Genomic DNA, 64375 nt, shown 5'->3' on the forward strand with positions numbered 1-64375 from the left:
CAGACTTGAACTGAAGATGCAAAAAAAGAATTTTGCAGCCAACAATTTGTGTGCAAACACACATGGCACATTTACAAAAACTATGTATCAAGCCACAAAGAAAACCTCAAACACTCCAAAAGGCAAAAATCATGCAGATCATTATCATAACACAATTTAAAATTCACAAAACAAAAAAACGGACAGTGCCTCCCTCCTCCTCCCGCCAAAGAATGGGGATAGCCACAAAAATGCAAACTCTTAAAAAATGCCTAGGTGAAAGAAAAAGTAAAATAGAAATTATAAATCTAAACAGAACACTAACCACAAAAGATAATCAAATCTCTCCTCCCTGAAACTGCTTCAGGTCCATATGATAGGTGGGTTCTGTCAAACCTTGAAGGTTAGCATTTCCATGTTATACAAACAAGTCCAAATCACAGATAAGGGTGAAAGATTTCTCATTGATATTATGAAGTTAGCATAACAGTGACAACAAAACCAGAAAAAGAATATACAAGGAAAAAAACACAGGCCAATCTCATGTATGAACCTACATACAGAATGTATACATACTAGAATATTTAAATAATGAAAAAAATATGACTGATTCCAGGAATGCAATGTTAGATCACATTTTAAAAATCTATTATACATTGAATTATATTAACAAATCAGAGAAGAAAACGTGTATAAGCATTTCAATAGATGACAGGAAAGTACGAGATAAAAGTTAATACCTATTTCTTAAAAAAAAAAAAAACTCAACAATCTAGAGTGGAAAAAAACATCAAAAACCAAAACAAAGATTGTACTTAATGGTGAAAATTAGAACCCTTCCCACTCAAATCAGGTCCAACTCAAGGATGCCTTCTATCACTGCTACTATTAAAAATCATACTGGAAGACCTAGCCAATTCAATAAGTAAAAGAAAAAAGCTCTGTAGGTAATATAATTGTGTAGCATGAAGAAACCATGAGAACTAACTGACAGAAAGTCGCAACAAGGTAGCTTGTTACAAAATACAAAAATCCATAGCTCTACTATAAACTAATAATTACCAATTGTGGGGGGGAAAAGAAATATCCCATTTACACTAGCAATTAAAACTATTACCACTATTGGGCTTCCCTGGTGGTGCAGTGGTTAAGAATCCACCTGCCAATGCAGGGAACACGGGTTTGAGCCCTGGTCAGGGAAGATTCCACATGCCATGGAGCAGCTAAGCCTGTGCGCCACAACTACTGAGCCTGCGCTCTAGAGCCCGTGAGCCACAAGTACTGAACCCGCATGCCACAACTACTGAAGCCCATGCACCTAAAGCCTGTGCTCTGCAAAGAAGCCACTGCAACGAGAAGCCTATGCACCACAATGAAGAGTAGCCCGCCTCTCACCGCAACTAGACAAAGCCCGCATGCAGCAACAAAGACCCAACACAGCCAAAAAAAAAAAAAAAAAAAACTATTACCACTATAAATAAACAAGAAATATATAATACCTACATAAAGAAATCTAAAAAATTTACTGAATTTATGGTATAAAAGCAGTCCTCAATATATCTCCCCAAAATAATTTACAAATTCAAAGAAATCTCAATTAAAATCTCCAAAAGATTTTCACAGAGAAGGCCATGCTGATTTTAAAATTTATAAGAAAATGTCCAAGAATAGATAATTTTGAAAAAGAGCATTGGAAGGGGATTTGCCATACTAATTGTCAAATATATACTTTAAAGATTTCGGTAAATTTTTTTAAATGGGGCATTGGAGCAGAAATAGAAAGAAAGAAAAACCCTAAACACACCTACATATGTGACAGGAATTTAGTATATGGTTCTTTTAAATGTTGTACATAAAATCATTGGCAAAAAGATGAATTATGCAATAAATAATTCTGAGAACAACTATCAATTTGGAAAAAAATAATTAGGTTTCCTGCCACCCACAAAAATAAATTCCATGTGAACTGAAGATTTAAAGTTTAAAAAAAGTTTAAAAGTTAAAAAAACTTAAAGTTTAAAAATGAAGATGTAAAGTTTAAAAAAAAGAATGTGTTTATAACCCTGAGTTCAAAAAGATTCTTTTGAACAAGATTTTTAGATAAATACTAAATCGGAATGCTAAGTAAAATAAGTCAGACAGAGAAAGTCAAATACCATACGAGCTCACTTACATGTGGAATTTTAAAAACAAAACAAGAGGAAAACAGAAAAAAAAACAGGCTCACAGATGGAACAGACTGGTGGTTTCCAGAGCAGAGGGGGTGGGTGAAATGGGTGAAGGGGGTGAAAAGGTACAAACTCCCAGTTATAAAATAAGAAGTCATAGGGATGTAATGTACAGTCAATAATACCATACTGTGTATCTGAATGTTGCTAAAAGAGTAGATCTTAAAAGTCCTTATCACGAGAAAAAAAAATTTGAAACTATGTATGGTGACAGATGTTAACTAGACTTATTGTGGTGATCATTTCACAATATGTACAAGTATCAATTCATTATGTTGTACACATAAAACTATTGATATTATAATGGTATGTGTCAATTATACCTCATAATAATAATAATCTGGAAAGTAAAATATTAATATATCTGACAACAAAAATTTTAAATTTCTATACCACAAAGGCACCACAGTTGAGTTTAAAAGGAGACAGACTACAGAAACTATAATGTTTATAACAAAAGCGCAATACCCACAATATACCAAGGACTTCTACAGATAAATACACAAACAACCTAAATGGAAAATGAAAACGCATCAATGATTCATAGAGGCAGAAAAACAAATGAGCAATAAACACATGAAAAGGCACTGAATTTCACTAGTAATCAGTAAAATGCAAACTAAATAACAATGGAAAACCATTTGAGGCCCATTTGATTAGTGAAATTTGAAGTTTTATAACATCAAATGTCAGAGAAGATGGGGCAAAACTCACGACTCTCATGAAATTATGGAGTTTTGGTGAGATCACTTTGCAAAATGTGTTCACATTTGAGATGTGCTTATCTTTTGGTCCAGCAGTTCCATTACTCAGTATCTACACCAGAGGAGCACTGGCCTGTGTCCACAAGACAACAGGGATGAGGAGAATCCTCAGAGCACTATTTGTGATGCAGGAAACACTGGGCATTACCCACTCCATTGCCTCCCCTGCTGGGGAAATAGCTCAGTAGTGAAAGAAGGAAGGAAGGAAGGGAAGGAGGGAGGGAGGGAGGGACAGAGGGAGGGACAGAGGGAGGAGATTTTTTTTTTAATATGAGGCTGAGTTAAGAGCAAAAAACTATGTAAATACATCTTTAAAAGAGCTGTAAAAAACACACCATATATAATGGAATATTATTCAGCCATGAGAAAGAAAGAAATCCCGCCATTTTTGACAACGCGGATGGACCTTGAGGGCATTAAGCCAGACAGAGAAAAACAAATACTGCATGGTATCACCAGTATGTGGAATCTAAAAAAAGGTTGCCAGGGGCTGGAGAATGGAGTAAATAGGGAGAGGTTAGCAAAAGGGTACAAACTCTCAGCTATAAGATGAATAAGGTCTGAGAATCTAATGTGGAAAACGGTGGCTATAATTGTTAACTGTATTGAATAATTGAAGTTTACTAAGAACTCAAATGTTCTCACAAAAAAAAAAAAAAGATTTTTAAAAAGAGAATAACTATCTCACCCTGATTCAAAGTTATTTTATGTTGGGTTGATGTTACCACCTAAAATTATGTACCACACTACCACTGGAACATGTCCTTAACTAAAGAAATTTTAGGTAAAATACATGGTGATAGATAGATAGATAATAGATAGATAGATACATAGATAGATAACAGATACATAGATAGATAATAGACAGTACATAGATAGGTAGCTAGCTAGATAAATGACAGATAGATAGATAGATGACAGATAATAGATACATAGATAAATGAGACAGGAAACCAGTAACAGCCATCACCTCCAAGGAGACTGTCAAGAGTAATTGTAGCTTTATCTGATGGAATACATTATATTGAGAATATATTCTTCTATAGCTTGTGTAATTAAGAAAAAAACTTTTTAAAAGAAAAACTAACAAATAAAAAATGTCTTAAGGACAAGGATAGACTCTATGACACACTGTCAGAAACCTTCCTATAAATTGGTCCATAAACATTTTTCATATGTTGAGACCTGCTTTGAGCCTGGTATGTCACCATGCCTCTAGTCCTCATACTTTCTCAGGAAGATTCTAGAATCTCTGACTGGTAGAAGCCCCTTTAGGAGGAAAGAGAGCCTTTTATTACGTGCCAGGCACCGTTCTAGGAACTTTTCACAAGTTATTGACTCTAAGGCACAACGGGACTGAGAGACGGGCATTATTTTTTACATTTCACACGTGAGAAAGAGAAAACCCAGAAAGGTGAAGTAACTTGGTGAAAATCACAGTTTTTAAGTGGCCCGTCAGCATTATTCAAATTTGGCTGAGAGGACGTGCCTCCAGAGGCCTCTCAAGGAAGGACTTGCTGCCTGGCCACCAGGGGTGCCTCGAGCTGCAGCCCATGGGGGACAGCCGGAGCTGCAGCAGAGGGTCACCAAGCAGGAAACGGAGGAGCCTGGTTTGCATCCACAGGAAGCAGAGTCCAAGGTGGAGGTAGAGGGCAGGATGTATACTAGGCGCACCTATGGGATCGACAGCAGTGGAAGGGATGGGCAGAGGGGAATGTCAAGTCCGAGATACAGGCCCGCCAAGCCCAGTGAGCTCTGGAGCTAGGATGGCCCACCAGAGCCGCCCCAGGGGGAGCCAGCCTCATGTCTCACCTCCATCCTCCATCCATCACTGGATGTGGGCCACCAGGGAAGGGCATGACCTTGAGCTGAGGCAAGCCGTAAAGGGGATGGAGGCTGAAGGCTGCCTGCTGACAGCAGCTGGGGCAACAAGTCCTCCCTGAAGGGGATCTGGGTGGTACATCACCAGGTCCATACAGACTGAAAGAAAGGTTTTGACTGAAAGGCTACACAGGTGACACTAAGATCCCAGGGTCCTACCCTTGCATGACCTGGGCGGGGAGGATGTTCTACCCTCTGGAGAAATGCCCCAGGGAGGCTCAGACTCAGCAAGACCAGGAACAGTGGGAGAGCTGGGTGACGTGCTGGGTTTGCAGTGGAGGATGCAGTGAAATTCTGTGTCCTGAATGATGAGAGCTCCTCCCCAGCTCCGCGTCCCAGACCAGCACCCAGAACTCTCACAGCCAAGGAGGAGAGCGTCCAAAGCCAGGGTAGAAAGAGCCTTCTCAGGAGAAACTGGACACCTCCAGAGAAAAGCCATACACGTAGGACAATCTCAGCATCTCCTAGTGGGAAAGCTAGCTCACCCCCATCACCCTACAAAGGAGGCCACAAGGAACACGCTTCCCCCAGCACACAGGTCTCCCTACCAGTTTGCAGTGCTTTGCTCTTCTTTCTAACAGATCCCTGGCTCCACAGTGCCTAACATTTAAAGGAAGCCCCGAACATACAATGCAGAGAGCAAAGCAAAGATACAGAAAAAGAAACTGGAAGAAACTGAGCTACGCAGGACATTAGAAAAGCAACTTGTAAAAAAGGAAACGTAAAACGATACACACAGAGTCAGAAGAGACACTGTCACATCCATAAACCAAAGGCAGGCCGCGATTTTTCAAGAGCAACAAAGAACAAGAAAGAGAAAGGGCCCTTGGAGACTGAAACTACAATAGTCAAAATTGAAAATTTGATAGGAGGGTTAGAAAAGTCCACCAGGGAGATTGCCTAGATGATACATAAAAGGAAAGGAAATAAAATGAACAAAAAGGGAAGAAAGGAGTAAAAGAATTACAGGCTTAATCTGTGAGGCTCACCACCCAAATATACAGAGTTCCAGAGATGAAGACAAGGGAAAAAATGGGAGAAAGAAATTAAAAAAGAAGAAAAAGAAAACTTTCAGAACTGGAACATGTGAATCTTTTGATAGAAGACTGCTATTTATAACCCAGCCCAATAAATGAAAAAAGATACACCCCACAATACATCACTGTGGAATTTCAGAACACCAGGAATAATGAAGAGATTATAAAAGCTTCTGGAGAGAAATGGAAGAAAACACTCAAGGCAGAGGAAGGCACAGAATCTGGGAAACAGAGGACCCAAGAGAGAAGAGAAGGGGGACTCCTTCCAGAACAAAAAGAAGTCCCAGGAGGACAGAGTCCAGGCTCGAGCAGAAAGGTGGAGGGCTCCAGGAGGGAGGGCTGGGATTAGTGGGTTATCTGCTGCAGGGTGTGGGACAGATTAGCAACAGGTACGGAGAAAACCGAGCAAAATAAACTGATGCAATTAACAACTCTGGAAAAAGTAAAACGAAAGGAAGTGTAATCTTAGCGCAGTACTTGGTGTAGCGGTAAACAATATGTACATGTAAACAGTACTTGCACAGGCATGTAAACACTGATATTACTATAACCGGAAATGCTGCCTAGAGTGTGTCTGGAGAACAGGAAAGCAGAGTAGCTGGACCACAGGATGGGATGGGAGTAATTAGCTCTCCAGGCTAAATGCTCATCTCCCCTAAGAGGGACTCAGTAAATCAATAAGTGAATGACCACAACTGACTAATCAAGAGACAAATGAATCAAGAGAGTACTTAGGAACATGAATATCTAGGAATCCCAGAAGCAACCACAGAAAGCGGCTCCCTCCGGAAGCAGGAGCAGGGGGTTGGATAAGACAGGGAATCATTATTTAAGACTCTGTGTCCTATTTGACTTTCTTAACTTTGGTGATGAAATAAATTTAATTTTTAATAATGAATGGAATAAAGAAAGAGTTCTTTATTTAAAAAAAAAAAAAGGTACCATTGCCTTTTTTCAACGCAACAGAGCCTGGAGGGTAGCATCAAGGCAACCCAATTATGAACTGCTCTTCTTCTGGGCCAGCTGGAACATCATCACCTTCCCTTTAAAACAAGCCCAGGCTCCGATCGATGGCTACGCTGGCACACACCTGCATTCACGTCATTCCTTCAGGTTCAATCTCAAGTTAATTAATGACACTGTCTATTGCACTTCAATTTCACACGTCTCATCTTTCACAATCATTTAGTTTGCCCTCTCTGGACAAAAATTTACTCTTTGCCTCTCAATATACTTGTACACATGTACTTGCATCCTGCAGAGGAGAGGAAAGGAAGCAATGCATCAGCCTACAAGAAGCCTCAAGGTGAGGACCTCGTCCATCTAAATCACACTTTGATTCACAGAAAGCCGACAGGCTGGAGTGGGCAAGTCAGACGCCTATTTTTCTGTGCTCCACTTTCAGAGGACATCTTGGGGCCCATCTCTCACACACAAGACACACCCCAAGGTTAGTGCGTATACAGGCACCTCCAGCGCCCCAGCTCGTGCTCTCGGCCTCCCTTTCATTTCAGACCTTTGTGCGCTTCTCCCCGCCTCACACAGACAGTGTCTGGCCTCAAGTAAGCTCTGGGACTCCAATATTCCAAACCCCAGAGGCTTCATCAAGCACTCCCGTGGGGCCATTACGAATCCCCAGGCAAGCCTCAACTACTGGGGACAGGAGCTGACGGAGAAACACTCTTCCAGCCACTCCTCAGGCAGACCCTTCGGAGAGGCATTTGAAACGCTAGTCAGAATGCTCCAGGTAGGACCACGTCCCAGCTGCTCTCACCACTGACCTCATTAATGCAGCTTTTCCCTTCTTCACTTGCTCACCCTGGCCCTTCACCTCTGCCTCTTGGCAGTATCTCCCAAATAAACTACCTGCATCAAGTCTTTGTCTCAGGCCAAGGTTTAGAAATGACACGAGCTAAGAGCTAGGAAGATCAAACGTTTGCCTGGGACTGAGGGATTTCCCAGATCATGGAACTTTTAGTGCTAAAACTGGGGAAATCCCTGGCAAACCAGGAAAAATTCACAGTAGTAAGACAACAAAAAGGAAGAGATATCAGAGAAGAAGTTGAAAAAAAGAAAGAGGTGAAAAGGGGACAGTATCCCTCCATTGTCTACACTATAAGCTTCACTACATCAAGAAATATCTACCATCCCTTACCCCCACTATTTTTAAACATTCTGTGGACGGAAGTGGTAGCCAATTTAACAAGACAAGGAATAACACAAAATGTACAAACAATGGCGATAAAGAGGCAATGACAGAAAATCTAGAAGAAAATACTCCAGAAAGCAACCTAGAAAACCTAAAGACAGCAGCTAAAAGACCATGAAAAAAGAATTCAGTAAGTTAGCCAGTTAAACAAAAAACATAAAAAAAAAAACAAACATGTTCTTGGAGAAAAGGGAACCCTCCTACACTGTTGGTGGGAATGTAAATTGCTGCAGCCACTATGGAAAACAGTAAGAAGGTTCTTCAAAAAACTAAAAATAGAATTGCCATATGATCCAGCAATCCCACTCCTGGACATATATCTGGACAAAACTTAATTCTAAAAGATACATGCACCCCCGTGTTCATAGCAGCACTATTTACAATAGCCAAGACATGGAAACAACCTGTCCAATGACAACCTGTCATCTGTCCAATGACAGATGAATGGATAAAGAAGGTGTGGTACATATATACAATGGAATATTACTCAGCCATAAAAAAGAATGAAATAATGCCATTTGCAGCAACATGGTTGGACTTGGAGATTATCAGACTAAGTGAAGTAAGTCAGAAAAAGACAAATACCATATAATATCACTTATATGTGGAAGCTAAAATATGACACAAATGAACTTATCTACGAAACAGAAACAGACTCACAGACATAGAGAACAGACTTGTGGTTGCCACAGGGGAGGGCTGGGTGGGGGAGAGATGCATTGGGAGTTTGGTATTAGCAGATGCAAACTATTACATATAGAATGGATAAACAACAAGGTCCTACTCTATAGCACTATGTTCAATATCCTGTTATAAGCCATAATGGAAAAGAATATGAAAAAGAATATACATATATGTGTATAACTGAATCATTTTGCTGTACACCAGAAACTAACACAAATTGTAAATCAATTATACTTCAATAAAAAATAAATTTAAAAAACAACACATTCTTTTATACCAGCAATAAGCACTTAGAAACTGTAATTTTTTAAAATTCCATTCACTGTAGCAACAGAAATTACTAAATGTCTAAGAGTTTACTTGAAAAGAAATATACAAGACTTATATGAATAAAACTATACAAATGTAGTCCAGAATTTAAAAAGTAGCCTGAATAAAGAGAAATCCATTCCATGTCCCTGGATGTGAACGCTCATTCTTGTAAAGATGTCATTTCCTTTCCAAATTCATCCAAAAATTCTCAGTGCAAATTCACCCAAAGTCCCAATATGATTTTTTTAATGAAATTTGACAAACTGATAACTATCTTCTGGATGAGGGAAAAAAGTATTTAAAGTCAACAGAGAAAAGGATTATTCAAGAAATATTTCAGGGACAACTGGGCACTCATTCACGAAACATTTAAGTTGGACACAAAGGCTTATTGAAGATCTAGTGATAAGCATCAAAAAAAGACATTTCCTGTTCTCATAGAGCTAACAGGTGAGAAAACAGAAATTAACTCAAAGAATCACACAGATAGAAGTCAGAGAGAAAGACAAAAATCATATGATATCACTTATACGTGGACTATTAAAAAATGGTAAGAATGAACTTATTTACAAAACAGAAATAGAGTCACAGATGTAGAAAACAAACTTACGGTTACCAGGGGGGAAGGGATAAATTGGGAGATTGGGATTGACACATACACATTACTATATATAAAATAGATAATTAATAAGGACCTACTGTATAACACAAGGAACTCAATATTCTGTAATGACCCATATGGGAAAAGAATCTAAAAACAGAGTGGATAGATGTATATGTATAACTGAATTCATTTTGCTGTACACCTGAAACTAACACAACATTGTAAATCAACTATACTGCAATAAAAACTTTTTTAAGAAAGAATCACACAGGGCTTCCCTGGTGGCGCAGTGGTTGAGAGTCCGCCTGCTGATGCAAGGGACGCGGGTTCCTGCCCCGGTCCGGGAGAATCCCACATGCCGCAGAGCGGCTGCGCCCGTGAGCCATGGCCGCTGGGCCTGCGCGTCCGGAGCCTGTGCTCCGCGGCGGGGGAGGCCACAACAGTGAGAGGCCCGCGTACCGCAAAAAAAAAAAAAAAAAAGAAGAATCACACAGATAAATAAAAATTACTACTATGGCAAAAGCTACTAAAAAGTGCTACTCTCTGTTACGAGAACTCAAAGAGTGGGCATTGGTTTAGGAGGCTTTGGATAGATCAACTGTAGCTGCAAGGCAGAAAAATGGATTGGTTAAAAAGCAGTCTTGGGGACTTCCCTGGTGGCGCAGTGGTTACGAATCCGCCTGCCAATGCAGGGGACACGGGTTTGATCCCTGGTCCGGGAAGATCCCACATGCCGCAGAGCAACTAAGCCCGTGCTCCACAGCTACTGAGCCTGCGCTCTAGAGCCCGCGAGCCACAACTACTGAAGCCCGCACGCCTACAGCCCGTGCTCCACAACAAGAGAAGCCACCGCAATGAGAAGCCCGCACACCACAACGAAGAGTAACCCATGCTCACCACAACTAGAGAAAGCCCGCGGGCAGCAACAGAGACCCAATGCAGCCAAAAATAAATTAATTAATTAATTTTTTTTAAGAAAGCAGTCTTGGGTCAGGGGATAAACAGAATGTGGGCAGTGGCAGTGTAGTCCTCACAAAACCTGTGAATAGCTTGGTCTAGAGTGGTCACAACGAAAATAAAGAGGAGGCTTATAAAAGGTGTATTTGGACGGTAAGATGGACATGAGTTGATAGCGGACTGGATGCTGAGGGTGACAGAAAGGAAGGTGTCAAGAATGGATAGATGTAAATCAACTATGGCCCAATACAAAATAAAAATTGAAGAAAAAAAAAAAACGCATGGATGGATGGTTCTCCCCTTTGCAGACATGAGGAGCACAGGCGAGCACAGGCCCAGGTTTGCGCTGGGGAAACCACGAGTTCATGCTCGACAGGTAGGGTCTGGCGCATCCTGAGAGGCCCACTGTGGGTATCAAGTGGGCAGTACGGAAGCTGAGGGGAAATACTCACACGTCACTTTTCCAACAGACATGAGATGGAGCAATACTAGCTGCTCGCACAAGCGCGCCCCTCGGCTGTGCTGACTTACACCCCCGAAGTGGGTGTATTCCTCGCGGAGCCTCGAAGGCGGCGGCCGCGAGCAACTCGGGGCCCCGTTTATCCGGGGCCCTCCAGTCCTGGCAGAAGCGGAAGGAGAGGGTGCGGAACACACCCCCGGACGCCATCCCCGGAAGTGACGCACCACGCTCTGCAGGTCACCGACTTCCACAGGGGAGGCGAGCCCGGGACTGCGGCTGCGCAGCCGCCTTCGCCTAGTGTTGCTGCGGATAAAGTCCAGGGGGAAGAGGAGGCGTTTGCAGTAAGTTGTTACTGAGTTTGAGCGACTAGAGAGCGGGCGACTTAGAGGATGAGCGCGGAGCGCTCTTGGCAAACCTTGACGTCAGAAAACACAATTCTGCACAGTTTACCCATTTCGTCAGTGAGTATTTATTGAGCACCTACTGTGTCCTCAGTGCCGTGCCAGACGCGGAAGACCCTGGGGTATTGCGGTCCTCGCCCTAAGAACGTCGCAGTCCAGGGTAGGGATGCGGGTGGGGTAAAAGGAGCATAAATGGGCGTAAATGAGCAGATGACAGTGTAGCCCAGAGCTCAAACTGGTGGAACCCCGAAAGGTTTCCCAGGGGAGACGCTGGCTGAGGCTGAGCCTTCGAAGTGGGGCAAGTAGGAATCCACCAAGTGAAGATGCGCAGACTGTTACATCCACCCATGGGTGTAAGTAAGTAGTAAGTGGTACGCGACGTACCTTCCCACTGTAAGCAACGAGAACACTGGACAAAGTATGTGAAGCCGTTGACAGCTGGCAGGTCAGGTCTGTAATCTCTGAAAGAAAGTAAATAAACAAGGTGAGGCCTCCCTACAATTGCCCTGGTTTTCTGCCTGGAGGCAATTTCTGGACTTTGGCGCAGGGAAATGAGCCCAGACAGAACCTGGGAGACTCGCCAGAGGAGGAGACAAAGATGCACTTGGGGAGGCTGAGGCAGCTGGAATTTATGGGGCAGAGCTGGCATCAGAGGGGAGGGAGCTATGCAGAGAAAGTTTTCCAGAAATCTGCATAGGAGTCTTCTCAAGTCTTTGACTGAATATTTATCTGTAAACACTTAGGTACAGCTCCACAAAGCCAGAGACAGGATAACTGCCAGGTAGCTAAAAGTTGAACAATTCCCAGAGCCAGTTCAGGGCTGGGAGATATTTTGAGTTCCCCCAGCCGGAGCTGAGTGGACTCATTGAATACAAGGGCATTCAGTGCAACTCCGAAATTGTCATGCCTTCGTAGGAGAGTAGACCAGACCTAACAAAGCTTAAAATCAAGCCTAGGAGGGATCAAGGTGATCTGCAGAGTAAGTTTACTGCCTACAAAAACAAATGTCAACACTCTGCTTAGACAGCAAAATCCAAGCACACAACAAAATATCATTTATAAGGTCAACATCTAAAAAAATCACTAGACATGCAGGAAGATGTGACGCACATCTAGGAGAAAAATCAGTCCAAAACACTGACTCAGAAATAACAGAGATAATGGAATTACCAAGTGAAGGTGTGTAGGAAGGAGGTGGAATACCAAGCCAGGAGAGTAGCTGGAATACACAGGACTTCTGGACAGTTGGCCTGGAGAGTGTCCAGTTTCTCTCGGTTGCTCTGGTGAGAACTGTTCAGGACAGACACCCACTATCATCAGAGGGGCTGGGTGACATGAGGCACATCTAGTGGGCACCTCCATTAAAAAAATGTCGAAGGCTCGTGTAGGTCTTGTCAACTGACAGAATGGCTGCCTTCCTTCCCGCTAAGGTACCAAGTTCCCTGGGACTCAGCCAGAATCTGAGTGTCTCTCTTCTCGTTACAGCTTCTCACTTATGTCTAAGATGAACTTGGATTAAATACTTGCATTTCTAAGGAAAGAAAAGGGAATTAAGCTTTAAGGAGCACCTACTATGTGCCAGGCACTCTGACATACATTGTTTCACTGAATTCTTCTACTAGCCTGAGAGACAGCTACTTATCTCCTTAGAAATGGAAACACTTACATCCAGAAATTAAGGAGTTGGCTTGGGGTCATACACATAAGGTCAGTTTGAACTGAAATCTGCGAAAATTCGATAAACTGTGTCGAGTGTTTTGAAGTCCTGTTGTGGTGGGTAGCCTTTGCAGTCAGGCACACCTGGGTCCAAATCCTGTTCGGTCACTTGCCAGCCTTGCCTTTGGAAAGTTCCCCAGCTCTTGAAAACTCAGGTTCTACACATGTTCAGTGGGGAGAGTAGATCGTAGGGAAGATTAAGTGAGAAGATGAAGAATGTAAAGAGCCCAGAATAGAGCCAGGCACACAGTAGGTGTTCAGTAAATATCCTCCGCCTCTGGTAGATCTTACATCATTGGTAGGAGGGTGAATAGCAAAGCCACAGCTAAATCATAGAGAAGGTTTTTCAGCAAACGTACATGTCAGTGGTTCTCAGAGGGAGGTCCCTGGACCGGAAGCGTATCAGTATCACCTGGAATTTGTTAGAAATGCACATTTTCTGACCCCACCCCACAACTCCTGAATGGGAATGAGCCGAGCAATCTACCTTCGGGAACCCTCGGGTGAGTTCAATGCACGCTACATTTTCAGAACCACGTGTACAATAGTTTTACCTTTGCGTTAGTTTAATTAAAATGCTGCATAGACTGTGTTTAGATCCTAATAACCAATCTAACAATTGTTCATCCTCTTGTCTTTTATGGATTGTTTTCAGATTACTTTAACGTACTCTGCTGATTGCATCTCTCTATAGGAAAGAGTAAACCAAGGGAAATGGTGTTACATGAAAAACCTTATAAAAAGAGATTCGCAAAACTATTGATTTGATACAAAAAGATAAACGTAGAGAAGTTCTCCTTGAGAAAAGTCATTTTAATGGCCCGGGGGAGGAAGTGACTAAATTGGGAGCATCTACCCTAACTCCCATAAGAGGTTAGCACACATGACACTTCAAAACCCCAGCCATTTTCACAGTGAATACGCTTTTTCCTTTAATTTAGCTATTCCTGCCCCAATCCTTTTAACTAAAACTTAGTTCCTAGTTCAGCTGTTTTGTTTTCCTAACTTGAAAATTTGGAAACCAGTGAAGCAGTTTTGATCCAGAAATCAGGCACTTGTTATTAGGTGCAAACGTTTATGTGCTGAAGACCTCAAAATATTGAAAGCTGCAAAACAAAACCTGGATATGGGCTGGGCAGCTGAAACCAATTACGCAGGAAATTTGGCATCTGAAGTAAATGGTGCATCTGAATACTTAGAATGATTCTCAATTATATTTCAGTCGTTTTCATTTTTTCAACTGTAGAATCTTCCTCCACACCCCTCTCCCAAGGCTGTACTCATACATCCTTGCTTGCAGATGATTTCAATTGTTTTCTATTTTCTTATTCTTCTCTTTTATCTCTGCTGTTTTTCTTTCCTTCCTCGTTTCATGATTTTTTTTCCTTACAAGGCACTCACACAGCATCTGATGCCTCTATAAATGAGGGGATTTTTCTTCCTATGTTTTCTTCCTATGAAGTGACAGCTTGTCTTTCTCCTCAAGTGGCTTTGTCGCAATGACTGATAAACTGTTTATTTTTCCTAACAGCTTTCCTATTTTGTCTGAAAAACAAACATTAACCGGGAAGTGCTTGTTTTGCTAGTGGTACTTTCTATGCCATCCCTGGTGCTAGAGCGCCCCCTGCTGGGTAAATGAGAATTAGCTGGTCTTCCGCCTCTGGTTCAGCGGAGGATGAAATACTTGAATTTGAGTGGCCATGTTCTCATCCCGGGTACAAATTCTTCAGAAATGACTGGTGTACTATTCTTGATATGGTCCCTCCTCTAACTGTCCTGCAGAAGTCCCATGCTCTCCAATAAAATCACACTGCTGTATGATAAAACTATATTTTTTTACCACCGCCTACTAGATACTCAGCAAAATGACCCCCATAGAATGGCCAACAAGGGGAATGATAGGGAACGTGTGACCTCGTATAACAGGGAGGCCAGATGATTGTGAAGTTCTTTCTTATAATAAATTGAACTCAGCTTAATATAGTTTTCATAGCTTTTATCTGTAATTTCCCCTTCCTCTTCTGAGATACTACAAGGTTTACTTACTTTTCCACAGGTGAGCTCTTTAAATATTTGAAATGTGCTACCATATCCCCCTAGACATTCAAAATACTGCTCACTCCCCAGTAAATATACACCTGTGTCTGCAAGCCAGGAAGAGGGGCCCTCAGCAGAACCCAGCCACGCAGGCACCCTGATCGCAGACCTCCCAGCCTCCGGACTGCAAGAAATAAATTTCTGTTGTTTAAGCCAGTCTGTGGTATTTTGTTATACAGTGATCCTACTCTGCATAGCACCATTATATCTTGTAATCGTCCATAGCATATTCTGTACTCTACAGGTTTTATTTCCTGGTAGTTACATTTTTTTTATTATTAGATGTTCCTAAATGTATTGGAGAACCAGAGTTCAAGTACTGGATACAATGTATGGATCGTCTCCCAAGAAAAAAAAGGCACATAAGTTGATTCATGCAATGTTAGGTACGATGTTTCGTGCATTTCCTGGAGCTCATTTATGGATCATCTAAATTTGGTAGATCTCAGGTTAAGAATCTGTTTTAGATCATAAAGTGTAAATACTAAAGCTCATCTCATTTAACCCTCTTATTTAACAGATGACAAATGGAGGCACGGAACTTATCAAGGTAGTTACTTTTTCAAGTGAGCTAACTAGATGTCCCTGTTCTATAGCTGAGATACTGAAGATGGTATCTTCAAGGCAAATGCTCTATTTATTTATCTCACCAAGGCACATGCCACAGCAAGTTTTTGCCATAATGGTTTTCGAAAAAGCTCTTCACCAACTGCTGACTTGCCATCTCAACTGAACTCAAAATCCTCATTTTCAGGGCTTCTCTGTTAACTCTGACACATTGATATACCTGCTTTCCCAGGAACTTACATTTTCAGCAGTAGCCTTGGACATTTTCTTGCTGGTGCCCATATGCAAGTTGGGGAAAACATGCACTGACCAAAATTACAAACCCAATGTGGTAGACTGAAAAAGTGGCCGCACATTCTTTCCTTCCTTATACCTACACCCTAGCAAGGTGACACAGTAGCTCCTTAAATCAGGAAGTAGGTTCTTTTTCTCCACCCTGGACTGGTCTTGAGACTTTCTTTGACAGAGTGATATTGTACTAGTTCAGAACCTGAGGCCTCGTGTGCTTTCACTCTCGCTCTTGGAACCTTGGCTGCCAGGTGAGTGAGCCCAAACTAGCATCACAGGGATCACAGTTACCCGAGCCCCCAAGCTGAACCCATCAATAAGCCAGGTAACCCGTCCGAACCACCAGCTGACCAGAGATACATGAGTGAACCCAGCCAAGATTAACCAAGCCCGGCCAAGACCAGATCTTCCCAGCGGAACTCAGCCCAAACTGAAGACTGATCCAGAATCATGGGCTAAATTACTAGGTACGATACTATGTGAAGCTACAATGTCACCTACAGTGTATTGTAGACATAAATAATTAACTTACATCTAATCAAGTCTTGAGATCTAATTTCCAATTTACAGGAAATATACAGCATAAAGGAACAAGCTAACTTCTGTTTGGGGATGAGGCAGGTATACATAAATAAACACACACATATGCATACTCTATACACATCATTTTACACTCTTGCTGTAGTGTTTTACATTAGAGAACTCCCTGAGAACTTTTGGGGGACATTTTCCCAGAACTTTCTTGTGCCTAAAACCTAAATTAGTCTTAAAAAGAATAAAAAATCATACCAGTGTTCCAGCAGCACTGTTTACAGGGTTCTGTAGACCGAAGATGTGCAGTTGCATTTCAGGAACCCTGAAGAAAGTTGAAGTCTAGCCACTTTAGAAGCTGTGACAAAAGTTCATCTATATACAGTCTCTGAATTGACCACTTCTCAGTGAAATCTTTTTTAGGACCATTTTAACACCCAGCTTCTGAAGCCCAGCTGTACAGTGTCTGTGACTCACAGAGTGAAGGAAAACCATCAGACTGGCCATTTTTCATCTCAAAATTTTTATTCTCATTGACACAAGGAAGGATTTATTATCAGCTTCTGCAAGATGCAGGTAATAAGTCAGCCTTAGGAGTTTGAACTAGAAATGGATAAGTATGACCAGAATGTGGGTCCATCTGATATCAGGAGTGGTTGGGAGTTCTGAAATTTTTTTTAACTAATATTATTCATTTTTTTAAACCCATAACATATTTTCTTAAGGATTTTCTCCTTCATTTCTAAGCCCACATGCCTCATCGAGGAAAATGGAACCCATGTACTGCTGAATGTATTTACACCCCGTTCATTATAGGCGTTACATTATAGGACACTGACATTCTCTTCTGTAGGAGTCATTTCAGGGCTCAAATGATTCTGAGGCTAAAATTTTAGAGAACTCTCTCTCCCAGCCCCTCAAAGAGCCCCAGAATTTGTAAACCATACTCTTGACTCCTCACTGGGACATCAGATTCTTTTTTTTTTTTAATTGAAGTATAGTTGATTTACAGTGTGTTAATTACTGCTGCACAGCAAAGTGATTCCATTACACACACACACACACCCCATATATATATATATATATATATATTCTTTTTTTTAATATTCTTTCCCATTATGGTTTATTACAGGATATTGAATATAGTTCCCTGTGCTATACAGTAAGTCCTATACAAAGTCCTATACAGTAGGACTTTGCTGTTTGTCCATTGTATATATATATATATATATATATATATATATATAGTTGGCATCTACTAATCCCAAACTCCCAGGCCATCACTCCCCCATCCCCCCTCCCCCTTGGCAACCACCAGGAACATCCGATTCTTAAAAAGGTTTGTCCAAGTTTAATATTCATCTGATGGAAAGATCTCCACATTAGGGAAACCAATCCTTCCCTCTCTCTCTTTTGTCCTTGATTCTAGCTGCTTTGGATAAAGCGAATGAAATTGTTTCTCTGTGAAGCAGTGGTTGGTACAATCTTGCAACCCTCTCAGCAACTGAATGAAACAGGATGCCATTGGGGACTTCCATAGTAAGGAAAGAAAAGGCACCATATGAGTGCAAGGTGCTACCAGACTCTTCACAAAGCCCATTTCAAAATATTAGCTCCCCGGAAGGCAGATGAGGAACTGCTAACGGTGCTGCTGGAAACACCTGCCAGTGTGCACTCAGGGGAGGGTCTCCACCGCCCTTGGCTTCCACGGCCTCTCTGAGAAATGACGGCTGCCCTTGCCCCCAAAGGTGCTATGTGCGCATTACTCCAGTTACCATTATTGCATAACACTGTACTTCAAATGTCAACATGTAAAACACTATCATTTTATTTTGCTCCCAGATTCCGTGGGTCAGGAATTCAGGCAGAGCTTGACTGGGACAGACGGTCCCACTGGGGGTCATGCAAGAGGCTGCAGTCAGACACTGGCTGAAACCGCAGGTATCTGCAGGTTCAACTGGGCTACACATCCGGGATGGTTCACTCACACAGCCGGCAGCTGACGCTAGCCATCGGAGGGGAGCTCAGCGGGGGCTATTGACCAAAGAGCTTCCCCATGGCCCCTCCACTGTGGCAGTCCCAGGGTAGCTGGACTCCTTATGCAGTCATCCCAGCAGCCAAGGTGGAAGTTGCATGGCTTTTGATGACCTAACCTTGGAAGTGACAGATTATAACCGAGCAGGATCCTAGGAGGCCTTCCCAGAATAGACCCTCCCCACCCATGTCCTCCGCCTGCCTTTTGTCTGTAGAAAAACTTTAGTCAAAGAATAAATTTAATCCGAGAAGTGAGCAAATGTAGACAGAAAGGAAAAACAGTCAAGCAAGACAAAATAATAATAGTTTAGCTATTAAACAAAGTCAAGGACCTTTAGTTCTTCCCCCAGGACTATAGAGAATATTCTGAGCCGTGTCCTTTGAGCTGTTTTGCAGGTACTGAAAACCCCAGGTGGAGGAAGTTAACTGTCTGCTGCCCACAGGCATGTAGACCTCAGACCGGTTGGAACCAGAAGGCTGACTCCCCATTACCTCACCACCAACCAATCAGAAGAATGTCCACGAGCTGACCACGCCCTGCTCCTTGAACACCGTAAGACTCCTCACGACCCCCTCCAGGGCGGGGCACACAGTCTTGAGGGCATGAGCCCGCTGTGTTCTCCTTTGCCTGGCAAAGCAATCAAGCTCTTTCTACTTCACCCAAAACTCTGTCTCCGTGTTTCTATTCGGCACCAGTGAACAGAGGCCAAGTTCTGGCAACAGGATCACTTTTCTCCTATTCTATTGGTGAAAGCAGTCACAAGCCTGCCTAGATTCTAGGGAAAGAATCCACAGGTCCCCACGTCTCAATGGGAGGTGTGTCAAAAATTTGCAAATGAGACTTTAAAACCACCCCAATTACTACGGATACTCCCACGGAAATATGTAACCAAAAGTTACCCCTGAGGCCAACACTGCTGCTGCCGTGGTCCACGTCTGGGTCCACCTCCAAGTGCAGAGGGCAGTTCCGGGGTTGCTGACCGTGACCCACTGCAGGCCGCTCTGTCTCACAGCCTGAGGGCTTTCTCTGGGGTGTGGGAAGGAGCTCAGCCCTAAGGTAACTCCCAACCAAGAAGAGACAGAGTCGGCGGGTAAATACCCAACTTCCTGTCCTTCTGGGGAGACAGTTCCGAGGCACTTTCAGGTGGTCCCCAACACAACGGTGTGGCGGCCAGCTCACGAGCACACCCTGCACAGGCTTCCCTCCTGTCCCTCTCCGGCTCTTCCTGGTCACTTCTGCCTCCTCGCATCCCTTCCCAGTACCCAACTTCCTGTCCTCGGCTTTTAGGAGGATGCAAACTAAAACACTCGCTACATATGTCCTGGCGAGAAAACCCTGAGCATCCTTGCAACAGATGTTCTGAAAGTCCTTCCCCAGCCCAAATTCCTGCTATTGTCATCATCCATTTCATGAACTGGGTCAACTGAGAAGGTCTGAGACTGCCCTGCATTCTCAAAGAAGTCACAGGGTAAAGCCAAAATCACCCCCATGCCGGGGTGGGGTTGGGGGGGACAACCAAGTTTCCCTTAGCGGATCCCACCTTCCCAATGAAAGAAAGCACTCGTTGCACCAAAAAGCCGGGCCTCCCTGAAAGCAGCCATAAAAGTCAGCACTGAACAATGGTCTAAAGCCTGAAAAGAAATTAAGCAAGATTGAAAATAAATAGATCCCGGTAAAATCTAAACTTTCATAGCCAGCAAACTTCAGGCAATTACGATTTCTGCCGTGAAGGGTGGGGTTTTATGGATGGATTTTATTTGACTCTTTCGCTTCTCATCCTTGCCTCCTGGAAAGCTATGCTCTGGAATTAGCGTATCAGATGAATCAGCCTTCCCTGGTCTCGCAGGATCTCTTATAACTAGCTTTGTAACATAATGCAGAAGTGGCTGTGCGCAGAGCTCAGAAGAGTGAGAAAATCCATCTAGAGCCGTTGCCAGGAGTTCCAGCGTTTTCTCAAGCTGAGCTGGCTAATTCAATTTCTTGGCATAATCAAGAATGGGTCCCCAGATCCACCAGGCCTTTCTGGCTCCCCTTAGGTTGGAAATGTCTCGAGAACCTTCCGTTTCTCTGGAGCCTTCTCTTATGTCCTACCTGAATGAAAGAAGTGTGGTCACAGAAGTGACAGAAGTTTCTCATGTGTCCAGCCTTGGATTGGAGCGGGAGTTGAATACGTCCATGCCAGCCACCCCCAAAACTTCTTAACTCCCACTGACTGTTACCAACAGAAGTAACCAAACTGCCTGGGAGACAGCAACCTGGTTGTTTTCTTGAAAGAACTCCAGAGACCAAATTATACAATTTCTAACACTGGGCTATTCAGGGGCCTGGTAAACACAGAAACCACAAGAGGGAAGGGAAGGAAAGAGAGACCGGAGCAGGATGTCTGCCCTAATTCCGCATTCGCTTTGCTCTGCTCTGTTTTATAACAATGTCAGCTCTATGGAATAAAATCAAATGTGGTGTCTGTGTCTTTAAAGCCCAGGCAGTTTGGGCAATAGATAGGTTGCCATGGCAACCTGTAATTCTACTGTCAACTAAATTGAAAAGCAACAATAGAAAATCCCTAGCAAACAAAGTGTGCTACCTCTCAATGACAATTATCTGTTTATTACAGTCTGGCTTTGAGTGCTGAAAAATACAAACACCTAGAGTCCTTGGCCATGTGTGAATGAAGCAGGCTACTGTTTTTTTCTTTTTTCTTTCAAAAGCTCTCAGACAGAAAAGAAGAAAACAAACAAACAAGTTTCTGAGAGAGTTTAGATGTCAAGCCTCTGCTGTGGCCCCAGATGAATGTTCCCAGTACACACACACTGCACGAAAGAAGCAAGCCGGATTAGGCAATTCAGAAATCTATGGCAACGGGAAGGGGTAAGACCTCAGCCAGTAAGTGTGCTATATCAGACTTGCTTGAAAAAAGGCCTAAGACCCTACTAAGCCTCCACATGTGTGCTTTGCACACCAAAAAGAGATTTTAAGATTATAACCCCAGGGGACTTCCCTGGTGGTGCAGTGGTTAAGAATCCGCCTGCCAATGCAGGGGACACGGGTTCCAGCCCTGGCCCAGGAAGAGCCCACATGCCGCGGAGCAACTAAGCCCGTGTGCCACAGCTACTGAGCCTGTGCTCTAGAGCCCGCAAGCCACAGCTACTGAGCCCACGTGCCGCAACTACTGAAGCCCGTGCGCCACAACTACTGAGCCTGTGCTCTAGAACCCACGAGCCACAACTACTGAGCCCGCATGCCACAGCTACTGAAGCCTGCGTGCCTAGAGCCTGTGCTCCGCAACAAGAGAAGCCACTGCAATGAGAAGCCCGTGCACTGCAACGAAGAGTAGCCCCTGCTCGCCGCAACTAGAGAAAGCCCGCACACAGCAACGAAGACCCAATGCAGCCAAAAATAAATAAATTTATTTATTTAAAAAAAAAGATTATAACCCCAATAAAACATCAAAAAGCTCCTCCACAAATAGTCAATCAATTTAAACAACCTTTATTGAAAGCCTACTGGGGCATTTTGTAAGACACTCGAGCTACAAGAACAGGGAACGACTTCCCTGGCGGTCCCGTGGTTAAGACTCCATGCTTCCACTGCAGGGGACACGGGTTCAAACCCTGATCAGGGAACTAAGATCCCACATGCTGCATGGTGCGGCCAAAAAATAAAAACCAGGGAAGACCCGATCTCTGACCTCTATAAGCTCACGATCGGGGAATGAGGGGGTGGGGGAAACATACATAAATTATATGACCAGGTTTCCCAAGTGTTACAGGCTGAATCATGTCCCCCCAAAACTCCATATGTTAAGTCCTAAGCCACAGTACCTCAGAATGTAACCATATTTGAAGATATGGTCCTTAAAGGAGTAATCATATTAAAACAAGGTAATTAGGGTAGACCCTAACCCAATCTGACTGGCATGTTTATATGAAGAAGAAATTTTGGACACAGACAAGTACGGGAGGAAGATGTTGTGAAGACACAGGGAGAAGGCGGCCGTCTAGAAGCCCAGGGGCAAGGCCTGGACAGAGCCTTACCTCGCGGTCCTCAGAAGGAACCAACCCTGCTGACACTTTGATCTCGGACTTGCAGCTTCCAGAACCGTGAGAAATGAATTTCTGTTGTCACCACCCAGTCTGTGGTACTTTGTTACAGCAGCCCTAGCAAACTAATACTCCGAGCTATATTCTAGAGTAGCAGTCCACAACCGTTTTGGCACCAGGGACCGGTTTCGTGGAAGACAATTTTTCCACAGACGGGACGGGGAGGGGGAATGGTCCAGGCGGTGATGCGAGCGATGGGGAGCGATGGGGCAGCGGCAGGTGAAGCTTCGCCCACTCACCCGCCACTCACCTCCTGCTGCACGGCCCGGTGCCTAACAGGCTGTGGACCGCTAACAGCCCACGGCCTGGGGGTTAGGGACCCCTGTTCTAGAGTAGTGGTGCGCAATTGTTTTGCTGAATCAGAGTCGCCTGGCGGATTTTTTAAAACAGACTGTTAGGCTCCAGCTACAGAGTTTCTGATCCAGGAGTTCTGGGGGGACTCTAGAACCTGCAATTTTTTTTTTTTTTTTGCCACACCACACGGCTTGTGGGATTTTAGTTCCCCAACCAGGGATCAAACCCAGGCTTTCAGCAGTGAGAGCGAGAAGTCCTAACCACTGGACCGCCAGGGAATTCCCTGGAACCTGCATTTCTAACGTGTTCTCAGGTGATGCTGCTGCTGCCGGTTTGAGCACTCCTCCCTAAGAACCACTGTTTTAGGGGTACAAATTCAAGATAAAGGCTATATGTAACCTGGCAGAATCAAGACAAGAGACCTCTTGATTCCCACCTGCCCCGAGACTAAAACGGGAAGTTTTCAAACCTGAGCTTCACACCAAGGTGCAGGAACAGGAGATGCCCAGGTATGCTCACCCCACTGGAGGACACAGTCAAAAAGCTGCACCTTACAGCAATCCCAAACCTTGGGAAACAGTAACCCTGTCCACTACTAAAACACGGCCATGAATGAGTCCTGGGTTCTGATCAATAAGACCGGCAATCCTCCCTGCATTGAGAAGGTCGTCAGGAGGGTAGATGGGGGATGCAGTTCAATCCTCCCTGTGTTACCAAACCCAAGTTCATGTGCCCAACACACAGTGAGGCCAAACAAACTGAAACATCGGAGTCTGGAGCAGAGGAAGGTTTATCGTAGAGCCAAGCAAGGAGAATGGGTGCCTTGTGCCCCAAAAAACCCGAACTCCCCGAAGGGATTCAGCAAAGCATTTTTAAAGGCCAGGTGAGGAAGGGGCGTGGTTGGTTGTTGCAGACTTCTTGGTGTCAGAATCCTTTGTTCTTGCAGCTGTCCATGTAGGTCAGGTCACGATGTTCCTGTAAACCTCTAAGACAAATGTTATTCTCTATTCTGCTTTTTATCTCTGTATGAATGGAAAAGCATTATACCCTCAAAGGTCAGAGCCTTGAGAATGGGCTCTATATTTCTTAGTTCCCCGACCAGGGATCGAACCCGTGCCCCCTGCAGTGGAAGCGTGGAGCCCTAACCACTGGGCCGCCAGGGAAGTCCCTAGGCAACATTCTTAGCTCAAAGCAGAAGCAATAGAATACAAAAGTTGTAAAAGAAACAGATCTAATATGGAGTCAGATTTTTTCTTCACTATTACACCTGCCTTGAGAAGGTCGTCAGGAGAGTAGATGTGCGACAGAGGTGTTGTCTCCCATCCAACCAGAGGCTGAAGACTGCAGGGAGGGGACAAAAGAATTCCTCTCTTGCCCTCCCTACAACCCAAGCTACTTACTGGGCCTCTGCCCCCGAGTCACACTTTAAAGTCTCAAGCCTATCCCTCCTCTGGCTGTGCCCCTCTCCTCGGCCAAGTATGCCCAGAACCCATCCTAGCTTCTAGATCAGCTCCAGATCTGAACCCCCTGCCCGCATGGCCCTGGGCTGCTTCCCAGGCCTGCACAAGCCTCTTTCCTTGGATGACACAGCCGAACTACACTGCCAGTATCCAAAGCTCTGGGCCCTGGGGATGGTGAAGGGGGATGAGCAGAGCTTGGACCTAGGAGCCAGGGTGTGTGAGAGGCTGAGCAGTGCATTGGTACCTGGGGTGGAAGGAGCCCTAAACTGCAGCATTTACCGATTTCCACAGTTATCAACACTCCCACTGGGGACAATTTCAAGATACCAATGTGAAGTCAACAGGCTCACCAAATTCCCGAAAAAATAGCTCCTCTTGCTATGGGACAAAGGCGGGAGTGGGCAAAGGACAGGGACAGGCTAGTGGCCTTCGTTTGTATTTTTGCCCCAGCCCTGCATATATTAGAGGTAAGCCAAGAGCATCATTTCTGCATCGACAAGGATGCTGCTCTGGGCACGACTGATTGTAGCTATCAGTGATAAGCTCACAAAGGAGGACCCTTCCTCCCTAACAGGGTTCCATGCAGAAGACAGTATTGTTGGTTGCTTACCCGACAGCCATTCTCCAACCCCTTGTTCTTTCTGGGAGAGACTGCTGCTCTCTACAGAGGGTGAAAGACACTACATACCAGCTTTCCAGGCTCCTTTGCCACATGAGACCCAACCAGCCAGTGGCAGCTGAGACATGAAGTCTGCTGGGGCCTCCTGAGAAAGCTTCCCCCCTAATAATCAAGAGGAAGGTCTCTTCTTCTCTGGACACAGTGCTTCTGTTGTGATGCCTGATGGTGGTGTCCTCTTGCAATGTTACAAACATGCACAAGATGACAAAGAAGGATCAGAAGCTCCTGGGTTTGGTTTTGTTTTTATTAATTGTGATAAAATACACATATCATAAAATTAACCATTTTTAAGTGTATAGTTCAGTAGTGTTAAGTACAATCACATTGTTGTGCAACCAATCTCCAGAACTTTTTTCTTATCAGTATTTTTTGAAGTATAGTTTATTTACAATGTTGTGTTAATTACTGCTGTACAGCAACGTAATTCAGTTATACATATATATATATATATATACATTATTTTTAATATTCCTTTCCATTATGGTTTATTACAGGATATTGAATATAGTTCCCTGTGCTATAGAGTAGGGCCTTGTTGTTTATCCATCCTATATATAATAGTTTGCATCTGCTAATCTCAAACTCCCACTCCGTCCCTCTCCCACTCCCCACCCCTTGGCAATCACTAGTCTGTTCTCTATGTCCTTGATTCTGTTTCTTTTTCATAGATAGGTTCATTTGTGTCATATTTTAGATGCCACATATAAGTGATATCATATATTTGTCTTTCTCTTTCTGACTTACTTATCATGATAGTCTCTAGGTCCATCCATGTTGCTGCAAATGGCATCATTTCATTCTTTTTTATGGCTGAGTAATATTCCATTGTATATATGTGCCACATCTTCTTTATCCATCCGTCAATGGACATTTAGGTTGCTCCCATGTCTTGCCTATTGTGAATAGTGCCGCTATGAACATAGGGGTACATGTATCTTTTTGAATTATAGTTTTGTCTCCAGAACTTTTTTCATCTTGCAAAACTAAAACTCTGAAATGCCTCTCCATCCTGCCCCTCCTTCATCTGCAGGCAACCACCATCCTACTTTCTATCGCTATGAATGTGGCCACTCTAAAGTACTTCATATAAGTGGAATTATACACTATTTGTCATTTTGTGATGCTTACACTCAGTGTAAGGTTCATCCCAGTTGTGGCATGTGTCACATGTTGTGTATCCATTCAGACGTCAGTGAACACTTGGGTTGCTTCCACCATATTTGGCTACCATGAATAATGCTGCTATAATCTGGATGTACAAATACCTTTTCAAGACGCTGCTTTCAATTCTTTGGGGTATAATCCCAGAAGCGGCATTGTTGGATCGTATGGCAATCCTATTGTTAGGACTGCCATACTGTTTCCACAGCAACTGCACCATTTTACATTCCCACCAACAGTGCACAATACTTCCACATCCTCATCAACACTTATTTTCTTTTTTTGTTTTCCTGTTTGTGTGATGATAGCCAATCTAATGGGTGTGAGGGGTACTCGAGTTCTTTTTTTTTTTTGCGGTACGCGGGCCTCTCACTGCTGTGGCCTCTCCCGTTGCGGAGCACAGGCTCCGGACGCGCAGGCTCAGCGGCCATGGCTCACGGGCCCAGCCGCTCCGCGGCGTGTGGGATCCTCCCGGACCGGGGCTCGAACCCGCGTCCCCTGCATCGGCAGGCGGACTCCCAACCGCTGCGCCACCAGGGACGCCCGGTACTCGAGTTCTTGATGGCACTTGGAGCCACTGAACCAGCCTGGAATTGCCCTGCCTCCAGAGGTCTTTAGCAGGAAATAAGTAATAACTATCCTTACTGTTTTACTCCCTTTTCCGTAGGTCTTAAGCATCTTCTAATTGATGCACTGCTCCTTCTATGAGACCTCAAACAAAAAGGATTAATTTATGATTTAATTCTGTTTCTCATGCTTTCCGTTATGTGCTGCTTTCTGCACTCTTGGAACCTAATTCTACCCCAGGGTCAAGCAGTGCTATAGAGCTACTACAAATACAAAGGAGTGCTCATAAAACCCATAATAACCCCAAAACTGGAAACAGCCCAGATATTCATCAATAGGAAAAATAAACTGTGGTACATCCATACAAAGGAATACTATTCAGCAATAAATAGGAACATATAGTTTTAGAACAGGTTAATCTAATCTATAGTAGAAGAAATCAGAGCTTAGTTTCTGTCTCCGTAGAGGTGAGGATTGCCTGGAAAGGGGTCTCAGGGGACTTTTTGGGGTGACAGTAATGTTCTATACCTCAGTTGGGTTTGGGGTTGCACAGGGAGACTGCATTTGTCAAACAGAGTGATGAATGTACCTAAAGATGTGTGCATTTCATTGTCTATAAATTTTACATCAAAAGAACAAACTGTAAATTAATATTCAACTCTAGCAAACTATATGCAAGCTGAAAATTTTAGGGGGCAGTTTACTGATGACTACAATTTACTTTATTATTTTTTTGAAACCCAAGATGGACTGATGGATAGATATGTAATAAACAAGGACAAAATAGTGGTAAAATACAGGTGGTAGGTGTCTGGGTGTTCCCTGTAAAATTCTTTTGACTTCACCAGTTAAGGGTGTTGGAAAGTGACAGTAGGTGAAATTTGGGTTTTACATTGTAAAGATTTCCCTGATTTCCTTGAGGGCTGGAGTAAAATTAGAAGGATTTAGGGGAACCCGCATACACTGTTGATGGGAATGTAAATTGATACAGCCACTATGGAAAACAGTATGGAGGTTCCTTAAAAAACTAAAAATAGAACTACCATACGACCCAGCAATCCCACTACTGGGCATATACCCTGAGAAAACCATAATTCAAAAAGAGTCATGTACCACAATGATCATTGCAGCTCTAATAGCCAGAACATGGAAGCAACCTAACTGTCCATCGACAGATGAATGGATAAAGAAGACGTGGCACATATATACAATGGAGTATTACTCAGCCATAAAAAGAAACGAAATTGAGTTATTTGTCATGAGGTGGATGGACCTAGAGTCTGTCATACAGAGTGAAGTAAGTCAGAAAGAGAAAGACAAATACCGTATGCTAACGCATATATAAGGAATCTAAAAAAAAAAAAATGGTCATGAAGAACCTAGGGGCAAGACAGGAATAAAGACACAGACCTACTAGAGAATGGACTTGAGGACATGGGGAGGAAGAAGGGTAAGCTGGGACAAAGTGAGGGTGGCATGGACATATATACACTACCAAATGTAAAACTGATAGCTAGTGGGAAGCAGCCACATAGCACAGGGAGATCAGCTCGGTGCTTTGTGACCAGCTAGAAGGGTGGGATAGGGAGGGTGGGAGGGAGGGAGATGCAAGAGGGAAGAGATATGGGGATATATGTATATGTATAACTGATTCACTTTGTTATAAAACACAAACTAACACACCATTGTAAAGCAATTATACTCCAATGAACATGTTAAAAAAATAAAATTAAAAATTAAAAATAAATAAAATGCAATGCCACATTAAAAAAAAGTAGTTTCTAATAATTTTAACTACATAGTTATGATTGCCACAAATAATATAAATTACAATGATATAGTGTAAATTTTAATGTGTTACTGACTATACTAGATGACACAATGAAATGCTTATTTGCTTGAACCCATATGTAGACTCTTAGCAGCTACATCATTGAACTGACACAGGTGTTTTGTATTGTAATTCAAAAACCACAGATGTCCTTGCCATAATGAATGGTATTCCAAAATGAGGAAATAAATCTTGGTCTGGTTTTGCCTTGAAAAAAAAAAGGATTTAGGGGAAGAGGTAAGAGAATCAACTACAAAAAACGTCACGCTCTTTTACACTTTTACTACAAAACCTACATTTCTGTTAGTATCGAAAACTGGAAAGCGCTGCTGTGCAGGAAAGGTCTGGTCTTGAGCATCCCGCGTTCCCCTAGCACTTGAGGACCGCCTGGAGCAGACAGGTCAGCCCGGCGCCCCTTGCCGGGCGCTCCTGACATTGCTCCTGCTTTGGGCACCCCCCCGCCCCCTCCTCCAGCTTCACAGGAATCTTGGGGGAAGGGAAACTCCTCGACACAACCCCCTCCCCGGCACACTTCTGCCCCTGAGCCTTGAGAGGTGACTCGGAGCTAATGGCGGGCGAGGGAGGACCATGCACAGACGGCAGGCCGGCAGGGTGCCAGTTCACCCCGAGTTAAGGTAGGTGAGGTGTCGCCCTTTAGCTGCAGGGTCTCTGCCCACCCCAATCCCCAACACATTCTCCACTCTGGCCCTTCTTTCTCTTTTAACTGTGTTGTTTGCGTACCATCACATCACAGAGGTCGGCCCTGGAAGGGATGCTGGAGGGCGTAGTTCAATCCCCTCACTTCGCAGAGGAGCGCTGAACCCAGGACGGGAAAGGGAACCTCTAGAGACCATTGAGGATACGGAAGTTATTTTTACTGTCCAGAAGCATTAAGCCAATGATTCCTGCCCTCTGACGTAGAAGTTCACCTTGGACGATGCCGGCACCAACTAGAACACTAAGGATCCTCCCTGTATGTTCTCGTCTGGGGGACCGGTGATGAGATACAGACTCGGTTATCTGTTGTCCCGTGTTTCAGATTCTCCTGAGGAAGCAGTGTCTGAAGGCTGAGGTCATCCCTGAGTCAGTCTTTACTGACAGGGCAGTTTCTAGCTGAGAAGGCCTAAATCCAGAGTCACCCCTCAGTGACTCCAGCCCAGAGGGCTTGTGAGAGACCCACCACCCAGGCTGAGCGGGCAGAGGACCCTCCAGGGCGCCTCACTGCCCCAGGGACAACTCGCGCTTTCTCCTCATTCTATTTAATGGCAGGGACCTAGGGTCTGTATAGGCTTCACTGTCTGCGCAGTTTTTAACACACCTCATTTAGTCTTGCAGCCACTTGAGTTTACCCTTTTTACAGATGAGAGAAAATTTTACTTAGGGGTTGGGGGGATAACATCAGACTATTATGTACTGAATCCTTGCCTAAGAGCTTCCCCTTTACCCCTTCCCAAACCACCCACATCTGCAGAGATCAAAGTAGACCTACGAAAAACCACTCTGCCAAGGAGACCCCAAGCCCAGTGCCTCTCTGTTACACATGACAGCTGAGAACAGATTCTAAGGCCCAAACATCTGGGTCTTGCAATCCGACTCTCTACTCAGTAGCTGTGTGACCTTCAATAAGTTACTGAAACTCTGAACGCTGGTTTCAGAATCACCTCTTGGGGTTAAGCAATAGTGGTGTGATGCTAATGTTTAACAACCAGCTCCCTGGGAAGGAAAAACATACGTGTGAGTGTGTATGTATGTATTATTCTTACTGAAAGGCTATGCAGCACACAATATATAAACCATACAATACTCTTTACTGTAAATTCCATATAAACAATTAATTCTCATAGAATGCATTCTTTTATTTTTGCCAGAGTTGCAACTGACAAACAAGTATAGTTCTGGCATGAATGTTGATTGATATTTTAAGTATATTAATACAACAAAACAAACAATAAGAACTATGTTAGAACTTGACGTTTATCAGTGACATGAGAAACTTCTTTGCTGAATCAGATAATAGTTTTCAACTACTGGACAATTTCTTCACTTCTCTGTGCCATTTGCAATGGTTAATGGCAACAGACTTTTAACCTGTATTATTAACATTTTCTCCATCACTTTCTTAAGTCTAGAAAATCAACAAAACAATAAATCAAGCCGTGATTCAGAGCATGTGCAGCTTTTCACGGTATAAATAATCCCTTGGCAGGGAGCTGGGAAGAGATGTGCAGGAACACAGTGTCATGAAGTATTCCCACCATACACATAACCCACCATACACATAAAGCATTAACAATAAACTTAGAAGAATTAGGAAGAGGCGAGCTTTGAGTATTCTCTTTCAAATATAACTCAACTGTAAGCTTATATGATTTAACTTTTAATAATGGCTGTGTTTCTAACAACCAGGTCCCTAAATTCCTGAACATGTCACACCAGACCTCAGGAGCCCCCAGAAGCCGGCCCCGGCACAGCACGGCTAGAACAGGAGCTGCTGGCATCCACCAGTGCAAGTGCTGTGACTGACAGCCACCTGCTGTACCGGCATACAACTTCACAATGCTGTCTGGATTAGTGCCCTGGATTTTCATGGAACCTCCCTTTACATTTGGATTAAAAAACAATAAAAATCCTGAGACACAGATGTTCAATAAACGTAAGTAATGAAGAACTAAACCATCAGTCTATTCCTCAAAAATCCTGTCAGATAAAACAGTTCAGAAAAAGAACAGCAATTGCAGGGGCAGGGGAGGGGCAAAAAGGTGATCGAGAGAATGGAAGTGTAGGTGCTTTCCACTTTTGGAAACTACCCTACTTGTGTTTAACTGCAGAATCTCTCAGGAAATGAAATGCCTCTTGTAGGAGGGAAAATTATAGATGAAAATTTACAAGCAAAGCAACAAAGTAATGGGGGGGGTGGGGAAACTGCTGAGGTTAAGGGTAAGGAGGGTTCAGAGAAAAATGAAACAACAGAAGAGAAAACCGCTTACCTTCGAGACCTCAGAAGATCACACTCAATTCTAAAAAGATTTAGGAACGCCATATTCACCCCAGGTGTTTTGTATTGAGTTTTCTGAAAAACACCGATCTCACCCGCTTTAATAATTTGTTAAAATGTAGGGGAGGGCTTCCCTGGTGGCGCAGTGGTTGAGAGTCCGCCTGCCGATGCAGGGAACACGGGTTTGTGCCCCGGTCCGGGAAGATCCCACATGGCGCGGAGCGGCTGGGCCCGTGAGCCATGGCCGCTAAGCCTGCACGTCCGGAGCCTGTGCTCCACAACGGGAGAGGCCACAGCAGTGAGAGGCCCACATACTGCAAAAAAAAAAAAAAAAAAAATGTAGGGGAAATGCTGACTTTGAGAGCATGATTACCTTCTGGGGAATGTGCCCCACATAGAGCGTTCTGGAGAGGTTCTGAGCTTCCTTGGAGGCTGCCCTCATGGGTCCTACACCCATTCGATGCACTGTTGCTCTAAGTGGATCTACTACTCTGGTGTCTGAAAATCACCCCAAAGCCACCAACTTTCACACTGTGAAGAGCAACTCTGACTTTCACAGAGTTTTCTTACAGTTTTCGACAGAGTAAGAGTTAAGAAAAGCAAATGTAACAAATTTTAACAGGCCGAAATGCGTGTAAAAACTAAAACCAGATCCGTGAACTGGCTGTCTTTACTCATTTACTCAGCTGTAGCGTTCCCAAAATTTGGAAGGACTTTAATCTTTTGTTTTCCATCAACCACACATTTATTTAGAGCTCAATGTTTCTTACACTGTGCAAAAAAGGGGCAAAATACAATGCAAATTTGTACAATAATCCACAGAATATGACCAACATCCTGATGAAAACCCAAAGTGGGTTAACAGGGATTTTTTCTCCAGAAAAGCACACTTTCCAAGGAGCCCTCAGAGGAGCTCAGCACAGAAAAAAAAAGAAGGGGGGGAGGGGTTATTTGGTGGAGAAACTTTGGGAAAAACTACAACCCACTAAATCCTTCCTTAGGAGCCACGACGCACATTTGCTCATGAGAGCACAGGAATGCCACAAAGACCTCAGTAACCTTGGTTAACCCAGTATTGCCACATTTGTTTAATCAAGAAGCCCATTTGTCCCACCTAACATCGATTAATATTCACAGAAAAGTAGTGGATGTTACTGGTCTTGGAAACAACCGCAGGGAGTGCTGAGTTAAGTAACCACCTTAACTTTGCCCCCCTGGCTGCAACCACTGGGAAAGGGAAAAGGAGGTCGTGGTCCTGCTGAGGCTCCTTATCCCATTCACGGCCAAGGCTGAGTCTCAGCTACATCAGGTTCCCTACCCCTTCCTCTCTCACCATCTCCTTCCCAGAAAGACCACCTTATCAAATACGGCAAACCACCATTCAGCTGGCATTACAGAAAAACGATCCTTGCTGGAATCTCTCAACAAACTCTACAAGAGTCTTCTTTTTAAAACAGCCCTGCATACGGACATGGCCCCTCGCCCCACTGAATCAGAGATCTGTGCAATGTATAGGAGACCCTGCTCTGCTCCAGGGAAAGTAGTAAGTTAAATTATAGATGGTCTTACCAAAAAGTCAGGATAGAAAGATACCAAAAACCACAGCTGGTTAGAAATAATATTTATTATTCCCTCCCCCCATGTACAGATCACTTTTCAGAAAGAGGAAGATATTATCCATGTGTTCATCGGTAACAGTTTGTAGAAAATAAACGTAATTCCTATCTTGTCAACAATATAGTTCTATCATTTTTTTAAAACAATAGCCATTTTATTTTTCCATGTTAGTTCAAGAATAGCTTCAAGTTTTATGTTTCAGATCAAATCAAGACAATCTTTGTTTCTAGGTAATTTCCTGACAGAGCCCCTCCCCCCCAGCCCCTAAAAAATTCTATATCCTAAGTGATAAACTCTTCTTGTACATTCAGCAAACTTTATATTGGAAAAGGATAACTGAGATAGGTACTTACTCTCGTGCACAGTAATAAATCTAGCTGAGCTTCTACACCTTGCTTTGCAATGATGTTTACATAAAATAAATCATATCTTATCAAGTTACAATGGTAATTTCTTGAAATGTAGTTACGAAAGCTATACACTTAATCCACTGAAATTTCCTTCTAATTTCTGAATCTGTAATTAAACCATCGCCATAAGGAAAAGCTTCATCCCAAGACGATGTTCCCCCCCTTTTCCTCAGCTGTTTCTCCCTAAAGGCTTGAACCTTCTCTCAGATCATGTAAAGAGATACATTAAAAGCACAGGAAAAAATGTTTTAGCTCGCTGACATAATGCCCTTAAGTTTGCTGACATAATGCCCATATGTTAACTTTAAAATGTAAAATCAGAGTTAAAGCGTCACTTAATTCATACAGTACATTGTTCATTAATCAACAGTGTCCCACCAACTCAGAAGTTCCCTAAACTGGTCGTCTTCTCCGCATTTAGTAGGTTTATAACCAATGACTCAATCAAAGAATGTGCTTGTAATAGGCTGCTGGTTTAATTCTAGAATTAGAAGTTTCCATCTTGGGCTATTTTCAAATACAGAAATGCTACAAGTGGCATATGAACTATTAATTTTGTTTCCCATTACCTACAGGAAGAATTTGTTCAAATAAAATTTTACAAGACAAAATGCAAATCTCTATACCTATATATAGATGTATACACGTATATACTGAACCTAACTAAAGTTTTATAAGCAATACTAACATAGTTCTGGTTACACATTCCTAAAGACTTAGTAACTGTTTTAAAGATATATGTTATAAAGAGGCTTATGCAAAAGGCAAAAATTAAGAAACAACATGATCCTTGAGGTTTTCAGTATTACTTCAAAAAAGCTGTTTCTATTCCCCATATAAGAAAACTGTGCATTTATCTTAGAAAAAAAAATTATAAAAAGATAATGGTATCATGTGAAGAGTTCACAAAAACTACACTATATATCCCATAAAAGTCATACCTATTTAAGGTAAATCACGATTATGGTTTATATTGTATTACAGACATCACCATCACCTTTCCTCTTTAATAATGAGAGGGTTTAACTCTGTTTTAACTTAACTAGTGCCACAGAAATTCAAGTCCCAGTAGCAACAAGTTAAACAAGGTTATTACAAAATAAGGCATTCTGCTCACATGTCATTAAAGTAACAGGCTGAGTATAGTAAAATGGGATCTTTTCGTTTTTGTAATTTTATACCATCCAAAAATTATATAGAAGGCAATTTTACCCCAAAACCCAATTAATTGCTATCTTCCAGGGCAACAGAAAAACATACATAAAATCCTCAACTTTTGGCAATTTTCTCCAACTGCCATAAAGAGGCTGATCTTATCTATTTAATAAAGCCCAGTATCAGAAATGCGGGTGAAATGTCTCTGACTATGCCATTTCTAAGCCTACAGGTCACACACTAAACGATTTTTCAAATTATACATTAAATCTAATTTGACAAAATCCCTGTAGTGTTATTTAGGGGAAAAAAACCCCCAAGTGGATTCAGAACACACTTGCACACCCACACTCACACACACAGGCACACATCAACATATTGAACAGTTTTCTTAAACATTGGTTGGTTCTCCAGAAAGACTCCAAATATTTGTCATCAAGCTACAGCATGTGTGTAAGGGGCAGCAATGCAACTTTCTTAGCACAAAGTAAGAATCTGAATGAACTTTTAAACAACTAGTACCTGAACCAAAGATTCTGCCAAAGATGAACTCTGAAATACATGTTTTTTGAAATCTGGACCCAACTGCCTGTTACACTTGTACATTAAGTGTTGCTTAGATAAACAAAAATAGAGCATAAATTCATTACTCTACTATCTAAAGATTTAAAGCAATGGTTATGTCATCAACAGGTAAAATGCACCTAATTTGGGTCTTTTGACACCTCTTGCTTTAAGTTTATTGTATGATAAAGTTCTTCACAGTTTAAAATATTGTGAAGAAATATATTTATATATAACTATATTCACATAGATATTATGTACACATACTATGTATTTAATGTACCCATAAACTTTGAATATGTGTGTGCCAGAAGGATAACCCACACATACGCAGGAACCCTGAATAATAGATCGGTGTGGACTGTGAAATGATTTCTCAGAAATGCATAGAAATAAAAAGAGGATTATTATGAATAATTATAATAACAAAACTTTTACCGTATTTACATAGTGCCTATCTCCCAGGAGGTAAATATGCTTTCTAGACATTCGTCAGCATCTCTGTGAGGCGGGGCATTGGGAACACGATCAAGTCTCATTTTCCACAACCAGCGAGCCTGTCCAGGACCACGCACTTTCACGGTGGCAGAATGGAGCACAGACAAGGAGGTTTCCTAACTTGCAAAGTCTCCAAACACCAGATCAAACAGTCTTGGGGTGAAATCAAGTTTCCATCTTACAAGAGAACTTCCACCACAAAGGATTAATTTTTAAGTCCTCATATACTTGTGATTGTGCATTATATTTGTACCACAGGGAGATCAAAATGGTTTTTGGTTTTGGCAGATGAAAAAGTCTAACATTCAGTGTGACTATAATTCAGTGTAACTTCTCCAGTTTAAGTGCAACACCGCTGACTGGTCTACTGGGGAATTGCGGTCAATGTCTAAGCATGGCTGAAGAAATCTCAAACAGCTGCTGCCTGGTTACAGAGGCGGCCTGCAGTCTCACGTTGTCTTAGAGGTCTCTCCTACCTCCACGTATGGTACACACGTAAATAAGCATTTCCGCACAAAATATACAGTCAGCATGAATCAGTCCATGTTTAAATAAACCAAGGCCTTAGGGGTGAACTTTAAAGGCCAAGAGCTCCTCGGAGTGCATGTTGTTTAAAGATCGAAGATCTGGCAACTTTAGAAGAAGTTTTGTAAAAATAGAGGCCTCGTTTGGATGGTTTTTCATTATTAAGGTCCTTAGGGCGCGGATGAGCGTTTCCTGCAAAGCCTCCACAGAGTTGACATTTTCTATCCCGGATCGATCTGAGGGAGAGTGAGGAAGAGAGCGAGATGGAGGAGAGGACATGTTATTAACATTAAATACAAATATAATCCGTGCTGTCGGTCTCATCAATGAATTCAAAACAAGGTTTTACACATTGGAACAGAGGCAAAAGATAACTGACAGAGTTCTTTAAATCCCAATGGCAAATTTTTGTAGCTATTTATTATAAAAATATATATCGCATAGTTCATTTGATAAATCAAAGTTCTTTATAGTGATTAGGTATCTACTCACAAAAATCTAGAAGTTCTGATTTTTAAAATTAGATGCTATCTAATTTCAACTGCTTCTGATTGGCAAAACCAAATGGGTCATGTGGTTTAGCAGTGTATTTTCATCTCATGTGGAACATACCACACTGGCACGTCACCGTAGGTGGCAGGCACCTGGGACCCACGAGTGGATCCCTCTTCCCTTGGGTGGGCCAGACTCACTCACTACTAAGGAATGAAACACTGTAGAAAAAGCGGTGGCTTCCACCTTAGGCAAGCTCTCACTCGCTTGCCCTGAGGAAAGCCGGACGCCATGTGAAATGCCCTATGAAGTGGCCTGAGTGCGAGGGAATTGAGGGTGGTCCCCAGCCGCCAGCCAGCCAGGAACCGAGGTGCTCAGTCTAACGACTGCAGGGAATGACTCCTGCCAACCACCACGTGAATAAGCCTGGAAGCGGATCCTGCCCTAGTGGAGCCTTCATGTGAGACCACAGCCTGCCCACAGCTCGACTGCAACCTCCTAAGAAACCCTGAGCCAGAGGCACCCATATCCTAACCCTCAGAGATAATAAACGTATGCATTTTTAAGCCACTGAGTTTTCGGGTAATTTGTTACGCAGTAGTAGATAACTAACATAGTATGCAAATTTATTACCTAGTTATATTAACTTGCATTCACTTTTACTTAGCATACTGTGTTTATTAAACTCATCATACAAAAATGTTAATAAATTAGTGATTTAGCATAAACCAGCAATAAAGGAAAGTATCCTTAAATGAGCCGAACTTATGTTGTTGGCCATGGACTTTTTTCATCAGCGTGGGTCATTTCTTCCCTTTACAATAGGACACCGTAGTGCACAAGAAATATTCAATGGCTCCAAGTATAGGGGGCTGTAATTAACAAGAAAAGGACTTCTCCAAAGAAACAAAATTCTCTGGCCATTTACACCCTTTTTTCATTTTTTTTACAAGGAAATCAAGGAGGTCTTACATTATAACTGATAGCTGAAAAACGTTACTTGCAATGCAAACACTCAGAACAAGGATTAAAATTTAATAGTAAAGAGGGGGAAAGTCTGACTAACTTAAATGCAGGAAAAAATGATGAAAATAGTTTTATATTACATTTAATAAAATTTGGATTATGACTACAACTGTGTGCTAATTCTTACAGGAAAAGAGACAAATTGAATGTTGACTCCGGGCTGGGGGGAGCGGAGGGAGTCATGATTTATCACACAAAATTGTGAGATGGACAATCATAAGGGTCATCTCTGCAAACCTACTTAAAGCTTTCAATCATGCTTCCAAGACTCTCCTTGCCTTTAATGTTCAAGTAATTGTTTTCTTTAACAGCCTTGCAATTTACTAATTCATTCACCAAACACTTATTCTGTGATGGGTGCTAGGGAATTAGCAGTGAACATAACAAACCAACCAAAATTCCTTCCTTTAGAGAGCTCATATTTGGGCGGAAGAAAGTTTACATTGTATCATCAGTAATTTACAACAACTGGGAAAAAATGACGGTGATCCCCACAAACAATATAATCTAGATGGCAAAGAAAGAAACAGACAGGAAGTGGGAGAGGACATTTGAGTTAGTATTATACGTGGTTGGTCCTCCAGTGAATATGTTGTGTTTCAGTGACCTATGCTTATGTAGTCAACCCCCTTCGGGGAAACAGATGCCTATACTGTACCTTAAAATGTTAATCATATTAAATTTTTCTAAAACCATGCTTTCATGATTTGAAGGCCAGAGGACCTAACTACAAATCTAGCTGGATCATAAAACAACGATCCTCTAGAAACTGCAACACTAGAAGGCACAGACTGAAATGGAAATTCACCTTCCAAAGGATGCCCTAAGTGCTATACTACCACCTGCAGAATTTAATTCATGATACGGCTTTCTACTTCCTTAATTAGCTCCCAAGCTTGTCCTCCTCACCAACTGTGCTCCTGATGCATATTCACTTCCTACACGATGCAAGTTAAGTTCCTTCAACGAAGCCTCCATGAGGACAACTGAAACCTACATCCAGGAGAGCTCTGGTCTCACACCCACAGGCCAGTCTCTCATCTTCAACTGGAAGTGACTGCGGCCATTACACACAACCTGAAAAAGAGTTTACCTTCCAGGTGTAATTCCTCTTCTCTCCATGGTATCAAAAGTCTTCCAATCTCACAGGCAAATAAATACCATGCTTGAGACTGCTCTCTCCCTTAGCAGCTACAGCTATTCTGTTAACAAGCGGCAGAGTGGGAAGGCTCCTGAAGCTAGACTAACAGGAGTTCAAATGCCTGATCAGCCCATTATGAAAAACGTGACCTTGGGCAAATTATTCAAGCCCCCTGTTCCTCAAATTCCTTGCCTGTCGTAACTGAGGATAACATGTCCTAGCTCACATCCAAGGTCTGCTGTGAATACAAAATTATATAATGAGATCATTAACTAGCATTTCTTCGGACAACCACCACCAGAAGAGAACAAGAACCAGAAGGCAAGTGTAGATTCCAAGAAAAACAAAAGCTATTTTGAATATAAAGCAAACTACAATGTTGCTTAATTCTGAACAGTTAACAGAGAACATAAATAAATAACCCATTTGTTATCTGACCCTGGAACATGCCCTTCAGGAAGGGCAGGCTTAGGGGAGAGTCTATGTTGCCTGTTACCCTTTCAGTCCCACCGTGTGAACACTAAGAGCACTAGTCACGTGATCACACTACTACGAATGCTGATGTTTGACTGTTCAATGTTTAGAATCAACTGATAAATAAAGCATGGGAAATAGCCACATTTATAGAACAGAACGTAAATATTTTCATTCTTGACAACGCAGAAGAAATGTTAGCGCAGAAAAAGCCAGGATGTGGAGAAAGGAGGGCCCTGTGTCCCTGGATGGTGAGAATATTCTATCTAAACTATCTGAGAGGTTATGAAAGAGTGAGTGAGCAAAGACTGTGAGCATGTTAAATTTATAAATAAAACCAATAAAGTAGCACAAGAAATAAAACATAAAAATTGAGGGGGAAAAGTGAGAGGGAACTTTTTTTTTTAAATTTATTTATTTTAAATTTATTTTTGGCTGCATTGGGTCTTTGCTGCGTGCGGGCTTTCTCTAGTTGCGGCGAGCGGGGACTACTCTGCGTTGCGGTGCATGGGCTTCCCATTGCGGTGGCTTCTCTTGTTGTGGAGCATGGGCTCTAGGCACATAGGCTTCAATAGTTGTGGCACAGGGGCCCTAGAGCAGAGCGCAGGCTCAGTAGCTGTGGCACGTGGGCTCAGTAGTTGTGGCTCACGGGCTCTAGAGCGCAGGCTCAGTAGTTGTGGCGCACGGGCTTAGCTGCTCCGTGGCATGTGGGATCTTCCCGGCCCAGGGCTCAAACCTGTGCCCCCTGCATTGGCAGGCGGATTCTTAACCACTGCGCCACCAGGGAAAGCCCCAAGAGGGAACGTTTATTTATCAGTTACATCTGCTAAATAAAAAGAGGTACAAGCATAGTATTTAGAGTTGGGTCAGCAACCATCAGAACAACTAAAAAGAAAGATGGTTAGAAATCTAGTTCTCTGAAGGACAGGCTAGGAATAGAAGAAGGAAGGCTTTCCATTTTATACCCTTCTATAGTTATGGAATTTTATTTTCCTGCTTTAAAGACAACAATAGTTCTTTTTAAGTGACAGAGCTTTAAATTCGACATTTTAAAATGCATGCATACTGTGTTGCCTGTGTATCTTCATATATAAACACAACACAAACAAGAATGCCTTACCATCTTTTACAGTCAGTTTCTCCCCTTTGGTACCATCTATCAATAAGCAGGCAAATGGACAAATGGATGGATGGGTGAATGGAGAGAGGCAGACCCCTAATGCTAACAGTGGTCTTTCTTGGTAGTGATATTATCATCTTTATTTTCATCTTAATGTTTTCTAATTTCTCAAAGAACCCATATTATTCTTAGGATCAGATAACAAAAGAAGGCTTTTTCGAAATTAAAATTTGAAACATAAAAATCACGTTCCTGGTGGAAAACACAACTGAAGTAGCACGGTGCCGGCAGAGAGCTCCCCTTTACCCCTTGGCCTTCTTTTCTTCCCCTGAACTACCTCGGGGACACAGTCCCTCCTTCCCCCCTCCTCTGCCACAACCTATTTCAGGAGAGTTCACTCCACTGCCTCATTCCTGGAGTTATTTCAACAGCCTCTCGACCTGACTCTCCAGCTCTAATGACTCACCTGTCCAATCCACCCAGGACAGAAACGCAGAAGTAAGGTTAAAGCGTGGCTTTGTTCATGCCAGACCATTCCCCTACTTAGGAAGTTACATTGACTTCCCACTGCCCCGTATTCCAGGTGAAGCTCTTCTGTTCAGCTCGCCAGCTGTCACTCTATAACCTGGTGCTCCCCTCACCCCGAGCCTTCTGCCCCCTCCTCCTCGACGAGCACCCCAGGCTTTGGCCCCGCCCCATGCCATCCCTCGCCTCTGGCTGGGAAAACCTAATACCCCATCCTCCCCACAAAGCCTTCTCAGATGACTTCATCTTCCTTGCTGAACTCCTACCTACCTCAGTCGGAACCAAGCAGTTTAGTAACACAAAGCTTTCTATGTTGGTTCCGTCTCTCCAAATGGAACACAAAGCCGGTGTCTTAATGCTTGTTCTGTCTCCCCCGAGCACCTGGCACTTAAGGCATATTCATCAGATAAAGAAGTTACCGAGTATGGATTACCTTTATTTCACAATTAAAGATTTAGTAATCTGATGACAACTCAAACCATTACTAATTACTCATGAAGAGACTGCGAAATGGTAGGTAAGTGCAAGAAGCATTACAAGGTTACTAAGAAACCAGGCATCCCTCACTGACACAGTCCATCCAAACTACTCCCATAAGTGCATTTTTAGCTACCCAGGTAGAGCTGATCAGAAAAGGTAGCCAAATAATGCCTGCAAATGGCGTAAGTTTTTTATACCACTGACGTGCAACAGGCCCTTTAAGATATACAAAGAGCTTCCTCTCCTTAAGGATCGCTGACGTAAGAGTTACTGACTTACAGTCCAGCCACATAACCAGGGGCCACAACTTATACTTTACAACCCTCACAGTGTTCAGCACAAGGTCTTTTACACAGTAGGAAGCAAATGGGAAACTTAAAGCAAGTAATATCAAAATACTGCCTAGGGCTTCCCTGGTGGCACAGTGGTTGAGGGTCCGCCTGCCGATGCAGGGGACACGGGTTCGTGCCCTGGTCCAGGAGGATCCCACATGCCGCGGCGGAGCGGCTGGGCCCGTGAGCCATGGCCTCTAGGCCTGCACGTCTGGAGCCTGTGCTCCGCAGCGGGAGAGGCCACAGCAGTGAGAGGCCCGCGTACCAAAAAAAAAAAAAAAAAAAACTGTCTAATTCTCAACAAATGGTTTAAAATAAAGTTAGCGATACCTAAAAATGGCTGGCACTTTCTTACATGTCCCCAAGAAAGTCACCGGCTCAATTTCCAATTTGCTATGGGGAATAATCTCTGCCTTACTAAGTACCGTCTGAGTTGAAATACTTTGGTCAGAAATAACTGCAATACAATGCAAGGTGGCAGGGAAATTGGGAAACACCATCAATGACTCATATAAATAAACATTAAATGATAGGATTCAACAATCTTGGAGGCTCCCATGGTACAATCCCTTCCTTTCACAGGATAAGGAAACCGAGACGCAAAGAGAGAAAATTACTTACCAAGTCACACAGGAAGTTCAGTAGCAAAGCTGGGTGAGAGCCTACAACTCATAATTCTCTGATTTTTGTAACAAAACACAGTAATACATCTTGATACTTGTAACATTTTCAAGTAACCCACATAATATTTTAACCAAAACTTAGATTCATATTATAACCATCTACCTAGAAATACACGATGTTCCAAAAAATAAATCCATGAAATAACACTTTAGACTCATAAAAAATTATGAACAAAAGCTAAAGACTAAGAGTGGTATATGTGAGGCCCAGATCTAAACATCCTTTTATCCCTATACAGCACTTGTGACTTTTACTGCCATGATTAAAAAAAAAAAATTTAATTATGCAAAAATAACAGATTCATAGTTTAGCATATTTCCTAAGGCCTTCTCCCCTCTACATAGCTTGCCAGAACCTAGCCAACTGCCACCTTCTCCCCACTTGGTCACTATATTCCAGGTGTCACACAACTGTCGAGCAGCTTCCTTACCTGCAGAAACCAGGACAACTGCTGTAAACAGACTCATCTCTTCATCACTGAGTTGGAGGGCATTTAGCTTCTCACTAAATTCAAACATAGAGTTTAGCAGATCCCCTGCTCCCATTGAGTGTAAATCATCCACACTATACTTCTTTCCACTTAAAAAGGTGACAGTACGTTCCTTTGCGTCAAATAATGATGCAAACCGTACCATTAAAACCTGGAAAAAGAAAAAGACTTAAATGTATCTGGAGAAGTTCAATAGTAATACTAAAAAATAACTCAGTATTCAAGTCAGTTAAGAGACATCCTACACATAAAAGAAGAGTTGTAGAAGAAAAAGTGAGTTTATTTTTACCCAGAACCATTTGCTTAAGACAAAATCTCCACCAAAGCGATAAATACTCTAGGAAGAGCATCAAAAAAATTCCAGCCACCAGGGGCAAAATACTCAAGTCCTGTGATACTCTGAAACTATTAATAAAGATTCTGAAATGTAAATTCAAAATTAAAGCAGGCAAAAAAAAGCCCAAAACCCGAAATTAAAGCAGGCAATAATGCCAAGAAATTTGAAACTGGGCCTTGGCCAAAGGCATTTAGCAAACTCTTTAAGCTACCAAGTGTATCATATGGTCTCTAAGCCCTAAGTAAAAAGAGCAGTATTTCAATGCAACAACACTTGGAAACACACAAACACCAAATGCAACCAAGGCAAATGCAGCAGACGAACTCTAATCATAGTCTATTTTAAGAAAGCATAACCCAAAGAGACAATACACAAAGAAAACTATGGTAGCAGGTGCTCCAGACATCAAGGTATAATGGAAATCCAGACCAAACCAGTCAACAACTGCTAACCTGCAGACCAAACCAGTCAACAACTGCTAACCTGCAGCACTCCCTCCACTATAGTAAACGGTAACATCTAGGTCACATATTCCTCTCATAACCAGAGGAACACTGAACAAACACCTGCCCTTTGCAATGCTCCCAAGCAAAGACTTGTTTTACGCAAGACAACCCAAAAGAGAGTGAGCCTTCTAAGATGGTGCTAGCGCTACAACACAGCAATCCTCAGACAAATCACAAGGTGAAAAGAACACAAGTCCTGGAGTGAGAGATTTGTGTTCTAGTCCTGACTGTGTTATGAATTTACTGGTAACCCAGGAAAGAAAAGTTCTGCACCTCTCTAGGCCGTAGTTATCTAACCTCAAAACTGGGTGAATTGGACTTGATCTCTGACATCCTTTCTGACTTTAAACCTTAAGTCTAATATTTTCCTTTGAACTGAAAACCCTAACCTATAGGTGTTTCTTTGGAATTCTATCACAGCTATTTTATTTACAAAAACATCTTCTCTGTTCTAGCTCAGGTGCCCCAAAGAATAGAACCGAAGGCAAGGGTTTATATGGGATGTGCACTGGCACATGTGAAAACAACAGGAGTTAAGAAAAAGGAAATGAGATGGAAAGGAAAGAGAGTCAGTATCAGAGGACATACTGCTAAGCTGGACACCACCTGACATCAAGAACAACTAAGAGCCCGATCCCGTGGGACCCTCCGGGGAAGTGAAGATCTTCCCCCAGCTCCCTTTCCCTGCTGATCAAAGACTGGGCCCACCGGCGTCAATGTCCCACCCACCCCCTGCCTTTCAGGATAATGCCTACGTGAGTGCTGAGCAAGTGCTGAGACTTCTCCCACCTCAGCAGCAGCAGGGAAGCCCCGGGGCAGACAGGTGAGAGGTCCCTAAGCAAGCACAGCGAGAGGCTCTGTCTGCATCCTACTCAAATTGGCAACACGGGCTGCCCCAGGCCCAGGCAGAAGGCACCACAGCAGAGAAAGTGGAGTAGCAAAAGTAGCCAAGGATCCTGGAGTGAGGCGAGGCCATGAAGATCCACAGTGGTACATAAGAGATGTCTGAAACAACTCCCAAATATCCTACCACCTCCTAGGAGACAAAAACCACCATCTATTTACCCTTCGTGTCCAGTACCGAACATAGTAAACGCTGGGTTAGGCTATCAGGAGGTGTCTAACTCGGGGAACCCACCAAGTCCACACCTGAAAGCAATTCTAGAACTTGGAGTTCATGTGCTGCAAATACAGTCCATTTGTATTTAAAGTCCTAAGTAACTCGGCCTTTACCTTGTCTTTTCCCAAGATCCTGAGATGGTCATTCTTTTGTTGATATTTTCAGCCTCTGGACTATAAACAGTTGTTGAGAAAAGGATCAAAGTAAAATACTACCTTCGACTTCCCTGTGGCACAGTGGTTAAGAACCTGCCTGCCAATGCAGGGGACAAGGGTTCGAGCCCTGGTCCGGGAAGACCCCGCATGCCACGGGGCAACTAAGCCCGTGCACCACAACTATTGAGCCTGCGCTCTAGAGCCCGCGTGCCACAACTACTGAAGCCCGCGTGCCACAACAACTGAAGCCCGCGCACCTAGAGCCTGTGCTCCACAAGAGAAGCCACCGCAATGAGAAGCCTGCTCACTGCAACTAGAGAAAGCCCGCGTATAGCAACCAAGACCCAACACAGCCAAAATAAATAAATTCGTTTAAAACAAAAATAATAAAATAAAATAAAATACTACCTTGCCCTGTATCAATATTCAGGATAAATAAAACCTACCTCGAAAGTCCCAGCCTTTAAAAGGTTGACCTGGTCATGTTGAGAGAGATCTCTGAAGCCGGGAATACGCTTTGCAAACTCCACCACTTCCTTCACTGCTGGGGTGAAGCTCATCGAAAATTCTTCCCAGATTTCATGCCCCGATTTATGAGGATCCACATACGGAGACTTATTCATTGGACAAACCTAATACGCATAAAACAGAAGAACTACTGAATTGTGAGAGGTGGTAAAGAAATTTCAAAGGTAGCGTATCAATCAATGGAAACCCCATGAATATACCCTCTGACACCAGTAAAATCTACTAATATTAGCACTCTCTCCATTTGCTACTTGCCTTGTGACAGAGAGCCTCAGAGCAACCTAACTTAAACAGCAGTTAACTTATCATAAAAGAGGTAGCCTAAGCAAAAAGTACATCTATCACAAGCTAGTTCAAAACCTGTTGCAGAGGTTTGAGAGATTATTTTGTAATATTGCTGCCATCTTGCACTGGGTTTTATGGTTTTCAATCAAATTCATACGTATTCATTCACTTGATTCTCAACCCTACTATGTAGTCATGGCAGACATTATAACTACCATTTCTTAGATAAGGAAATGGGACTTTATGAGGTTTAGTGATTTATCCAAATACAGCTAGAAGTCACAGGCCTAGAGTCCAACCCCACACTTAGTATTTCAAAACTCACCTTTTTCTAAATAGGCACAATTACACTGTTGTAATTTCAAACAGGAAAAGACAGTGAGATGCCTCACTTTTTTAAAAAAAGGTCACTGACCACTTATTTCATATACACTGGTGTGACCACTGGCCTCCACTTGTTCAATTAGGACACAATGACTGGACATACAAGATGGACCTTCTAAATAAGAATTGGAGAGGAAAAAAATAGGAAGCCAAAGAAGGTATTAGGACACTACAAAGATTATGAAACATACACTGTATACTCTATTAGTAAAATCAGCCTTTAAATTTTCATTAAATCCATAGGAGATCGAGTAATGGGACGATTCTATAACCATGGAGAATATCACAGATCAGAACCTAAATGCTTACACGTTTTTTCCCTCCTTAACAGAGCCACTAAGCCTAAAAAAATATGAGGCTACCTTCCAGATCCATGGAATCAAATACTTGTAAGTGACCCCAAAAAATCTAACATTAGGACTGGGGTAGAGTCAACTATCTTGAAATGAAAAAAGAGGATTTTCATTACCTGGCTGTAGAAAATACCAAGCACTATCAAAGGATCTCATTGTGCAAACTGGAAGTGCCGTGCTACTGCTGTTTTAGATGAAATTGGGGCTGAATATAAACAATGTACTTTCACGCAGACCATTGTATTTGATGAAAGCACTTAAATGATATGAGTAACATTAACTCATTCCATGGGATGAAGTCGGAGAAAATCCTTAGAAACCAGCGAATTATATTAAACTATGCCTAAATTTTCAAACAACAAAACATCCATGTTCTATATCCAAAGACCTTTTTGCATCATAATGGTTAAAGAAAACACTTTCCTTCTAAATCAAGGAATTACTGACCATGGCAAGCTAAAAGATCAGCCCTCTGAGAAAATCCCAAAGCTAGGAAGGCAATGCTTAACCTGAACGCTTCAAGTTTGAAAAGGATTTCTAAGAATTAGGACCGATTCTTCATGAACCATATTTTACATAAAATCCTAATCCCAATCATAGTACCAATCAAATAACACGCCTGTACCTAGCTCTGTATGAAATCAGCTCATTCAACAAACGTTTATTAAAAATATTTGACCTAAAGTACTACGCAAAATTGATTCTGTAAATCTCAGGTTTTCTGACACCCCCGCCCCTGTCCTCTGAATAAAAGAAAGCCTTCAAAGCTTTCCTTGATACAAAGTGAGCAAAAGAAGTGATTTCACTATACCAGATGCATTCTCCCTCCAGTGTTGCACAGGTAACTATTCTCGTTCTCATTCTGAGAACATCCATCTATGGAAACTCTATCACATACTCTCTGAGTATAAGCATTGGAGAAGTTCACACAATGTCCATTTGTAATACAAATGGCATGCCCATTGGCGTAATGCATTACGTTCCTCCCTTTGTACTGTCCACCGAGGTGCTGCTGGCTCTCACTACAAGGAAAGTGGCTGCTAAGCCCACTGCCACAACGGTCATGATTCAAATTATATTGCTCCATGTTCTTAGGAATCCGTTCTCTCTGCGGCTGCACGGTCTCTGCCGAGTTTTCTCGCTGCTCCTGATTATACATAAAGGTATCCTTGTGCGCTCTGGTTACCATGCCAATCACTTCTTCCTTTGCAAAATCTGAAGAGGGAGAAGAGCTTTTGATGTTTTCTTGCTCCAGCTGGGGCTTGGGTCGCAGCTGTTCCTGGGCTGGTAAAGCTGTCTGTTCATGATGTTCTACTAATTGGTCGTTCTGTAGATGACCACTGAACTGGCTGTTCATCATGGTCTTCATGGCACTCTGCATCTCAATTAGCATCCTCTGTTTTTCACGCTTAGGAATACGACCAAACCGAACAGCTATTGAAGAAAAAGATATTTAACATCTACATTCTAAATAAGACCCGTTTATACAAAATAACACAAAACTGGCTCTGATAGCTATGGCTTCTGGTCATATGAGTAAAGAACATCCATTTGTGTCTGGCCCAAATTATCCTAAACTTGCTGGTTATGTTTTTCTGGTACCACAGGAAGTGGGAGCAGAAAGACAATTTTTCGTTTTTCTCTCAAAATAATGCTCAGAAGATCTCTAGGGTATTTTATAAACAAAGCCTAAGAAAGAAATTTGAAATTAACTGATGGAAATCAGTTTGCAGCAGACCAGCATTCCTATACAGCACCTTACTAAGAAAGCTGAAGGCTCTGTTCTCAAGAAGGCACACGTGATTCAGCTACCCACATCCACCAACGCTGATGGAACCCACAGGTACAATCACTCCCTGAATGACCTCTGTCCGTTCATTTCTGTAACCTTATTCTCAAGACCCAACTATGAAGGGATCTCCTTTTCCAACTTCTTAAAAGAGAAAATGTTTAAAAAAGAAAAGAAAAGAAAAGAAAAATCACAGTCAATAGAAATGTAGTTATTGGAAAATAAACTTGCTGGATTTCAATTAAAATCAATGAAACAAAAATAAAATCATTCATCCTGCACTACCTTAGAGACTAGTCTTAGAATGAGTCCTGTTTCCAACGTTCATATCCCTGAGGGGAAAAAGCTTCTTTCCACCTAACATTTATACAGAGATAACAAAAATTAAATATCCACCCAGCAAGAAAGCCTCACTAATCTAACTGCAGCCTCTGACACTGTCATGACCACAGACGAACAATTTTATCATGGTGCACACTCTACCTCTGCTCCCTCCTGTACAACTGATGGCCATTTTTACTCTTTCTGGGGAAATCACAATATCCACCAACTTTGGATTAGTATTTCTAGTGCTATAAAAAAAATTTTCAAGCAACTGAAAATACAAAACATCAACTGCTGAAACCTGTCATTCGAGAACCTCATTACAATACTATATTTCTGCGTCAGTAAGATACTAGAGTAATCTAAAGGACTGCTTAAATGACCCTTCCCTAGATAAATACAAGGTTCATTCTTAGCAATTCTTAATTAACTCTACGAAGCCAATCCCTCTGAAAACCTCATACTCCTCTATTATGTTACTTAGAACACAATGAGACTATCCAAAAATGATTTCCCAAGAACAACGGACGGAAGAGTCACATCTTCCAGGGACGTCATCCATAAATAATACTAAAGGTCCTGCAAATCACAACCTTTATTTTCCACGGGAGTGGATCATGCCAGAAATGAGCAACCACCTCCACTCCAGACCCTGATGTCTCTTTCAATTTTGCATCTCCTTTCAAAGTATTCAGAATCAGTGCCCGAAAAGCACTGTGTCATATCAGGACTGAGAAGTGATAGAGCTGATTCACGTAGGGAAGAATGGGTTCCTCAGGACTGCTAAGAGATCAGGGAAAAAAGCCAAGGACTCCTATATCAAGAAAAAGTAAATCTCTTTTTTTTTTTTTTTTTTTTAGGAAAAAGAAAAAGTACTCAAATTGCATAGGGAAAAAATGGGTCTTTTCACAGGCAAGCAACAAAAAAAGAAGAGAGCCAAAAGCTGTTTCTGGGGTGATGATGCTAGAATTTTGACTTGAATGAATTTGGCATCCTACAAGGCATCAAAATGTGTTTTCTAAAATCTGTTTCACCCTGAGCACAAGGGGGCCATTGGTAATCGGCTTATAGCTCCGGTTTATGCTGAGAAATAAGGGCCAAGCTCCACGCGCTTTAAGGAGAGCACTCTTTAAACTGGGGACGTACCATCTCTCGACATTCCAACAGACAGACACTTTTTGAAACGACACTGCTGACATCTGTTCCTATTCATTCTCATTATAGAGCAGTTTTCATTCTTCAGGCACTTCTTGTACTGAATGTTTTGCTGAATGCTTCTCCGGAAAAAACCCTAAGAACAAAGGAAGACGTAGCCATCCATTTAAAAACATCCAGATGAACTCCCTGTAAGCGTCCTCCCACACCTAACCAGCCAGGACACTGCTAGCCACCAGGAAGAAACTCTGGCTCAGAGCTGAGGGAAGCAGAATACTGACACACAGAGTTTAACTGGGTTCTTACCGACATCAGCAAGCACCTGTGCCTACTAGCCAAGCAGAGCCCTTCTTCCATGCTTCCCGCTGGAGAATCTCAGTACCGCCGAACACCCCTGCCCACCCAACCCCCGTCCTACACTTTACCCTGTTACCAGCCCTGCCTGCCGGCATGCCCTCTGGCTCACGCTTTAATCACATACAAATTCCAAAACCCTTGAAACATGAATGACATTTTCAACAAGCTGACAGAGAAATGTGTTCCATACCGTAACTTCCTCACTAGAACTAAGCATTACGTTGGTAGAACTCGGTCTTTCCCGGATTATTACCTGCTGACACCAGCAAGGCCTACTTATATGTGCCAGATGTTCCTGGCTACTTGTCCGCAGCAGGTAAGTGTCACACCACACGCCACAGACCAACTAAGGATCCAGGAAAGACAGTTCCCAGCTAGATGGCTACACAGAACTGCCTTCATTACACGATTTAAGTTCATGCTCTGTGAGTGGTCTTCAAAGATCTCCAGCTTAATGGTTCCCCTGACTTTTTCAGCAAAATCAAAATTACCAAAATTATTTTAAACTGTACTTCCCTTGACTATCATAACTAACCACATATTTGATGAATCTATATTAGTAATTATGGGATACATTTTTATACTTTGTTACTGCAATACTATACTTGGACACTGTAATATCTGAGCTAGACACATCTTTAAGAGCAATTATGTGTGGTATTTATCAGGAATACACAACTAGGCTCATGTGCTTGTCCTTTTGTTTCTCTAGCTATAAAGTGAGACTAATGCCTGTCCCACATTATTTCATATTTTTGTAAAAAAAAAAAAAAAGAACTATTTATAGAATTTTAAAACAGTGGAAAAGTGCTACATCTGAACAAAATACTGAGTAGCCTTGTGAAGTGATCGAGCCATTAAGAGCTACAAAATTCACAATTCATTCAGAGCCACCCGAGAAAATATTTTCTCTTTCATCATGTACATTCACTGTTTTGCTCACCCACCACATCCTGCCAAACTGTATTCCTGCTTCAGTCAGAGAACAGCAAGAGCACGTGTCTTGGCCATGTTAATTTTAGACACTCAGGAGAAAGGCCTGTGCCAGATTAGAAAAGAGAGAGATTCCCTAGATATAAGTAGGAGGTACAGACTTCTCACTTGGAATTATCTGACTCAGGAATATTCAACTAAACTTATAAGTGAGCTTTCCCAAGGGCTCAATTTATACTCAAGATTCTTTTACTTAGTTGGCATCACTTCTGAAGACAGCACATTTTTACAAACATCTAGGAATTATTCCCAACTCCTAGCACCCGACATTGTCAGAATGTCAAAGTATCTGATGAGACCTACTCGAAGTCTGGTTTAAACTAAGTCCCAGAAAGGCAGTAGCGCCTCATCTGCTCTGCTCCCTGCTGTCCGCCACCACCTAGAACAGTGCCTGACACGTTAATGAATAAACACTTCATACTATACTTAAGTTTGAGTGAGATAGCAAATTTATGTATATCAAAATTTTAAAGAAAAAAGAAATAGTTTCACTGAATTTAAAATATATTTTTCAAAACAAGTTATGTTTATACACTACATAAAATGCTTAAAACTTTAAGAGGAACAGCTGACTTCTCTCCTCCTCCCAGATTATCAACTGTGTAAACTGGCAATGCTAACTGCAATTTCTTTAATCCCAGAATCGGTAGCTTAAAGAAACAAAAGCATGCTTTACCTTACAGCCTTCACAAGCATGAACTCCATAGTGGAATCCTGACGCCACATCCCCACAGACTTTACACAGTAGAACCATGCCACTAAATTCTAAGGCACAAACAGACACAAAAGTGAAATGCTGGAAGAAAAACTAAAATTGTTGGTTTTCTTTCCAACTGAATATTTTATTTTGTTCAACCTGTAAGTACCTTAAAAATATACAAATCTACTTTTATAACGTAAAAGAAAAATCTTTACACCAAATTGACATATCAAAAAAAATCATGAATTTCTTTTAAACAGTTTATAGCACTGCCAAAAATATCTCAGAGAGCTAGTTTTTCCTTTCCCGATGATTTTAAACATACATTGAAATTTTATAAATCTAGAGTTACTTCACATCAGACATGCAACCAGAGCTAAGAAAACAATCCTGCTGGATAAGAATTAAGAAGTTAGCCAAAGGTGTCAATCAACAAAAGGTGCAAAGGGGTGTCTCCACAGGCTGCTGTACAAATACTCAATTCAACTCACCTGCTGGTCCCAGTCAGGCCCCATCTCTGCCTGATCCTGCCCTGTACCAGCCCATCACCTCCACAGTCACTCAGGGATCCTAATTTCCACGACTCATTTGGATATCCCAATCCGCTAAATGTTCCTAGCTCCAACTTCATGAAAGCAAACCCCTTTCCACGAGTAAGTACTCCGTCTAGAAACCAGATTCGGCACTAGGAGTGCAGAAGAGAGATAACTGTGAAATGGGGTAAGAGGTTACCCTCAGAAGGAAACATGGTCAGACAGAGTACCTAAGCACAGATCTTGCTCTGCAGCAAGAACCAATTATGACAGCCCCTAGGCTGCAACTTTTCAGATCATCACTGATTTCTTACCTAACTACTGAACTATGATTACCCAGAAGGGAGTGAAAATTATACCCCAAAATAAAATGGTCCCCCAAATGAGCAGCTGATAAAACAAGCCCCACCTGCAATCGGTGGCACAAACCTTTAGAAAACTAAATAACTCACTTGTCACTGAACTGTGACTCTTTGTCATCCCAGGTGCGCTCGATTTGCTTGTTTTCATAGAACAATCTATCCGATCATCCTTCAGGATGCCTTCAGTATTGGAGAGATGGCCATTTTTGGGATTCCCGTTGTTATCAGCATTAGTGCTAGCCGGAGAAGATGGGACGGAGGAGGACTGGAAACTGTTCTCGGAGCCCTCACTGTGACAAGACGCAGGGCTAGAGGCTGAGCTGGAAGAGCTGATATAGGCAATCACACCTCCTGGAAAAGATGGGGGTAATCAGACAATTAGATACTCGATAATACATATTTTCTATTTTTGCAAATCTGAACAGTAACGTCACTAACTTTAGAGACAGGTTAACGGTTAAAATTACTGCACAAGGAAAAAGTAACTTATTTTCTTCCTTATTTCCTACTATTCTTCTTGCTTCCACAAAGTTCAAAGCCAAACAATTCCCACTGATTTAAAATGTGAGCAGGTTCTCACTGGCTTTGTCATTCTGAGCACATGCAGATCCAAACCTAAAGCTTTTCATTTTCCAACCTATTACTAAAAGGAATGAAAAACCTTCCTGAGCGACAGCACAGTTTAGAGTAATCAAGTTGTTTTGGCCGTGAAGAAATCGGGTTCTGGTCCTGTCTCTGCGTCCTTCATTATACCTTTACATGGAACAATCCTAGAACAATGGGTTCATCATTTAGCTCCCCCAGCACTTGGCTAAAACACAGGTCAACCAGGAAGAGACGTAACACCTGGAACTCTGGATAAAGTAGTTTATCTGGAAATGGAAAACCTTTCATAGCTGTTGCCCCCAGAAGCTTTCTGTCGCGATGTTCCCCAAAGACTCTATGACTATCCACTAAACCCCAGTTCCACACACTGCCTTCTCCACCTACTTCTGACGTTGGACTTGCAGACACCCTTATCGCAAAGCCCAAACTAGAGAAGGCACCCTCAGGAATGAGCATTTTGAACAAGTTCTCCAGGCGATTCTTTGTCATATTAAAGTTTAAGAATGGCTATAACTAGTGAACTCAAGCACAAATTGGCCCATAGTTTTCAAGGTTGATTTTTTCACCGACTTAACTGCCTGAATATCTCTAATACGCTGTGAATCCAGAGAAAAACGATTTTAACCTGGAAGTCTATCAAATGTCGTGTTACTGGGTAAAACCACTGTGCCCTCTGTTTTCATAAAACTTCATAGATCTAAAGGTCATATTAGAAATTCCAGGTGGTAGTAAACTGCTACTTTTTTCTCACTTACCTCCACTGGGAACAGGATACAAAGAAAAATATTATCCTTAGTCTTCAATAAATTCCCACAGGAAGGTCTCACAGCTATTTATCTTTTCTAAAGAACACTTTAGGTAGTAAATTCACTAACATCCCAAGAGGATAAAAGGTGAGGAAGTTAGACCTGCCCAGGGCCAGCATTTGAGTCAGCCATTTACACCCATGAGGTCTTCTAACTACCTCAGCTTAGAAATAAACTTCTAGAGATCAGAGCTATCCTGATGGCTTAAGAACCGGATTAAAGCACTGACTGGGCAATAGAAGGTACTAATTACCCAGAACACACCTTCCTTTGCAAAAGCTCCAAAATCAAATCTAAGAAAAATTACCGGGCTATTATCAATCCAGTTAAGATCCAACTCCTGTCTTTAGGGAATCAACAGTCATTTACAGGAAGCATTTGTGCCAAGAACCATGGAACCAAAGATGACCCATCAAGAAGCAGCTACATTCTCTTAGCAAGACCTTCTGATTTAGTTGTGTCAACATGTACCAGACACCAATCTACCCACCTGATAGTTAGCAACCCAAAAACATTAAAATTTCATTTCCTAGAAGGTAAGGAGTACATCTAGCAGTTCCTCAACCCAATGAAGAAGGGGAAGTGAAAAATACAAGACACCAAGAATGCCGAGAATAAAATGACAGAATTTCACACCACATTTCATCCTCACAAGAAACCTATAAAATTCACTTCCATTTTTCCATTCTACAGAAGAGGAACTCAGAGAGGTTAATACAGCTACTAAGTGGCAGGGCCAGGGTTGAAAGTCAAGGCCGTCTAATTCCAGAGTACAGAGTATTATTTCTTACTGAGAAGACCTGGGCAAGCAGGTTACTTTCAATCTCTCTAAACCTGAGTCATCTTCTATAAAATGGCAATATCTGCCAGAGTTATGATAAGATTGAAATGAAATGGTGTCCATAAAAGGGGATTATTAAAATAAGTGATTTTTACAGAGACAGTTTTTAATGGTAACACAAGAAAGGTAAAATCCCTGAACCAGCAAGTCCCAACAGCTCCAGAGACAGGCAGAATGTACTTCTTAGATGCCTCAAGCTAAAATTAGCTGAGGCACAGTCTTCTCTATTTTTAGTTGAAAAGGACCCTAGAGCTGGGCCAGGTTCCCAGGCTAGGGCTTACCCAGTGGTCAATGTCAGACAGTATCAAACTTTGTACTGCTGGGAAGCACTTACTGTCCTGGCATATATTGGGGTTTTCTTACCCTAATTCTAGGCTTGCCCATCATCACCCACCCCCACTGCCCATCATCCTGGAAAATATGCTTGAGTTCAACTCATGAGTGTACTTTTCTGCCTAGTGACTTAGAACCAAACGTTTTTACCTTTAAGAAGTTTTAGTTTTCTCATTTTAAAAGTAGGTTTTTAGTAATTTCTACTCACAAGATGATACAGTGGACCTAATGAAGCACTAAACTTCCAATTGTATCCCAGTGTCAGGGCTCCAGAGAACAAGATGGTCCCTTCCCTAAAAGGCTTTAAAGGCCAGCTGGGGAGGCAGCCTTATTGACCAGGCATTCCAATGCAACATGAGCAATGTTTCATACAAACTACTGTGAACTGCTGACAGCACAAGAGCACTATAGAGGGCAGAGATCATGAGCAAGGTGACAATAAGTGGGATCTTAAAGAATATGTAAGTTATTAAATGATGTACTACAGAAGACGTTATTTAAGAAAACAAAAACCGTGGTGACAAAAAACAAATAGGTCTTATTTTGTAAAACAGTGTTCTTGTCTCCATGTAAATTCCTGGGAGGGGGTGGGGGCAAGTGTAATCTAGTGTCTGGGGAAAAACCCTACTGACTAGCAACAAGATTAAAAGAGAGGAATGATGAAATGGGGAAGCTCTACTGACCCCTTCCTTTTCCACCAGCTATGACCCTGTACCACGGCAAACCACATGGACCCCTGAGGAGACAGGACCACCAAGCTTTGCCTATGCCTTCAAATGTCATGTGGGCTTCAACCTACAGCACAGCTTGTGCTCCCCAAGTGCATTATGTGCATCTGGCTCTCCCACTTGCCTGGGTAAGTTACTCACTTCAGTTTACTTTGACCCTCATCTTCAAATGGTGACAACAGCACCTTCCTTCATAGAGTTAACGTGAGGCACCAAAGTAGCAACACATGTAAAGGGCCTGGCACATAAATGCTCAACAGATCCTGGTGATTATTATTTTACCGTCATTATACTGGAAGAGTTGGATCAGGATAGTTCAAACAAAACGAACCCTCTCTCTCCACGCTTCTTTCCTTCAATTCTGAACGTGTCGCGTGGACCCAGTGGTTTCTCTGCAGGTTCTTATTTCCAGGCCACCTTCTGACTCCCTCAACGCCAACAACGAATCAGGCAACTTCCTTCTTCACTTCTGATTCTTCCCATTATCTCACTGTTTCCCTTTCCAAGTGACAAACAGAGTAGACTACAGATTTGTAAAGATAACGATGGCCTATGTGGGAATGTTTTCCTAATTTTTCAAATGTGCATCGCCGCCACAGTTATGAAGTGTGTACAATATGTTATTTATTTTAAAGAACTTGGTATACTCAATCAAAATCTGTGACAAAAATGTATAGAGTCAATTTCTACAGCTTCACTGTCTCCCCTCTGTATTAGTCATGGAGAGGGCAGAGACACAGTGAGTCATGATTTACAGGACAGTTACATGAAATGGTCACTGGGTGAATAAGTATTGACTAATAAAATGTTATCGACCCAAAGGGAGGGGTCGGAGGCTGCCACACAGCACTGAATTTGGCCCCACCCCAGCCAACATTTACAAGAACGTGAAGGAAGTTCAAGAGAATGCTTATCAACACTCCTTCAGACAGAGGGATGGCAGAAATAGTATACTGGATGACAGCTTGCGACAGCTTGAACTTGGAGCCAAATGGAAAAAGAGAAAATTTAAGGATGATAATGGCAAGCCCCTACAGTTCAGCTCAAACAATTATCTGCACAATGGATGAAACCTAGCTTCAAATCAGTTCACATGAGAAGAATATAGCTGACTGCAAGGCTACTGTGAGTCAGCAAAGCAATATGCTACAAAAGCCGAGCCTGCCAGAGAACTCATTTACAAGCAGCATCCCCAGCTTGGAACTTGGTAACCGACCAACAACTTCCACTTCTGGATGCCACATCCCAAAGGGCAACAAGGATGATGATCAGAAAAGAAACAACACTGACCAAGGGATGTGAACTGGCGACAGGGGAGGGGTGGGGGTCAGCAATCATCGTAAGGAAATTTTATAATTTGTAGCCACACTTTAAAATCAAAATTAAGTTCACTGATAATGTTCCAGGAAGGCTCAAATCAGACAAAAACTTTCTAATCACTTGAGCCGGCCCACCTTATCCGACCACGAAGCTGGAAGACTTCATTCACGCTGGGTTAGACGAGGTAGAAGTTTATAAACTCTAAATCCTTACCAAGTAAAAGTTTAATTCCGTAAGAGTTACTTAAATTTTTAAACTATCCTCAAAGCTTAAGTAGGCCCACAGGTAATTAAAACACAGGAAAATGGCTTTTTTTTTTTAAATGTTCATGGAACGTTCACAACAATTTATTATCAAGGGATGGTTTTAGTACATATAATAACTTAAAAAATAATCACTGGCTGTTTCTGCAACCTCACTGGCTTTAGGTAAAGGGCTATCCTTCGTTGGGAGAAGGGGCGGCAGCTAAAAGGGCAGAAGCGAGCCTGGTATTGCTCTGTGGCGTTGCAACAGGAACTGTAGCAAGAAAGGGATTGACAGAGTCAAATTCTGTTATCCTGAGACTTCCCTGGCGGTCCAGTGTTTAGGACTGGTGCTTGCACTGCTGGGGGCCCCAGTTCAATCCCTGGTCCCGGAACTAAGATCCCACATGCCACGCAGCACAGACAAAAAAAAAATCTGTTACCGGTTTCAGGAAAGACCAGTGACCCATGGGTTTAAAGCAATTAAGCGAATTGACAAGGACCAGCTGTACAGGAGGCCTAGGAGTCACCCCGGGTCACCGCCCACATGAGCCAAGGGCTTCGCTAAGGGTGGAATCCCTCACGGTCCCGACTGGCGCCTCGAGCGTATTCATCACAGAAAGTGTGCAAGGTCAGTCGCGTCCCCGCAGATCGTTAAAACTGATATTTTTCTTTTTTTCTTTTTGGTAAACACGAGGCAGCGCTACAACCGGGGCCTTCCTCCGCCCGTCCGCCGGGCGACCCCAGAGGGTCTCGTGTCGGGGAAGCCCCACACCGCCCCGCGGGCCCTCCTCCTGCCCGAGCGCGCCCACGCCCCGCGCTTCTCCCGCCCGCCTGCCAGGCCCCGGCTCCGCACGCCGGCGGAGGACACTGCGGCCTCCGCGCCCGCTCGGGGCCGCCGAGCGGCGGGTTCCCGGGGCGCGCACGCGCAGCCCCCTCCGCGGCAAGCAACCCCGCCGGGGAAGAGGGGGATCGCGGCCACGTCACAGCCCGGAGGGCTCCGGGGGCGGGGCCTCCACGGGCTGCGGCGCTCACGGCCGGCGCGCGCCCCCGCCCCGACGTGTCCCTGCGGCCCCGGGAATGTGGGTCACGGAGCCGCGCGGCCTCACGTGTCCCCGCCCGCCGCCGCCGCCCCAGCACCCATTATGTAATGCCTCGTCACGCGCCCGCCCAGCCAACCGGCGCCCGCGCGCCGCCGAACGTAAACACAGCGCGCACGTGGCTCGCGCGGCCGGGCCATGTGAGGGGGGGCCGGGCCGGCGCCGTCAGGCCGCGCTGCGGCGTTGCGGTCGGCCAGCAGGGCGGTAGCGGGCCGGGCCGGCGGGCGACGAGCGCCGAGCCCGACGCGGGTCCCCGGCGCGCGGCGGCCACCCCGGGGCCCCGCCGCCGCCCTCGCAGTGCCCAACGGGCTCCGAGCGCCCCTCGGCCGCGCCCCACCCGCCGCAGTCGGCTCTTACCCGCATTCACCTCCATGGTGCTCTCGGGGAGGAGGCCGGAGCCGCCCGATCCCGCAGAGCGGGCAGCGCCGCCGCCGCCTCAGCGCCGCGCCGCCCCGGGCCGGAGGCAGCGGTGGTCGCTGGGCCCCCTCATGGGCAGGACGGGCGGGGCGCCCGGACTCGGGCCCCGCGGCCGGAGAGCGGGCTGCGGGGAGAGAGGGCGGCGGCGGCGGCGGCGAACGGCGCTCCTCGCGGGGCCCCTAACAACAAAGCGGCGGCGCGGCGGCTTCCTGCAGCCAGCGCACCGCGGCGGCGAGGGCGGCTGACGGGGAGGGCAGCCGCGACCATGTGACCCGCGCACACACCCCCTCCCTCCGCCCGCCCCGCGGCCGGCCGCTGCGGCGACTCCGCCCCTCCCGCGCCGCCGCCCCTCCCCCTCTTCACCCTCCTTCCCGCCGCCGCCGCCCGCTCGCGCTCACCCCGGTTCCCCTCCTCCTCCCGATTTCCCGCCTCTGGCCGGGAGTCCCCCGCCACGCTCCCCTACCCAACCCTGCGCCCCCTCCCCCGTCTAGTGACACCTCAGGGCCCCTCCGATGGTTACCTAGGACCGTCGGGTGGCGCCGAGCAGACCCGCTTTTCAGGCCCCGGGCAGGGCCAGCCCCAGACCGCCCCGCAGGTCCGCTCTCCTCGCGACAGACCTCAGAACGCCGGGCTCCTTGCGGACACTGCCCACATCTCCTCCCTCTACACCTCCTCGGTGACTTCATCCAGTCCAAGAGCTCAAACAGACCTGTGTGCTGAATGAGCTCCACTCTCCGACATCCAGCAGCCCGTTTGATTATGCCACCTTGATGTCCTTTAGGCAGCTCAAATTTAAGGTGCAGACAGGCGTATGCATGTGTCAGAACTCGGCGAATGCACGCTGAAGATTTGCGCATTTCGCCTTGTATGCAAATTTTACATCACAAGGAAAAAGCTGGAAACAAATGACGCGTGCTGAGGTATGAAGAGGGAAGTGCGTTGATGTCTGCAATTCAAATGCATTACAAAAGTAAGATGGGCTGAGGGATGGATGGATAGAAGTACAGTAAGGTGGTAGTTGAGATGTTGTCTGTGGGTATTCACTGTAAAAGTCTTTCCCAGTTGCTTTTTGAAAATTTGCGGTATAAAACGTTGAGGGACTTGTACTGTGTGAGACTCTTTTACGTGTGCACCATCTCTTCTCCCCCCGCCACCCCTCCCCCCATCACACACATACACACACTGCCCCAACTCAATCTTTGCTTTTTGGTAAATCTGCCAGTTCCTGAAGCCAGCAAGTCAGGTTTCTCTACTCTCCTGTCTCTCCCCCTCCGTCGGTCTTTCTCTCTTTTGCCTTTTATACCCCCATTCAATCCACGAACAGATCTGAGCTATTCTCCCTTCAGTCTTTGTGCTTCTCACCATCAGCATTGCTATTACTCTGGATCAAACCATCCTCATCTCTTGCCTGGGCTACTGTAATAGTTCCCTAACAGGGGAATTACTCCTGCCTGTATCCACCTACAGTCACTTCTCCCCAGTTAGAGTGTTGTTTTTTACATGTTAATGAGATCTAATTCCTCTGCTCAAAACCCTCCAATAGCTTCCTATTGCTTTTTTTGAAAAAGCCAGTGCCTTAAGCTGCCCTGCAAAGGCCTGCACAAACTCTGGGCACCCCCACTCCCCTGCTTCTCTCCAGGCCCTCCAGCAGCCTCTGCACAGCTCTCTGAACAATGTGCTCCTCCTTCCTTCCCTACCTCAGGGCTTTATCACCCTCTGTGATGCTGGAGCAAGGCTTCCCCGGGCTACACTTCGTAGCTTGCTTTTTTATTTTATGTGCCAACCACCACCTGCTTCTGCACGGGTAAAATGAGGCAGATGTGAACAGTGTAGAAGGTAGAAGTCGTAAAGAGGACCCCATTCTGAAAAGGCCGTGCCGTATGGTTCCCTCCGTGTCCTCGGGGCGTCAGTTCCAGGACGTCTGTGGACACCAAAATCCACGGATGCGCAAGCCCCTCATATAAAACGGTGTAGTATTTGCATATAACCTATGGACATCCTCCCGTATACGCTAAGTCATCTCTAGATTACTTATAATACCTAATACAATGTAAATGCTACGGAAATAGTTTCCAGCATTCTGGTGGAAACTTTACGGAATTTTCTTTCCGAATACTTTCGATCTAAGGTTGGTTGAATCCGTGCATGTGGAACCTGCGGATCCGGAGGGCCAACCGTATAGCCTTGTGACTTGCTTCCTACAAGCTTCTGAGCAAAAGCTCGAACAGCATGCTGTACCGTGCTCTCTTCGCCCCTTTGCCGTGGGCACCTGGCAGTGTTCCAGGTAGTGGCTATTCCAATAGCCTGGTTTCTGGAGTGAGGAACGCGACCAACCCTCAATGAACATGTAGTACAGAATTTTGATCCGTAGCTGGTTGAATCCAGAGATGTGGAACCCACATATACAGAGGGCCAACTATGTTATGATATTCTGGAAAAGGCTAAACGATGGTGACAGTAACGATATCATTGGTTTCCAGAGGTTGGGGTGGAGGGAGGGATGAAAAGGCAGAGCACAGAAGACTTTTAGGGCGGGGAAGGCGTTCTGGATGATATTACAATGGGACTGCATGTCAAAGGTACAATACCCAGAGCGAACCCTAAGATAAGCTATGGACTTTGGGTGATGACGATGTGTCAACGTAGGTTCGCCAGTGGCAACAAACGTACCACTGTGGTGAGGGATGTTGATAGTGAGGGGAGGCTGTGTGTGTCTTGGGGGGCAGAATGTATATGGGAACTCTGCACTTGCCATTCAGGTTTGCTGTGAACCTAAAACTGCTCTAAAAAGTAAAGTCTGTCTTAGAGAGAAGATACTGCCATTTAAATTTGAAAAGGAGAAGAGTGGAAGTAAAAATAAGCCATGGCACAGGAAGTAAGCCCCTCTCTTCCACGATAATGCGTATGAACGAAAATTCGTGTCTATGGGCCTCACACCTCTTAAAGGCCGCTTCCATCCTGTGAGGCTTTGTGGGGTAACTATCAGAGACTCTAAAGCTATAGCCCAGGTCAGTCACCAGCCACACCTCTGGCCACTGGAAACGCGTGGGTCTCATCAGTGCCAGAGGAAGATGCTGAGCGGCATCCGGGTTGGACGGTCCCCGGAGTGCCCACAGCTGCCGTGGAAATTGCCTCTGCTGCTGTCATCCTAAGGAGCCTCCACTGTTACTCCTGTGGAGCCAATGGCTCAGTCCATAGGAAGTCCCAGGCTATTGAGAGGGGGTCTCTACTTACGCTTTCCTCTTTCCTCTGACCAAAATAATAACTGTTGAATGAAGTGACCGTGTCCTCAAAAGTCATCTGCTAGAAAATGCAAGTTTCCTGGGAAGGCTACTGACACCAGGGCCTTATATCCCACTGACACCAGGGCCCTGGGAAACTGAGCACAGGACAGCTCAATCTGGATGTGGATAAAGGAGAGGAGAGCCTAAACATTAGAGTCCTCTAATCCCAAATTCGAGTACAACAGTCCAAGTGGGGCACTTCCGTACGAGGACCTGGATGAAAGAGAGATATGGGGAGAAAGAGAAAGGAAAAAAGATGGAGTTTCCTTAAAGTTAAGGTCAATTAAAAATGTCTAAGGTTATTCCTCATTCTAAACTGTTCTAATGAACCCTGCTAGTTCCCAGTGCCACAGTAACTTTCCACTTCAACTTTGCCTTCTCTGTGCCCTAGACCAGCAGTTCTCAAACATTTCCAACTCAGAACCACTTTACACTCTTAACATTATTGAAGACCACAGAGTGCTTTTTTCATGGACTATATTTATCCATATCCACCTATTAGAAATGAAAATAGAGAAATGTTTAAAACACAAGCACAAGAAATTCCCTAGTGGTCCAGTGGTTAATACTGCACTTTCACTGCCGAGGACCCGGGTTCAATCCCTGGTTGGAGAACTAAGATCCCACAAGCCAAGACGTGCAGCGGCCAAAAAAATAAAGTAAATAAAATGAAAAAAAAACCCACACAAGCACACACATCATATATGTCACAGAGCAGCAACATTATCACACGTCAACAGACAGCTTTGGCAGTTTCCTCTGCCCACAGCAAACTGCAATTGGTATTCAACCTCATGCTATTTGCGATGTACCTTCTTCCAGGCTCTTTTGTTTTCTTTACCGCTCTGGTCATAAAACTAGCTTCTGTATCATCGCCCAATCGTGCCTTTATTGTAAGCAAGAATTTTTCTATACTTATTTTTTTAACTAGAAAAATAATTTAATTATATCATACATAAATAATAAACATTTCAACTTTATCACCAATGATGACTTACGTAGGTATCACTGTGTCAATCACATCTTCTCATTTAATATCTTCATAAAATATTCAGTTAAACACAATGAAATATTATATCTGTGCATAGAAAAAAAAAGTCATTCAAACTGAATTAATCCATTGACACCATCAAGATGAGTGATGTGTTTACGAGGCACACTTTTTTTTTTTTTTTTGGCTGCTTTGGGTCTTCGTTGCTGTGCGTGGGCTTTCTCTAGTTGCGGCGAGCGGGGGCTACTCTTCATTGCAGTGCGCGGGCTTCTCAGTGCGGTGGCTTCTCTTGTTGCAGAGCACGAGCTGTAGGCCTGGGGGCTTCAGTAGTTGTGGCACGTGGGCTCAGTAGTTGTGGCTCGCGGGCTCTAGAGCGCAGGCTCAGTAGTTGTGGCGCACGGGCTTAGTTGCTCCGCGGCATGTGGGATCTTCCCGGACCAGGGCTCGAACGCGTGT

General features: G+C 43.6%; 1 protein-coding gene across 4 annotated transcripts; it reads right to left on the bottom strand.

Moving 5' to 3' along the window:
- Positions 1-33443: 33443 nt before the first annotated feature.
- Positions 33444-60278, bottom strand: NR1D2 (nuclear receptor subfamily 1 group D member 2). 4 transcript variants are annotated; one of them, XM_027086510.1, is made up of 8 exons: positions 60165-60277; positions 53342-53602; positions 52333-52421; positions 50298-50442; positions 48225-48472; positions 45935-46120; positions 43311-43521; positions 33444-36842 (listed from the first exon to the last, which is right to left on the bottom strand). In XM_027086510.1, exons 2-8 carry the CDS (start codon positions 53397-53399, stop codon positions 36646-36648), a joined length of 1134 nt encoding a protein of 377 aa, XP_026942311.1. In that variant the 5' UTR covers positions 53400-53602; positions 60165-60277; the 3' UTR covers positions 33444-36645. The 4 variants fall into 4 exon arrangements, with proteins under 4 accessions (XP_026942311.1, XP_026942309.1, XP_026942310.1 ...); XM_027086508.1 differs by having other exon boundaries at positions 47850-48472; positions 60165-60185; XM_027086509.1 differs by lacking the exon at positions 60165-60277 and adding an exon at positions 59585-59911 and having other exon boundaries at positions 47850-48472.
- Positions 60279-64375: the final 4097 nt, after the last annotated feature.

This window comes from Aethalodelphis obliquidens, unplaced genomic scaffold (assembly GCF_003676395.1).
Source record: "Aethalodelphis obliquidens isolate GAN/ISIS:26980383/991018 unplaced genomic scaffold, ASM367639v1 scaffold56, whole genome shotgun sequence".
NCBI classification, from domain to species: domain Eukaryota; kingdom Metazoa; phylum Chordata; class Mammalia; order Artiodactyla; family Delphinidae; genus Aethalodelphis; species Aethalodelphis obliquidens.

Excerpts from the sequence above, each read along its gene's own strand:
- NR1D2 (XM_027086509.1), bottom strand. Across the intron at positions 46,121-47,849 it reads CTGGAGGGAGAATGCATCTG|GTTTGTCCAATGAATAAGTC; the intron begins GTATAGTGAAAT and ends TATGCGTATTAG. Across the intron at positions 43,522-45,934 it reads TAAAGGCTGGGACTTTCGAG|GTTTTAATGGTACGGTTTGC; the intron begins GTAGGTTTTATT and ends TTCTTTTTCCAG.